The sequence below is a fragment of the Camelina sativa genome, chromosome 5 (genome assembly GCF_030686135.1).
Source record: "Camelina sativa cultivar CO46 ecotype springtype chromosome 5, ASM3068613v1".
Taxonomy (NCBI): domain Eukaryota; kingdom Viridiplantae; phylum Streptophyta; class Magnoliopsida; order Brassicales; family Brassicaceae; genus Camelina; species Camelina sativa.
The window spans coordinates 9,724,766-9,785,713 of NC_141884.1; the positions used below are offsets into that span (position 1 = coordinate 9,724,766).

At 36.0% G+C, this 60,948-nt stretch overlaps 9 protein-coding genes, 1 long non-coding RNA gene, 1 other non-coding gene and 5 pseudogenes across 17 annotated transcripts; 8 read left to right on the top strand and 8 right to left on the bottom strand.

Annotated features, from left to right (window-relative positions):
* Positions 1 to 11,346: 11,346 nt before the first annotated feature.
* On the bottom strand, positions 11,347 to 11,420 carry TRNAN-GUU (transfer RNA asparagine (anticodon GUU)). Its single transcript has one exon. It is a non-coding gene; the product is annotated as a tRNA-Asn (tRNA).
* Positions 11,421 to 16,766: 5,346 nt separating this feature from the next.
* LOC104786385 (transcription repressor OFP16 pseudogene) lies at positions 16,767 to 17,916 on the bottom strand (annotated as a pseudogene). The gene has a single exon (XR_015556618.1). The product of XR_015556618.1 is annotated as a transcription repressor OFP16 pseudogene (transcript).
* A 2,002-nt stretch (positions 17,917 to 19,918) lies between these two features.
* LOC104786386 (Lactoylglutathione lyase / glyoxalase I family protein) lies at positions 19,919 to 21,822 on the bottom strand. The gene is made up of 4 exons (XM_010511797.3): positions 21,372 to 21,822; positions 20,705 to 20,935; positions 20,468 to 20,543; positions 19,919 to 20,212 (listed from the first exon to the last, which is right to left on the bottom strand). Exons 1-4 carry the CDS (start codon positions 21,438 to 21,440, stop codon positions 20,181 to 20,183), a joined length of 408 nt encoding a protein of 135 aa, XP_010510099.1. The 5' UTR covers positions 21,441 to 21,822; the 3' UTR covers positions 19,919 to 20,180.
* LOC104786387 (transcription factor Pur-alpha 1) lies at positions 21,796 to 23,772 on the top strand. Its single transcript, XM_010511798.3, has 5 exons — positions 21,796 to 22,342; positions 22,442 to 22,489; positions 22,602 to 22,742; positions 22,834 to 23,076; positions 23,170 to 23,772. The coding sequence occupies exons 1-5, from the start codon at positions 22,025 to 22,027 to the stop codon at positions 23,320 to 23,322; spliced, it is 903 nt and encodes a 300-aa protein (XP_010510100.2). The 5' UTR covers positions 21,796 to 22,024; the 3' UTR covers positions 23,323 to 23,772.
* Positions 23,773 to 23,894: 122 nt separating this feature from the next.
* On the top strand, positions 23,895 to 25,259 carry LOC104786388 (putative CCR4-associated factor 1 homolog 7). The gene is made up of 2 exons (XM_010511799.3): positions 23,895 to 24,148; positions 24,305 to 25,259. The coding sequence occupies exon 2, from the start codon at positions 24,399 to 24,401 to the stop codon at positions 25,224 to 25,226; it is 828 nt and encodes a 275-aa protein (XP_010510101.1). The 5' UTR covers positions 23,895 to 24,148; positions 24,305 to 24,398; the 3' UTR covers positions 25,227 to 25,259.
* Positions 25,260 to 26,933: 1,674 nt separating this feature from the next.
* On the top strand, positions 26,934 to 27,311 carry LOC147943463 (transcription repressor OFP14 pseudogene; annotated as a pseudogene).
* A 2,650-nt stretch (positions 27,312 to 29,961) lies between these two features.
* On the top strand, positions 29,962 to 31,319 carry LOC104786389 (putative CCR4-associated factor 1 homolog 7 pseudogene; annotated as a pseudogene). The gene is made up of 2 exons (XR_015556620.1): positions 29,962 to 30,221; positions 30,376 to 31,319. The product of XR_015556620.1 is annotated as a putative CCR4-associated factor 1 homolog 7 pseudogene (transcript).
* Positions 31,320 to 31,553: 234 nt separating this feature from the next.
* On the top strand, positions 31,554 to 33,058 carry LOC104786391 (small ribosomal subunit protein eS12y-like). 2 transcript variants are annotated; one of them, XM_010511803.3, is made up of 5 exons: positions 31,554 to 31,673; positions 31,854 to 31,920; positions 32,220 to 32,517; positions 32,604 to 32,669; positions 32,796 to 33,058. In XM_010511803.3, exons 2-5 carry the CDS (start codon positions 31,913 to 31,915, stop codon positions 32,853 to 32,855), a joined length of 432 nt encoding a protein of 143 aa, XP_010510105.1. In that variant the 5' UTR covers positions 31,554 to 31,673; positions 31,854 to 31,912; the 3' UTR covers positions 32,856 to 33,058. The 2 variants fall into 2 exon arrangements, with proteins under 2 accessions (XP_010510105.1, XP_087305874.1); XM_087449748.1 differs by having other exon boundaries at positions 31,669 to 31,732.
* Positions 33,059 to 33,149: 91 nt separating this feature from the next.
* LOC104786390 (equilibrative nucleotide transporter 1-like) lies at positions 33,150 to 34,710 on the bottom strand. The gene is made up of 2 exons (XM_010511802.3): positions 34,049 to 34,710; positions 33,150 to 33,974 (listed from the first exon to the last, which is right to left on the bottom strand). Exons 1-2 carry the CDS (start codon positions 34,539 to 34,541, stop codon positions 33,241 to 33,243), a joined length of 1,227 nt encoding a protein of 408 aa, XP_010510104.1. The 5' UTR covers positions 34,542 to 34,710; the 3' UTR covers positions 33,150 to 33,240.
* A 1,994-nt stretch (positions 34,711 to 36,704) lies between these two features.
* LOC104786392 (folate-biopterin transporter 1, chloroplastic) lies at positions 36,705 to 39,532 on the bottom strand. 3 transcript variants are annotated; one of them, XR_015556619.1, is made up of 9 exons: positions 39,147 to 39,462; positions 38,788 to 39,056; positions 38,643 to 38,707; positions 38,388 to 38,550; positions 38,159 to 38,307; positions 37,795 to 38,069; positions 37,511 to 37,679; positions 37,323 to 37,415; positions 36,705 to 37,188 (listed from the first exon to the last, which is right to left on the bottom strand). XR_015556619.1 is itself a non-coding variant. In XM_010511804.3 (9 exons), the coding sequence occupies exons 1-9, from the start codon at positions 39,379 to 39,381 to the stop codon at positions 36,889 to 36,891; spliced, it is 1,704 nt and encodes a 567-aa protein (XP_010510106.2). In that variant the 5' UTR covers positions 39,382 to 39,532; the 3' UTR covers positions 36,705 to 36,888. The 3 variants fall into 3 exon arrangements, 2 of the variants coding, with proteins under 2 accessions (XP_010510106.2, XP_087305873.1); XM_010511804.3 differs by having other exon boundaries at positions 37,795 to 38,055; positions 39,147 to 39,532; XM_087449747.1 differs by having other exon boundaries at positions 37,795 to 38,055; positions 38,643 to 38,703; positions 39,147 to 39,529.
* A 2,087-nt stretch (positions 39,533 to 41,619) lies between these two features.
* Positions 41,620 to 42,605, top strand: LOC104786393 (uncharacterized). The gene is made up of 2 exons (XM_010511805.3): positions 41,620 to 41,715; positions 41,905 to 42,605. The coding sequence occupies exon 2, from the start codon at positions 41,944 to 41,946 to the stop codon at positions 42,496 to 42,498; it is 555 nt and encodes a 184-aa protein (XP_010510107.1). The 5' UTR covers positions 41,620 to 41,715; positions 41,905 to 41,943; the 3' UTR covers positions 42,499 to 42,605.
* Positions 42,606 to 44,752: 2,147 nt separating this feature from the next.
* On the bottom strand, positions 44,753 to 45,288 carry LOC147943464 (uncharacterized). The gene is made up of 3 exons (XR_015598466.1): positions 45,162 to 45,288; positions 44,985 to 45,065; positions 44,753 to 44,904 (listed from the first exon to the last, which is right to left on the bottom strand). It is a non-coding gene; the product is annotated as an uncharacterized LOC147943464 (long non-coding RNA).
* A 508-nt stretch (positions 45,289 to 45,796) lies between these two features.
* Positions 45,797 to 46,557, top strand: LOC104786395 (uncharacterized). Its single transcript, XM_010511806.3, has one exon. The coding sequence runs from the start codon at positions 45,961 to 45,963 to the stop codon at positions 46,504 to 46,506; it is 546 nt and encodes a 181-aa protein (XP_010510108.1). The 5' UTR covers positions 45,797 to 45,960; the 3' UTR covers positions 46,507 to 46,557.
* Positions 46,558 to 46,669: 112 nt separating this feature from the next.
* On the bottom strand, positions 46,670 to 48,229 carry LOC147943465 (F-box protein DOR pseudogene; annotated as a pseudogene).
* Positions 48,067 to 49,566, bottom strand: LOC147943466 (putative F-box protein At3g23960 pseudogene; annotated as a pseudogene). Its single transcript, XR_015556622.1, has one exon. The product of XR_015556622.1 is annotated as a putative F-box protein At3g23960 pseudogene (transcript).
* A 7,334-nt stretch (positions 49,567 to 56,900) lies between these two features.
* Positions 56,901 to 60,505, top strand: LOC147943467 (uncharacterized). Its single transcript, XM_087512255.1, has 7 exons — positions 56,901 to 58,126; positions 59,156 to 59,251; positions 59,516 to 59,574; positions 59,620 to 59,723; positions 59,772 to 60,128; positions 60,222 to 60,341; positions 60,440 to 60,505. Exons 1-7 carry the CDS (start codon positions 56,901 to 56,903, stop codon positions 60,503 to 60,505), a joined length of 2,028 nt encoding a protein of 675 aa, XP_087368381.1.
* The last annotated feature ends 443 nt before the right edge of the window (positions 60,506 to 60,948 follow it).

Sequence of the window (60,948 nt, forward strand, 5' to 3'; positions counted from 1 at the left end):
TCGATTCGTTAGCATTGGTTCTCCAAGGGTAAGCATTTTTCTACTGGTTTTGTCAGCAGCACATGGCTACCAAGTTGACGAAGTATACTCTCATAATGGGTAATGAGTTGCTAAAAACTTAGTTATTTTATATCAAAAATCTATCAATGTTGTAAAAGAAGTAAAACTTGAACTAAAAACGAACATGAATAATAACTTATAAAACCTTTCAATAACCTGATATCACCATGCCATAAAAACTTGAGACGTCGTTGACGTCTTTGTCATTTTGACGATTTGCGCTCCTCACTTTCAGTTTTGTTTAAAGTTTGATAAGTTTCCTCACCATTACTTATGACGTTATTGTATTCGCTTCGATGTCTTTGGTAAGGTTTATCATCTCGTGTCGATCTTTCGTTTCTCATTACGCGAGAGTCAAAATGTGACGAATGTCGATGTCGATACGGTGTATTTTCTTCCCATTTTATTTGTGCCCATGCATGTGAGAGTACATCCTCCATCGTTCTACATTGATATTTGGTTAGCTCTTTGTACAAGTCGCCATCTGGGAGTAAATCTCTCTTGAATGCTGATATGGCAGTAGACATGCTGCAACTTGGTATTGACAGCTTCTCCTTGTTGAATCATCCCACATAGGCACATATTGATTCATCTCTCTTCTGTCGCACCTCATAAAGGTCATCTGCTGTCTTTTCGAGATTCATGCTGCTTGCAAATTGTTCAACAAAAAGATCTGTTAATGATGCAAATGAATTTATTGAGCCGTTTGGCAAGTTGATAAACCACTGAAGCGCCCGTAAGGCATGAGCCAAATCCTTTGCACATGGTAGCTTCTTGATATTCTCTTTGAATGGCCGTCGTGAATATTCGTTGTTTGTATTGTGCTATGTGGTTATCTGGGTTGGATGATCCATGATACATCTTCATTGTTGGTAGCACGAATTTTCTCGGCATCTCAGTGAGTGCGATCTCATCAGAGAACGGTGTGTTAGCATACGAATGTAAGTTGCTCTTCCAGATTGGCTGAGCTACACCTGGTAGTCGTTCGATCATCCCTTCCATCTCTCCAAACCGTTTGTTGAACATTGCTTCCAAGTGGGCGAATTGTCAATGCTCGATTCCTGTCATGCGCGGTGTGTTGACAACTCCTTGTTGATCCAAATTTTCTTCTTGGATAAGGCTTTCACGTGCCTGCCTTGTGTCAGGGTTTCCTCCGCCGTTCTCTTCCTGATGAGGAGTTTCTAACCGTTCGTCTCCTGTTGTGGGTGTTCAATTATTGGTTCTAGGCGTTGAGTTAAGGTCTTGCATCCGATTCACTTGCACGCCGTGATATCTAGAGCTTGCTTCGGTAAAAACTCTCCCTGCTGTCACGAGCGAAGAGTTCTCCTCCAGTAGCCTAGCGTTGTTTGCCTCGATCTGTTATAGCTTCTGCACTGCCTCGTTCAGCTTAGTAGTCAGGACTTCAAGCTGAGCGGTGACATTTGCATCAATTGTTAGTCGTATCTCCTCCGTTTTATGTCATCTCACGTAGTTTACTCTAGCCCTTCCTTCTAGCGCCAATTGTTTGGGCAAAAGTAATCAATTACTTTAGAGACTACGGAAACAAGAAATAGATGTTGAATAGTCTTTTTTATTGATCAAACTATCGAGCTCAAATACAAGAGTTTAAGACACAACGAGTCAATTTTGGAACCCTAGCAATGCTTTGGAATTGAGTCGTATGGCTGTGTTTTAGGTCTCTTGTTCTGCTCTTCATTTCGTCCCATATCATGTCGACATCGCTCCCTATTTATAGGATTTGGGTTTGAGTAACCGCCTCATCATGAGATAAAGTCGTTCTGAATATTCTCTCCACGAGATTGAGTCAAATATTTTCTTGATAATGTCGTAGCAAATCAGAGTCGGTCAAAAAGTCCAATTACAGCCCGTATTGACTCGTCGTTCGTTGTTACAGCCCGTACTGGCTCGTTAATTATTGTGTTGGCCCGTATCGGCTCGATGTTTGCCACTACGGTCCGTATTGGCTCGATGTTCGCCGTTACGGCCCATATTGGCTTGATGCTTGTCGTTACGGCTCATATTGGCTTGATGCTTACCATTACGGCCGGTACTGACTTAATGTTTACCGTTACGGTCGGTATTAACTCAATGTTCTATAGAATGCATAATTCTCTATTCTTTATAGAATATATCATAAAGATAATACAATTTATCTATTATAATTTATATGATTAAAATTATGCCCAACATTAAGATAATTTATTTTTCTTTTAAAAAGTATCATATATATTTAACTTTTAAAAAATTCAACTAATCATACAGAAGACTGTAAAATAAATGATTACAGATTAAATATATATTAAAATTTTCATGAAAAATGACAAAACATCTTATATTTTGAAACAAAAAAGAGAAGCCAAAACATCTTATATATTGAAACGGAGGGAGTATTATTTTGTTTTTAATTATATTTATTTAATAGAAAATTATATTTACTCATTACAACCATTAGTTCAATATTCTCAGTTAGGATTACTTTGTCATAATAATTTTTTTAATTGTAGCTTTACCATAATTCTTTAAAAAAACCTTATGTTTAACGTTTATGTATTTATAATACTTTAAAAAATATTTATAATACTTTAAACAATATTTTTTTGCAAAGTTGCGTCTATTCTACATAATATTTTTTGTTATAAAATTTTCATTTTGATGGTTGTGGTTTTTTGTAACAGTTTATGTTTAATGTTTATGTATTCAAACTATTTTATTACATTCTAATGATTTTATAATGTATAATTTTAAATTTTATTTAATTTTTTTTTGTAAAATACTTCCCCCGCGACATCGCAGGGATCTGAGTCCTAGTAATAATAATAATTAAGCGGTTTTGTGATCAGAATTATTGGTTCACTAGTATAACCCAATGAAGATTGAAATTTTGAACAATGACAAAAGGAATAACTCAATAAAGCTTGGTTTTTAAATCTTCTTTTCTTTCTAATCATACCTCATCATTAATTCATTTTGCATCATCATCTTGTCACCTCACATAACGTTTCTGCAAAGAATCTTTGTTAAGTGGTTTGTGATCAGTATGGGCAAACGAATAGCATTGTCAAGTTATAGAGGTATCTAACGTGTTTGACCAAAAATCAGAAGGGTACGTACAAATTTTGAACAATGACAGAAGAAAAAAACTTGATCTTTGGTTTTTCTAATTTTCTCTCCTTTCTTCTTTGGTGATTAATTGATCATACTTCAGCAATTTTAGTCATCATCATTCTCACCATGTTATATGTCTTTTCACTCTCTTCGTTGCTCTTCATTAATTACTCTCGTCATCTTCAAACATTTCTTCTTGTCTTCTTCTTCTTCTTCGGTTTTTTTGAGTTTTTCCTAGCTCCATGGCTTTTCTCGGTAGCATTTACTCTAAGCAATCGAATGATGCCAAACTTTTTTTTTCCCAAAAAGTCATCAAAAATTCTCTTTCTCACAAGGTGAACAAAAATCCTCTTTCTCACAAGGTCAAGACTTCTCTTTCTCCCAAGGTCATCATCAAATCAAAGAAAGAAGACGAGGTGAGTGCAAAAGAAGATGAAGTGATGGATGATGAGGAAGCAAAGAAGGAAGATGAAGTAGTGAGTGAAATGGAAGATGTCGTGAGTGAGGAGGAAGCAAAGAAAGAATAGGAAGTGAGGGCAAAGAAAGATGAATCAACCAAAGAGCCTGATGAGAAAGCAAAGAAGGAGGTTATTAAAAAAGCTTAGAAGTTCTTTAAGAACTTGAAGATTCATATCTCTCCTGAAGATAAGAGGTTTAACCACTATCAAAGCACGCTTGAATGGAGGTCAAACTGTCATTTTGCTATGGAGGAGCTCTATCCTGGGTATGAGCATGATAATGTGAGCGAGGATGATACCCTTTTCATGTTTGGGTTAAGTGATGGTAGGGAAGTAGAGAAAAGAGATCTCTTTTCACTTTGAAGGTGTCAAAATTGTGAGTGCAAAACTGTGGGATATCCACAGTGAAGTGGATGAAGAAGAGAACAAGAAGAAGAAAGAGGAAGTGGAGAAGAAGAAGAATTTACATTATATTCTAAAGTTGCGAATCAAGAATTTAACCAACTCACAAAACTAAAATCTTATCATCATCTCACACTATATATATATATATATATATATATATATATATATATATATATATATATATATATATAAAGTTAACTTTGCTCACTTCTCCTTCTTCCACATCAGCATCCACCTAATCAATTTTTTTTTTTCATAAAAAAAATACTATTTTTAATATTCATTTATTACATATTTATAACTTAAAATTAATAATAGTAAAAATAAATAAAAACGAATTAACTAAATTAATTAAATTTTAAAATAGTATAAACAATAATATAATATTTTAGTAAATAATAAAATAATGACTATCTAAAATAAATTAAGTAAAATAAATGAAAATTTTAAAATAGTAAAAATAATACTATAAATTTGTTTTAGTAATAATGTTATTATTAAAATATAACCAAAAAATGATTATATCCCAAAATTTAGAATGGGTTAATGAGTTTTAGAATGTAAGTAAGATTTTAATGCTTGGTGGAGTAAAAAAACAAATTATGTAATTGTATTTATAAAAATCTAAACATGAAAATAAAATTGAAGTGAAACTTTAGTTTCTAAGAAATATATACCATAAAGATTTATCATTAAATTTATTTATAAGAAAGAAAAGATTAATTACTTAACTTAACTTAACTTGAAAGTTTTGATCTAAAACAAATACATTGTAAGGGGTACACTTTTTTTTGAGAAAACTATGAAAAAGAATTTTGAAAAAATAATTTATCTAAAAAAACAAAATCAATGGTCAGGAAATATAGAAAAAATGATATGTAAGCCGTTACAAAAAGTGGCATGTGATTTGTGTACTATATCTCATAAGGTATATTATCAACTGGAGCTACAATTTTATAACATGATATAAACATATATAACAAGTATAATATATATATATATATATATATATTCAAATTCTTTTAACCCAAAACATTGGCAAAAGAACATATTTAAAGTACACTATGTTTTTGAGAAGATAAAGCTGGAGTTGCATCACAAAATTAACATATGCAAATAACATATGAGATTTTAGAAAAAATATGTAACTTGGATTAGTGAATAGATATTCATTGTGGGGTTTAAACGTTTCATCATTTAAGCATTCTTGACTTAGTCAGAAATTCTATTATAGCAGATGATGCATTTGGACTACCTCATTGTAGCGACATAGCACTAAAACTGTTCATGAAACTTTGAATATTCGTAAGGATATAGATATGTTTAAATGGTCTCTATAATTAGGTCAACGATCTACATTGACGTTACAACTTTTAAAATTATGTTTTCATGGGATATGAATATGGAATAAACTCTTTTAAAGATAAAATGTCAGAAGATTGTCGACAGTATTATTGCGATACTAGACAATATATGTTATATATAGATTAGTAAAATAAGTTTAGTATTTATATATATTTAATTTTTAATCATCAAATTATATTCATATTCAATGATTCTTATTGATAAAAATTTTAACTAAAATCCCACGTAAAATCGCTAATAGAGATAACAAAGAAATATTATCTTCAAAAATATATATGTTGTATATCGTTGAGTAAAGTAAGTTTAATATTTATATAGATTTATACTCAAAAGTTGGAATGATTATATTTGAACTCAACAATTTCTATTGATAAAAAATATTTTAAATTAAAATCCCGCACGTACGCAGATACAAATTCTAGTATATATATATATTATTCACAACGACCACATAAGTCACCAAACTAAATATCGAATAAAGAATCTTAACTATGAATCCACCATGTTCTTTCTTTTACAGTTTTGAGTAATTTTTGTTTATTTTACATTTATGTTTGAAGCTTTAATACTTTCACAAATAGTATGGTTTGTTAAAATATATGTTCTGAATACATGAACAAAATGAATCAAAATAAATTAGAGAAGGTTGAGATTTTCTTGTAAAGTTTTGAGTAATTATTGTTTATACATGAAGAAGCTGAATCTAAACAAAATTGGAGAAGGCTTAGTTTTCGTGTTTTTGTTATTCTTTTTGTATTTTTTAATTAATGCGAATTACATTTGATTATGTAACATCCGCGAACCAGATTTTGTGATTTTGGGAGGAGTGTCGATCGACACCCTAGTGGCATCGATCAACACCACTAATTTCTGGGTTCGGCCGGTTTGATTTAATTCGCGATTTTTCGATTGGGATGGTTTGGTTAGTGGTTTAACCAGGTATTTAAAAGGGAAATCGACAAAATAAGGGTTTAGTCTTTTTCTTTTGTCGCCGTTTTGTGTTTTTGGAGAGAAAAAGGGAGAAAAGTGTGTTCTTGAGATTCCTAAGAGAGATTTAGTGAGTTTGCTGGCTATTCTTGAGTTTTCTGTTGCTGGGAACGAAGGAGAAGCTTTCTAAGGAGTTGCTCTACTGTTCTTCGACCTTTTCCTTCTGTATTTTGAGGTGAGTGCTTGACCATGGTTGATCTAAGCATGAGATCTCTCTTGTTTTGGCTGTTTTCTTGTCTTTTGTGGTGTTTGCTTGCTTGGGTTCTTTGTTTTCGTGATTCCCAGTGGTTTCTGAGGTATTTGGGTGAGTTTGGGACGGTTTCGAGGTGGATTGAATCGGAGGTTCATCGTTCGGATTCGTGCAGATCGTGTCTGCAGAAGAGGCATCGATCGACACCTTTGGTGGGCATCGGTCGACACTGTTTGTGGAGCATCGGTCGACACTCTCTTGTGGCATCGGTCGACACTGTTTGTGGAGCATCGGTCGACACTCTCTTGTAGCATCGGTCGATACCAGTCTCAACCGAGACTTGTTTTCCTGGTTTGATGTATTGCTTGTGTTTGTTTGATTGCTTAGACTTAAGGGTTCTCAAATGCTTGTGTGTATAACCTAGTAGATGGGAGGACGGCCTCACTAAGTATTTATGATAATACTTACGCATCTCAATTGTTGTTTGTGGTGTGCAGGTATGTGACGTGGAATCATGGCGATGAGGAGGAGGATGAACTAGGGTCTCGTTTGTGTGTTGTTGGTCTTTGTTATATTGTTTAGGATGGAACCTTGGATAGAGATATGTTAGGTTGCTGGATAGAATGGATAGAAATGTTATTGTATTGGTTTTGTATTATTGATATGTTCCCGCTGTGCATGTAATTGGATGTTGGTTTATTATTGGTTGGTTACTGTGTGTGGATTGATTTGTTTAATTAAGTAGTATGGGATACTTAATTATATATTGTATTTAATTATTAAAAAGAAAAAAAAAAAGGTCGGGTTGTTTCAGATTAATATTATGTTTTCTCATAACTATAATTGTTTATCTACTGTAGATGATGAAAATGACAAAAGAATATAATTCTTATTGACATGATCGTTTATACCAATATAACCTAGAGTTTAAAATATACTAGGTGACAACCCACACATAGTGCGGGATAAATCAATTCAAATTAAATTATTATTTAGGAGTTAAGGTATTAGAATAATAATTTTACTTATAATTTTTTTGTTTATTCAAATTTACATTTAATTATTTTTTGTAAAAATAATTTTCACCCATGAAATGTGGAAAAAAATTTAAACATGGTGGAAAAAGTTTTGATAAAATGTTATCAATTAAAGTAATCTGTATTTTTGTGTGTTTAAAAGTTAGTTCATATATTTTATATTACACATTATTATCTACATCAATATGCCATTAAATAGATAAGATAATGTATTTAGACTAATTAATTAAAAATAATCCTAACTTTAAAATGCCAAGAGAAAATATATAAAATGGTAAATAATAATAAAAAGTGTAGTAGTGATGAAAATTTATAGAGAAAAATGAATGTCTGGGATTTTCAAAAAATTCAATACCATGTTAAGATAGTTGAATCACCATATATTATTAAATTATTAAAAAGTCAATATCTTATCATTATGATTATTTTTGGTAGTTATTTATGATAAATTTTTAATATATTTGAATAGTTATTGGAATTTTTAAATAGGAGACAGATTTTTCTTTTTTAAAAATGTAAATTGGTGAAGAAATTTAAAATTGTTTACGAAATGTTATTTATGTTTAATATCATTGTGATAATTGATTTTTTAAATATACATAAATAGTTATCAGATTTTATAAAATCAGAGAATAATTTTGCATTTCAAAAAGTTAAATAGATGAATAATTTTTTAATTCTTTGTGAAATGTAATTAACTTTATAATTAAATATGTTATAAAACGATTATTAAATAATTAAAATTGAATAGTTGATTAAGTTTTTCATTTTCTAAAACTAATAGAAAGAATCATCACCTTATATATTTTAATGGCATATTTATGTAAATAGTAATGAAATAAACATTGCCTTATATATTTCAATGGCACATTTTATAAATCGAAAGACTTGTTTTTGTAAATATGTTTATCTTGAGATGGTTAACTGCAATTAAATCTCCAAGACTCCAAATCGCTCTTGCGACGACACGTCAGCATTTTCAACAAATATTCAATAATATAAAGCTATGGTGAAATCATCATTTTATTACTGTATTTTCTTAACACCACTAATATTTACTTTAATAATAATTAGAGTATTGTTATTTGTTACTAAGTTTATTTCTCAAACATTAAAACTGATAACTTAAAATATAATCTAATAAAATTAAATATTATATATATATATAAGTCAAATTATGAGTATAGAAATTGATATTCAACCACATATATACCATACCATATAAATTTAGAAAATACAACAAATCATATATATAACATCGTAACATCTATATAAACTACCAAAGAAACACATTCATTTCAATAAACTAACTCATTTAATTGATTTTATAAAAATAAAACAGAAAATTGGACATTACAAATCACCCTCCTGGCCTCTTAACCTTACAATCTATATAATAATAACAATCCGAATAAATGTGATTAACATGTGTTTTTTCAATCGTACCTTTTGGATATTTTCTAAAAAGTCATGATGGATCATTAAAACGGTTATTTATGAAAAGTTACAACTGTTCACTGTAAAGTTGGGTTGATTGGAACATTCGTATATTTTGAAATCTATATATATTTGTCTGTTTGAACTGTTTTCATTTTTTTGTCATAACTCAAAATAATATAAAATTTCAATTTCAACAGTTTTTACAGTTTTCTAATTCATGATTTAATAATCTATATATAGTAGCAATCTGAATAAATGTCACCAAAGGTTGTGTTTTTTCAATCGTAGCTTTTGGATAATTTTCTAAAAAATATGTAGAAAATTTAAATTATGTATTTTACAAAAGGTTGCGATTGTTCATTATAACGTTTTTTGTAAAGTTGCAACTGTTCATTATAGAGTTGTATCTATTCGAATATTTGTATCTTTTGAAATCTATATATATTTGTCTGTTTGAACTATTTTCATTTTTTTGCCATGACACAAAATATAGTATAAAATTTCAATCTCAACGGTTTTTACAGCTCTCTAAATTATTCTCTAGCATTCATTCTTTTAAAAGTAAAGAAATTCCTCCAATTCTTGATTTAACAAAAGATTTTTGGAATGATGAATCTAATTTACAATTTTTAGTTAATGAAAAGACCTATATATAATAGCAGTCCAAATAAATTCCACCAAAAGTTGTGTTTTTTCAATTGTACCTTTTGGATAATTTTCCAAAAAAAAACTGTAAAAGATTTAAATTGTGTGTTTTACATTAAGTTGCGATTGTTCATTGTAATAGTTTTTTTGTAAAGTTGCAACTGTTCATTGTAGAGTTGTTTCTATTCGAATATTCGTATCTTTTGAAATCTATATATATTTGTCTGTTTGAACTGTTTTCATTTTTTTTTTGTCATGACACAAAATAATATAAAATTTCAATCTCAATGGTTTTTTCAGCTTTCTAAATTATTCTCTAGCATACATTTTTTTAAAAAGTAAAGAGATTCCTCCAATTCTTGATTTAACAAAAGATTTTTGGAATGATGAAACTAATTTACAACTTTTAGTTAATTTTATATATAAAAGTTTAATGAAAATACCTAGAGTCTTTTTCCAAGAGTTAGATGGATTATATAGTGAGCTTTATGAAAAAAGAATCAATTCACGATCTTTATTATAGAGAGAGAAAACAATACATCTTCTCCTTACTCAACAATGATTCTTTCAATTTATCAACCAACAAAAAAATTCAACTCACCATCCCCCCCCCCAATTATTCAACCAAATAATACATCTTCTTCTTTTTTGTTTTGCTTTTGCTCATCCATTGAAAGAGAAAAGCTCGTTTCTGTTTCTCTCTCTCTTTCTCTCTCCCATTCTTTTTATAAAGTTTTCAAAAACTATTCTAACAATGGTGAAAATCCAGAGAAGGTGAAATCTTTAGATCTCTTTCCTTATCACTTTAGATTATATGAAATTCGATCTGGGGTTTCTTGGTTTTTTTTTGTGATTTTACTGTTTAATTATGGTCTTTTGAGCTTTTTAATATCGAATTAGTTTTAGTTCGATCTGGCAAAAGGTTTGAGTTTTGTTGTGTGAGTGTTATCCACTACTTATATTGTATCCACAAATAGTTATTCATTTGGATAATTTTGACATATATTGTATCCACAAATAGTTATCCATGTGGACAAATATTGTATCCACAAATTGCACTATAACCCCGATCGGTAATATGTTTCCATATGGACACGTTGTCATAGACACCTGAATTGATGGGTATTACTAATATTCTGAATTGATGGGTATTACTTCGATAATATGTTTCCATATGGACATGTTGTCATGGACACCTGAATTGATTGGAATCCACATAACCAAATATATATGGATTTGATGTTGTCATTGTACCCTAATGTACAATAGTTCATCTAAAATATATTAATCTAGATCTTAAAATGTATAAAAAATTAAATCATAACTTATTGTATAAAAATAAATATATTTGTTTTAATAATAACTACTAGAATAAAAGAAAAGGAAGAGAAAATGAGAAAGAGGAGAGGGAGAGAGCCTTTGTCCAAAGAAATCTGTCCTCCATAAAAAAAAAAATTCTACTCAAAATCAAATACAAGGTCAAAAATGTCTTAGAAAATAAGCCACATATACAAAACACACTCGAAAGTACACCTTCCATCCAAAGTGGGTGTAAGTGTAAGAACTTTGTCCCAAAGTGGGTGTAAATGCAATTGACTCCAAAATATACAAACACTAATGATGATGATTAAACCCATAAAAAGAGTTTTAAAATCGTTAGAAGGAGGGGTCGAACCTCCGACCTTGTGGTTAACAGCCACACGCTCTAACCAACTGAGCTATTCTAACTTTGATGACCTCTTTTTCTTCTCATCTAATATAAAAATATTAATTTTCCTTAATTTCCCTAATTTGTTCGAACTACAGTACTGATATTGATTTATACTTTTGTAATTTTTTTTGCACAAAAAAAAAGAAGAACACTTTTTTTTTAAGGGAATTGCTTACCATGAATCATGGGGCCGTCTCATTTGACTGTGAGGAACTATGGACATCGCAGTAACTGAAATATGAGGATTGGGCCGAGTAATAACATTTACACCCACTTTATGCTATCCCTATAATTTTACTTATGAAAAGACAATTTACTCTAACTAACTCTCTTCTAATTAAATTAGAATTAAAAAAAATCAATTCACGATCTTTATTGTAGAGAGAGAAAACAATACATATTCTTCTTACTCAACCATGATTCTTTCAATTTATCAACCAACAAACAAATTCAACTCACCATCCCCCCCCCCCCCAATTATTCAACCAAACAATACATATTTTTCTTTCTTGTTTTGCTTTTGCTCATCCATTCAAAGAGAAAACCTCGTTTCTGTTTCTCTCTCTCTTTCTCTCTCCCATTCCTTTTATAAAGTTGTCAAAAACTATTCCAACAATGGTGAAAATCCAGAGAAGGTGAAATCTTTAGATCTCTTTCCTTATCACTTTAGATTATATGAAATTCGATCTGGAGTTTCTTGGTTTTTTGTGATTTTACTGTTTAATTATGGTCTTGTGAGCTTTTTAATATCGAATTAGTTTCAGTTTGATCTGGGAAAAGGTTTGAGTTTTTTTGTGTGAGTGTTATCCACTACTTATATTGTATCCACAAATAGTTATTCATTTGGATAACTTGACATATATTGTATCCATAAATAGTTATCCATGTGGACAAATATTGTATCCACAAATTGCACTATAACCCCGATTGGTAATATGTTTCCATATGGACATGTTGTCATAGACACCTGAATTGATGGGTATTACTTATATTCTGAATAGATGGGTATTACTTATATACTGAATGGATGGGTATTACATCGATAATATGTTTCCATATGGACATGTTGTCATGGACACTAGAATTGATTGGTATCCACATAACTAAATATATATGGATTTGATATTGTCATTGTACCCTAATGTACAATTGTTCATCGAAAATATAGTAATATAGATCTTAAAATGTATAAAAAAATTAAATCATAACTTATTGTATAAAAATAAATATATATTTTTTAATAATAACTACTACAATAAAAGAAAAGGAAGGGAAAATGAGAAAGAGGAGAGGGAGAGAGCCTTTGTCAAAAAAAATCTATCCTCCATAAAAAAAAATTATACTCAAAATCAAATACAATGTCAAAAATGTCCTCAAAAATAAGCCACATATACAAAACACACTCAAAAGTACACTTTCCATCCAAAGTGGGTGTAAGTGTAAGAACTTTGTCCCAAAGTGGGTGTAAATGCAATTGACTCAAAAATATACAAACACGAATGATGATGATTAAACCCATAAAAAGAGTTTTAAAATCGCTAGAAGGAGGGGTCAAACCTCCGACCTTGTGGTTAACAGCCACACGCTTTAACCAACTGATCTATTCTAACTTTGATGACCTCTTTTTCTTCTCATCTAATATAAAAATATTAATTTTCTTTAATTTCCCTAATTTGTTCGAACTACAGTACTGGTGATGATTTACACTTTTGTTTTCTTTTTTTTTGCACAAAAATAAAAGAAGAACACTTTTATTTCTTTAAGGGAATTGTTTACCATGAATCATGGGGCCGTCTTATTTGACTGTGAGGAACTATGGACATTGCAATAACTGAAATATGAGGATTGGGCCGAGTAATAACATTTACACCCACTTTATGCTATCCCTATACTTTTACTATATGAAAAGACAATTTACCCCAACTAACTCTCTACTAATTAAGTAAGAATTAAAAAAAATCAATTAACGATCTTTATTATAGAGAGAGAAAACAATACATCTTCTCCTTATGAATTGATGGATATTACTTCGATAATATGTTTTCATATGGACATGTTGTCATGGACACCTGAATTGATTGGTATCCACATAACCAAAGTTATATGGATTTGATGTTGTCATTGTACCCTAATGTACAATAGTTCATCTAAAATATATTAATATAGATCTTAAAATGTATAAAAAATTAAATCATAACTTATTGTATAAAAATAAATATATAATTTTTTATAATAACTACTACAATAAAAAAAAAGGAAGAGAAAATGAGAAAGAGGAGAGGGAGAGAGCCTTTGTCCAAAAAAAACTATCCTCCATAAAAAAAAATTTCTACTCAAAATCAAATACAAGGTCGAAATTGTCCTAAAAATAAGTCACATATAAAAAACACACTCAAAAGTACACCTTCCATCCAAAGTAGGTTTATGTGTAAGAACTTTGTCCCAAAGTGGGTGTAAATGCAATTGACTCAAAAATATACAAGCACTAATGATGATGATTAAACCCATAAGAAGAGTTTTAAAATCGCTAGAAGGAGGGGTCGAACCTCTGAGTGGTTCCACACGCTCTAACCAACTGAGCTATTATAGCTTTGATGATCGTTTTTTATTTCATCTAATATAAAAATATTAATTTTCTTTAATTTCCCTAATTTATTCGAACTACAGTACTAATGATGATTTACACTTTTGTTTTTCTTTTTTTGTACGAAAAAAAAGAAGAACAGTTTTGTTTTTTTAAGGGAATTGCTTACCATGAATCATGGGACCGTCTTATTTGACTGTGAGGAACTATGGACATTGCAATAACAGAAATACGAGGATTGGGCCGAGACTAACAATTGGTAAAGGTAAGTTCAATATTATAGGGTGGATAGTTAAACTAATGTGGCTGCGATGCTCATATTCGGAATGGTACTATAAATTTACCAGAGTCTTCATCGATATAGGAGAGAAGGATTGTCCGCACATTACTTGGAATTGCATGGCCTATTGTGGGCAATGCAACGTTTGTGAAGCAGCATAATCTCTCATGTTCTCACTTTATCACTTACTCAACAACTGAACTAGTAACCAATGCCTTTGTTACCGAGGAATGGCCGATTTTTCATGTATAGGTTTTAGATGGTACTATGGTAGTATTGAATCTAAATAAATATAAAACAGAAACAACCGAAATACTCACAGCGTAAGTGTTTAGAATGTTGACAATTGTATTAGTAACAAATATCATAAAAGTCTTAAGACTTTCAAATTGATAGGTAAGAGAAAGATAAATCCAGTACATGTGTATCTAACTTTTTTGTTCCGTCTCGATAGTGATCTCATATCTTGAGATTGACCTATATTTAGGTAGGTGTGGAACTTTTAAGTTATTGGAGTCAAAGTAATTGTATATATAATTTAGCCGAAAAATCATGAATCCATATCTACAATTTTTTTTCTTGAAACCGTCTTAACTCGTCGTATAATACGACATGTTTTGTATTGACATGGCAAATATCCCATATCTTGTTGTGGATACATACAATCATAAAGATGATAAGCAATCACAAATTTTCTTCGATTTAAGACATGCGTTTTGTTTCTTCTCGGATTCCTTTTGTGATTTCGTTTGAAACAGTGAGGTGGTTGACAGATCGTTTCCTATATAAATGACCTTAAATTCGTAACGCAGTGAACATATGAAACTCTACTGTACGTTTGACCCCAAAATTTGCTCTGTCACACACAACATACACATATATAGTGACATATAGACTCTAAATTTAACAAACAAAATGTACAATTAATATAAAAACGTAAACATGATTTATCATTATCTCAACCATGTGGTTGGGCAGAGTTTGAGACAAGCGGCAGAAAACCAGGCACCAATTTACCAACTCGAAAAGTATACTTAAGATTGCTTATTAATATAGTCGTTTTTGAGTCGTTAACTTATGCAAATCATAGTTAGTTATTACATACGGTGGTATATCAACACCCATTTCTTTTAGTTTCAATATAACATCATAGTCAAATTTGGTTGCAAATAAACCCATATCACATCCCATGCAATAGAAAGCATGCTTTTTCATTGCAAAAGAACACTGGTTGTCTTCCGAAAATAACAAAAGATTATTAACTTAATCATATACGTATTACGTGTATATCATCTTAATTTTTCAAAGTGTTAACAAATACAAACTATTTCCACTGTATATTTAAGTTTATCATCTCCTCTTAATTGTGAGTCTGGTTTCACAAATTGCTGTTGAGCGGGTATAGAGGCTAGTTTTGTTTTCTTTAGTGAATAAGACAAATGGCATAGTCTTACTTTTTCACCTAAACCAACTACCTTTTTTGATACTTTGTTGTTTATAAATTAGACCCTCCTTATAAATTAGTATTAACCATAATTTTTATCGTTTATTTGGTCGAGTGGACCTTCCAACATCCGTCTCTTAGGATTCTCAATTATTTTGTTTTGTCTCACATTGTGTTACGTGTAAATCTAATGGAAAGAAGCAACAAAAAAAAAAAAATGAAAAATAGATCTCTATATTTTAATTGATGTACAAACAACATTACTTTAATACATTTTGTACAGAAACAATACAAGCAAGAAAAGTGGCATTCCTTTTGTTTTCTTAACGATACACATCCATGTATTTTCATTTTCAAATATTTAAGATTAAAAGAAACATTTGATCTTCTTATCTTCTATACATAACATACGTACAAAAGAAATATAAATCTCATATATGATGTAGTACTGTGAATATATTTTGGTTTTTATATATTTATAGAAAGCAAAGTTTAACTTTATATCTTGTAGAAACATTAACTACATATATGCCACTTTATTAAAGTATGCATGGATATACATAGTAATATTTAATAACAGGATTCATGCCTTGATATAATATAAGCAACTATAGAGAGTTTATCGATGCCTCAAGCATTGTACCTTGGTGATTTTGTTGTCTACTCAAACCTTTATTCTTCATTGATCAAACCAAGTTCAATTTTAACTCTTCACATAAAGTTTTTTTGGACGTATTTAGCTTTGATTTATTTGTTAATTCGTTAGTTTAACAATTACAGAACTTATTATTCTTTACTCAAATTGTTTCTTGTACGATCCGAACAAGATTTATCCACATCATTAGAAATTCACTTCCAGTTTTAATGCTTTCTTTTTTTTTTGCCAATAGTTATTGTAAACACAAAAACATGTGTTTTTTCACTCGATCATGGTAGTGGACCAGTTTTGATATCCCAGTCTGCTAGAGCTATATTGTGCGGTTCATATAACGTGTTTTTCTTTTTTACTATAAAACAAAAATCTAGTTTCGACAATATCCAACCAAATATATGAATTATCTCAAAAAATTAACATTTCTCAAATTTCTTGTATCCTTTTCATCATTCAATTATTATTTAAATTAAAACATACAAAATAGAAAGTTGTCAGTATCTCTTAGAGAAGTACAATGGAAAAGAAAAAAAGTTAGGTCAGTTATTCATTACACGGGCGTCATTTATCCCGGCGGCCAACGCCGCGTCAGCATATCCGGCGTTCTTTAGACAAGAGTGAGACCAATATGTCGGAGAAAGCCCTGATGACGAACTTATGTGTGTCGGCTGGATTCAAGGATAGATAAGTGAGTAGCAGCTCATCCAAGAAATCGTAACCGTCTTCCGGATCACGACTAAGTTCTCCGGCATCGATGGCTGCGTCAATCATCTCTTGCATTGATCGCCGGAAGTCAGTTAATGGATCCGGTGAGTACACGTTTTGCGTCACGGCGGTTCCTCCTCTTATAAGCCTCGTCGTAGTAGTAGTAGTCACGGCAGTATCGTAACACTTCTTATTCTTCTTCTTTGTCGATGTGATAGCGGCATTATCGTAATTTTCAGAGGATCCTCTTGACCGGGTTTCTGGTGAGTCGGTGATTGCATTGGACCGGCCTGGAGAAGAGAAGAAGAAGCGACGGGAAGCAAAAGCGGCTGATACATCCGGAGAGATATCAGATTCATATGATGACCTGGAGGAGGAAGAGGTGGCGGCCTGAGTAGTAGTGGTGGTGGTGGAGGAGGAAGGTAAGTCAACGACACGATTGTGGTTGTCGTCGTGGTGGTAAAGGAGGTTAAAGTTGTTGAGGAGAACGATGGAGGGACGGCCAGGAAGTTCGGAACCGTCGTGATCGGCGGAAGACGTCGGAGGAATACACGGAGAAGAATAGCATTTGGTGAGATTCGACGGGAAGCAAAGATGGAGGCTTTTCCACAATATTTTTGGCATTTTTTGAGAGAGAGAAAAGAGAGAGAGAGATGTGTGAGGGAATTAAAGTGAGAATAAATGTTTCGAGCAAAATGGATATGTTGGCTTATTTTGTAGCATATATATTACACAACATGTCTCATAAAATGTTTCTAATAAGGGTACTTATGTAATATTCAATTTTTTGGTGTTTGTCAAAAAAAAAAATATGTTTGTTAATAAATTAATAAATGAGTTACTAATTGCTACTACTAGTACCAAGAGTCTGAATGTTGACTATATATGTTCACCAATCAACAAAACATGCAATTGTGTTACTAGCTAACTGCAGTTATTAAGATCCTTAATTAATTAAATTTACATTCGTAGTGATGAAACGTTTACAAAGTAGGTTTTTTGAAAGATATACTACTCTAAAAGGGTGTTGTACTTTGGAGTGAATGTGAAAACCAGATATTTACTTTTTTTTAGTTTTTATTCTTTCTTTTGGTTAGATACTTTCTAATTTTGTATTTATTTACTTTTTTCTTCCTGAACACGGACGTACAAAGCTGAATTTATAACATGGGGTGGTACTGGTACGTATTTTCTTTATACGTGAATGTTGTTTTATTAATTTTGGTTTATTCATATAAACATATTAGTTTGTCAAGAGTTACAAAATTTGCAAAACATGAAGAATGATTGTCCTTTGCAATTACAGAATAGAGAGAGAGAGCTCACGAGGAGGAAAAGTAATGCAATAGAATCCACCACACCACCTAGATTGGTCCACTCATCATGACGTTAAGCCAAAAGACGTTAGTTCAAGTACGCATACTCCCCCCTGGCCCCTAGACCCTAGTGTGGTCCTGCTTTTTGGTCCTGGTTTTGGTCCACCGGTCCGATTCACAAGGTCAGGTCGAGTTTTCACTGGTCCGACCAACCAGGGTCAGTCGTCGGTCAATTTCTTTTTTTTTAACCCTAAGATATTTTAGCTAACAGTGACTATATTTACTAAGTCTGCCCACTTTTTAATACAGAATCAGGTAATAAGGTATCAAAATCTGTTAATAATTTTGGTGTCAAATCGGGTGCAGATCATTCAGACCCAGGGATCATGTTTCATAATTTTGAATCATTTCATACGGTTTTAAATAATTTTATTTTTGATGAATTTTAAAATTATAGTTCTCTTATGGCTAATTTATACATCCATATCCAAATATCCAATTGATACATATCTGATTTGTAAATTCCCATTATCGTTTTTTTTTTCGTTGTCGTCAATTCATATTTTTATGAATACACTTCACTAGATGAGTTGGTTACAAGTACTAATTAGTGACTATAAATTTGAAGCTTTTTTGTAAAAAAGGAAGTCACTAATCAATTAGTGACTGTATTTTTTGCTTGTAATTTTCAGACTGGCAAGTATGGGATCACTAACAGGTAAGATTGGATAACCCCCGAAATGCAATGCCTAGCTACCATGTTGCCAAGACTACCATGGACCGGTGGTACCACTTTGCGTAGTTATCCGGCACTAGAGAAAATAAAGAAAAAGAAAGAAAGATTCGAACTCATCTTTCATATGGATAAATATATATATGCGGGCCACAACAGAAGATAGAGCTATCAAATTTGTTGTTACCTAAGCTACTCATGATTCGTCCAATATTCCATAACCAAATACGAACCACAAAAACGGCGAGTGATGGGATCAAAAGATTTAGATGTGTCTTGAGACTTGGCAATATTATGGTAAGTTGTGGAATGTTTGTAATGTCTTAAGACCATTATGCCCAATGTCATGTTGGTGTATGAGACAACAACTTAGTCCCACAAATTGATGTCTATTAGAGTTTTGTTTAGACTGGGATATTGAGACATATTCTATTTTACTTTTTTTGGGGTCATTAGTTTTCTACACTTATGGATATTGTAAATGACCAATTCAGATCAGTAAAGTATTAGACCCTACTCTGATCTAACCAACTCTAGTTTAGCCTCCATTTTTAGGTGTGATTCAATCAAGCTCTATGGCAATACAAACTAACCCGCAGTTAATTAGAAATGATACGTGTAACGAGTTTTTATCCGGCCTGAACCGGCTATATGAAACCCACATTTTCTTGGACTCGTCATCACAAAAGAAAAATATCTTAAAGAGTTATGAATGTATGGTTGTTCTTAGTTGGGTCTCTTTCTCTCTCTCTCTCTCTTAACTAGCTCAATCTCCTCGGTGTTGTTATAGGGACATGAGAATTACTAGACAAGAAAAGCTCATTAATGACTATATAATTCCAACATTCAAGGCACATGACATGAGCGTTGAAGTGTAAGTTGTCAATAGTTAACATCAAACCTAGACATAAAAAAGCACATATTTTCATTCACAAAAAAAAAAAAAAACCTAGGCATGAGTGAGACTTTACATATGCAGCCTTATTTATCCTGTTCCAAACAAACTGATTATTCATACTTTTATTTAAGTGATACCACCACAAGCATATTTCAGGTTCAAGGCTCAAGATCGACTTGCTACCTCTAATCCGTTTCCTGCAAAAAAATTTGACGACAGAGTGTTGTGTAAGTTGATACATACATGAACGCCAAAAGACAATCCTAGAATACCAGTTCCGCATTGGTTGAGTGAGTTACTAAAGCATATATCAATGCATGATGTACAAGAACTGTAATTTGCAACTTGTTGGGATGCTTGTTCTGAATAACACCAACAATTAGTATATATTTTTCTCACTTAACTATAGTTATTAAGCCGGCTTATGAGTAAGAAAAGAGTCGAATTATTACCATCTGGATCAAAGAAGAAAACTTGCTTGACTTTTCCATCAGGAAGAGACTTCTGAAAAGTTTCTATCCCTTTCTCCTACATCATACAAGGACGAGAGAAGATCAATGAAAGACTCAGGGGAATAACTACAACAATCTTGGTACCAATTCCATATCCATTAGGACCATTACTACTGAATCTGTATAAATCAAATGTCATGTAAAAGAGACAAAAAAGCAAATGCAAAGAAAGAAGACCTTGAGAGAGTGAAGGAAAGAGTCGAAGTTGGAGACAGAGAAGCAGATATGGTGACCCATTGGGAGATGGCTAGGATCCTTAACCGCAGAGGTGGCACTGTAAGGACCTTCTGGAAGGTTTGTTGAAGGGTTTCTCTGGATGATGTGCATTGCAAAAGCACCTGGTAAGTTTAGCCATATGACCTTTAGGTCTCCAAAATCAGGACTTTCGATCTCTTCAAATCCAAATATCTGAAAATTACAATCCATTGATTTCAGAACAAGAAGAAGGGCTACAAATAAACGGATGAAACACTAACTTGACCAGAAGGATTGAGGTTACAAACACTGCGCGATGAATGATGTCAGTAAATGTCAATTAGTATTCTTTTCCAAATGTAGACACTCTCAACAGTAATTAGAAACGAGATAAGTGAACAGAGGAAGAACACACAACCACAAGAAAAATCTCTAAAGACAAGGCCAATATACAAATCCTAGATTCTAGTGCAGATGTATAATCGATAGATTTTAAATCAAACGTTTCTTGTTTTTTGTCGAATTGGTAACAACACAAATCAAGAAGAGAGAATTTGATGGATCCGCCGATAAAGAAGAAGAGAGATAAAAGGAGAAGTATATATATAAGAAACTGAAAACGTAAATTCATCATTAGGTATGGTGTTACCTCTTTGTAAAACTGGGCGAGGCGTGTGACGTTCGATGATTCTCTGGCTATGTGGCCAAGACTCGCCATGTTCGGTTCTAAAAGTGTAGCAGCAATAAGCTAAACTAATCAAGAAGAACTCAGAAACATAAGTTACAATTTGCGGACATAAACTAGGTGAAACAATACGGTCGACTTAAAAAAAGATAAGTAAAAGTAATCACAGTCATCATGTTTTAACGTAGTTATGAAGACGTGGCGTCCGATCCGTTTTAACACATCTTCAATCAAACAATACTCCTGAGCCGATCGGTTTTGACCGGTCAGTAAAGAAAAAAATATTCCTTAATTTTTCTAAAATCAACTTGATTGATTTCACAGTAATTAGAGATAAAAAGTAAAATAATACTCCCTATAAATTGCAGTTATTTTTATCCAGAAAAAAAAAAACAAATAATTTGGTTGCTTAAGTCGACCAATCAGAAAAAATTCGAACCAAAGAAATGTAACCGGTCTGAAACAGCCGGTCCGATATTAAACCTTATTTCTTAATCTCTCTTTCTCACCTCACCTCCCAATCGCACTTGCTTTACCTCTTCAGATCAGACGTCAATTTCAACTCCTCCAGTGAAGACAAGAGATTTCTACTCCGATTCGATCAATTAAAGATTGACATGGAAGCTAATTCCGGCGGTGGCGGCGGAGGCGGAGGAGCTGAAGGCGGAAGAGCCACAGCCGGAGGAGGAGGAGGAGGAGGGAGTGATGTTGAATTGGTGAGCAAGACTTTGCAGGTTGAGCATAAGCTTTTCTATTTTGATCTCAAGGAGAATCCTCGCGGAAGGTATCTGAAGATATCGGAGAAAACGTCGGCGACGAGGTCAACCATCATCGTTCCTTCCTCTGGCATCTCTTGGTTCCTCGATCTCTTCAATTACTACGTCAATTCCGAGGAACACGAGCTTTTTAGCAAAGAGTTGCAGCTTGATTCCAAGGTTTTGTGACTTTTTATCATCACTCCTCTCCTCTTTGTGTATGTACACAGTCGTTGACTTTTTTTTACTCTGTTGTGCTGCTTTGCTTTGTGTTATTAGGTGTTTTACTTCGACATCGGTGAGAATAGAAGGGGACGCTTCTTGAAGGTATCGATTTCGATTTTAGAATTTAGATGTTTAGGAGTGTTGTTAGCATTTTGGTATTGTGACTATGTATTAAGAGTGTTCTGTTCTAATGGGGGGTTTGTGGTGTGGTTAGGTGTCAGAAGCATCAGTAAGTAGAAATCGAAGTACTATTATTGTTCCAGCTGGAAACAATCCTGATGAAGGATGGGCAGCTTTCAGGAATATCTTGGCTGAGATTCATGAAGCATCTGGACTTTTCGCTATGCCAAATCAGGTATCCTTTGGTTGTGTTTTGTTTGTTGGAACTGTTAACTGAGCTCTCTGTTTTATTTGGTCTCTCATTTGTCTCTTTTTATTGGAAACAGAAACCTTCTGATGGACAGGAACATTTGGTTGGACTATCAGATGATGTTGGAGCTGGATTTATACCTGGACATGGTAGTCAGCAGCCGTCTTCTTCGGAACACACTGTGGATCGAGCAAATGATTCGCCAGGCCAGGATGAAACGGGAATGACTAATGTTTCTAAAGTAATCAGAGCTGACCAGAAACGGTTCTTCTTTGATCTTGGGAACAATAACAGGGGCCATTTCCTTAGGATATCTGAGGTAAAAGTTTTACTGGTTTCCTTTTGAGAGCTTGATTTATTTAGTTGTGGTTTAAGCATTAAGCATTTGTTTCTGAACACATGGAAAATATAGGTGGCAGGTGCTGACAGGTCCTCCATCATTCTACCATTATCGGGTCTTAAGCAGTTTCACGAAGTAATAGGTCACTTTGTGGAGATCACCAAAGATAAGATTGAAGGTATGACAGGTGCTAATGTCAGGACAGTTGACCCTCCTCAGAGATAAGTATTCGATTATTTTTAGAGGATGGAATTCTCGATCTTCTAATCATTTGAATCTGGCTACTTACAAGTAGCTTGTCTGAATCGCTCGCGGTGTGCAATAGTTTTACAGTAATCTCTCGCCCCCTTCACATCCCTCTAAAAATAATTCAGCAGAATCATCATCTGGCTTAATAGCAGAGATAACTCTGGAGTCAGCAACTGGGAATAAGCTGAAATTTTTATCCACCATTTGTATCTCTCTCTCTCTCTCTCTCTTCTTCTCCTAGAAACAGTTTAAACAATTGTGAGTTTGCTTCTCTTCTGTTTAACTTCTTTATTTTTTATGTTCAGTTTGGGTCATTGGGTGTATATCTTGACGGTTTGATGCATTTAAATTGTAAAAGAATATTGGGGTTTATATGTTTGGGCTTACTGCCAGTGGGAATAAAAATTGAAGTGTAAGTTCTTATCATATGAGTTTGAGAATACCATTTTTTTTGGAGGTCTTAAGAGCAGTGGCCAGTAAAATACTAAGCACGCTTTGGTCAAAAGATATTTTTGCTTTTTAACCGCTGTTACTATACCAGGTCAACCGTGAATGCCACATTAATTACGCTAAACAAAAATTATGACAAAAAAAAAAGAGTAGCTTCAGAGTTCAGTGTTCAGACAGAGTCAAACAGAGAGAGAAAGGAAAAAAGAATAAAGAAAAAAAAAAAACTATTTTGTCGGTAATTTATATATCTTCTGGTTCAATAAACCACCACATGCTCTGAAACCCTAAGCCTGAACAAATCGCCGTCTTCTCCAGAAACATCAAACATCTATCTACTTCGCTTCATTACAAGGTTCGAACACTCCCGACTTAAACTTATCCTTTTTTGTAATATATATCTATTGTGTTTTCGTTGGTTGAAAAATCGTGTTCGAGATTTATGTAATCAGAAAGGTTTTTAGGAATCTATGGTGATTCATTTCTTTTGTTGTTGAATCGATTTACGCAGATCTGATGATGAAACCAGATCAGATCGTACTCTAAGATCCGGATGCTCCTTAAGTTATCGACTCGGATCCATCACCATCATCATCATTATCATCATGTCGCTGTTTCTAAAGGACGATTCGATTCAAATCCGTGAAGTATGGTACGACAACCTCGAATCAGAAATGGCTCTGATCCGAGAAGTCGTCGACGATTTCCCATTCGTAGCGATGGACACAGAGTTCCCAGGAATCGTGTGTAGACCAGTCGGATCATTCAAAACCAACACAGAGTACCACTACGAGACGCTTAAAACGAACGTCAACATCCTCAAGATGATTCAGCTCGGTCTCACTTTCTCTGACGAGAAAGGTAACCTCCCAACCTGTGGACCCGACAACAAATACTGCATCTGGCAGTTCAATTTCCGCGAATTCGACCTCGAATCCGACATTTTCGCTACCGATTCCATCGAGCTTCTTCGTCAATCAGGCATCGATTTCGCTAAAAACAACGAGATGGGGATCGATTCAAAACGTTTCGCCGAGCTTCTCATGTCTTCAGGGATTGTGCTGAATGAGAATGTTCACTGGGTTACGTTCCACAGCGGGTACGATTTCGGGTACTTGTTGAAGTTATTGACTTGTCAGGATTTGCCGGAGACGCAGACGGGGTTCTTTGAGATGATTAATGTGTATTTCCCGAGGGTTTATGATATCAAACATTTGATGAAGTTCTGTAACAGTCTTCATGGAGGTTTGAACAAATTGGCTGAGCTGCTTGAAGTTGAGAGAGTTGGGATATGTCACCAGGCGGGTTCGGATAGCTTGTTGACGTCTTGTACATTCAGGAAGCTTCAGGAGAATTTCTTCATTGGTTCCATGGAGAAGTATTCTGGTGTTTTGTATGGTTTAGGTGTTGAGAATGGTCAGATTGTTCATTGATTTTACAATAAAAAATAATTAAAGTTTTAAACAGTTCTTTATCGATTCATTTTAGTGGTTTTAGATCACTACATGACAGATTAGGTTGCTTGAAGAAGCATAATAGTATATGATCACAAGTAAGAACTACAATCGAAATTTTGGTTTGGTGTTATGCTCTCCTATAACATCACTCAGTGTATGGAAAAAACATACTAATGGGCAATAGCTAGTAAATTAATAATTTATAAGAAAATATATATTAGTTTCAGAATATATATTTTCCATCTTATGTAAAATTATATACCATATACTGTAAATTTTCATATAGTACAAATTACATTTACGGTAAATTTTGAGCTAATAAAGAATCTTCTAGATTTACGCAATGAAAAGAAAAAAAAAATGTACAAGAGGTGAAACATCAACATACGAGCCTGCCTACCAACCATCATTTAAGCCCATTACGGAAGTAACACAGCCCATCACAAGTCTTAGGGGTGTATTGAACATGGTATTTTAAGAGATTTTAGAGTATTTTTAAATCCCTGTTATTTAATTGGTGATTTTTAAAAATCACCTCAAATCATATGTTATTGGATGTGAAATTGATAAAAAATCATTTATAATCTCCTGTTATTCAATTAATAATTTAGAAATCTCACCTCAAATCTACTGTTATTCAAAAAATCACAATTTTTATAAAAAATCTATTGAATAGGATTCTAGGAGACTTTTCTAAGAGCAAGTTTATTGGGAAGTTCATATAAGGGGAGTTCTTAAATTTTTTATGAATTAATTGTGTACTGTTTGGAATATAAGAACCCATGATCTCTTAGATAAAATTTTCTCTTTTATTAGTAGGTTCTTATTTTGGGTCTCTTATTTTTAAAAATATTGTTTTTTAAAATTTTAAATAGAACAGAAATGGTATAAATGTGTAAACATTTAAGATTTTATAAAATTTAAAAATATTGCATTTTAATTAATTTTCAAAGATACAAAACTAGAATTATATTTTCTGTTTCTGAAAAACTTTGAAAACAGAGGTTCTTCATCTGTTTTGTTAAAGATTTGTAAATGAGAATCATAGGCAACTAATATGGAGCACATATATTACACAAAATGGTGAGAAAACATTACAGCAACATTAACAATGTTTATAGAAAACCACGAATTGGCAATGGTTTAGCAATATTTATTTCTTGACTATTGTTGTGAAGAAAGAAATAAGTAAATTTTGGTGGAGAGATGTATGGGCGGCCATTTATGTTTTTTTTTACTACTCTCATTTTTTGTTTTCTCTAACTTATACAAATGAGAATATGCAAACTTGATAACAGAATAAGCCCAATAAAACCAACAACTACATGTTTCCTCTTCTTTACAAGCAAAGAGTTTAAAAGAGATCATTAGAGTAAAGTATTAAGAGAAGACACTAATTAGGCTGGAGACGAGGGAGACGTTGCATTGATCATTCCTCCCTTCCTGCGCATATCATTAGAGTAGACATATGCACCACAAAGAATGAAGAAAATAACTTGCTATTAATTAATGAGATTACCAACAACGTAAAAGCGTTGAACAACAGTTTCAGATTTTGACTAATTAACCCCGCTACCATTCCTCCCTGCGTATATCAATCACCAAAGAAAAAGAGAATAGAATCTGAGAGATTGTTTTCATCATGCGTAGTTGTTTGTAGAGCAAACCAATCCGAGGATAGATATGCCAAACCCGTTGCAGAAATCGCTGCATGGTTACCTGTCAAAGATCAAACGAGAGACAGAGAAGCTGCAACTCTCGTCTTCCCATTCTTTCTCATCCTCTAAGAATTGGGTGCTTAGTAAGCATCCCAAGAAGCTCTCCTTCTCCTTCAAGCACAGACGACGCAACAGCAAGACCAGGTTCAACAAAGACAAACCCGTTTACCAGGACTCCGCTCACGCCGCCACCTTGTCCGACATTGATCATTTTCTTGAGGAGAACTTCAAATCCCTCTGCATCCGAGACGACCAGGAGGTTAACCATGAAGACCACCGGTTGACAAAAAACAAGGAGAAAAGGAAGTCCCCACAAGACACTGATGATAAATCAATCAGATAGCATCAACACACATGAAAGACAGAATCAAAACGAGATCATAACATTAACACACACCCATATCAGAACAGAACCATCAACAACAACACCAAAGAGAGAACATCATTTGCTAATAATATAAGGCGATCACAAGAATATCAAAAACTGTCTCTTTATCAAAACAAACAAAATCATAATATCAAGGCACGTTATCTTTGATGAATCTATTTTCCCAGCAACGACAAAAGAGGGTCGAAAGCACACAGCTTATGACTTTCTTAATCTCGTTGATGAGCCCTCTGCAATGTTCAAAAACATTCTCCGCCAAAATCACAATAGGAAGCTGAAATGGTTTCGTTGAAGCTTCAGAAGCGGCTCTCAGCATCAGTGCTCAAGTGCGGGAAGAAGAAAGTATGGCTCGATCCGAACGAAGGGAGTGATATCTCCATGGCCAATTCGCGCCAAAACATCAGGAAGCTTGTGAAGGATGGATTCATCTTGAGGAAGACCAAAGTCATATTCTTTCACCAAGGAGATCGTGATCATCGATCAAAGGCATCACTTAAAATAACCATAAATTGGGATCCGAAATCAAAGAACCCTAATCATAAAACACTAATCGGGATTACAATCCAATTGACTCAATCTCTTCCGATTGAGTGGACTCCGAATTCAAATCGCCTGCTTCATGTCACGGAGACGATTCAAGCATCACGATGGGACACGGCCGAGTCATTCCTTCGCCTCCGTTACGCATCTCCTCTTCCTCCAGAACCTTCGACTCCAAATTCTCGCCTTTGTCGTTTCGAGTCTTCGATAGCGAGAGAAAGAGAGAGAGAGACGAAACAAATAAAATCTAAAATTAATTGCAAGCCAAATTTTTTTCCCCTTCTCTATTATTTTTCCTGGCCAACAGCAGGTTGACACGTTTCGTCTCTTAGAACAGAATTGGGGTTTCTATATAAGAGGCTCCCTTGCATTTTTTCTTTTTTTTTGATTAATTTTTTTCCAACAAAACACTAAAAACTCGCTTATGAACCCCCGATAAACAAGCTCTAACATTTTTAGTTAAAAAATATGACTTACAAAATCACACCTTTGAAGGTAAGATTTTGGAAAAAAAAATTTCTTCTAAAAGAGTCGAAACCTACTGCAATTTTTTTTTTCTTTTTAAAAAATTTCTTTTAACAAAATCCTTCTCTCTTTCTCTCTTTCTCTCTCTCTCTTTCAGTTACGAGAGCTCATCTCTTTCTCTCTCAATTACGAGAGGTCATCTCTTCTCTCTTTCTCTCTTTCAATTACGTAAGAGCTCATCTCTCTTTCCCTTTTTTGTATTTATGATTCGCTGGGTAACACAAAAAAAAAACTCTTTCTTGGATTATCTATAAAACCCAGGAACTGAAGGTACTTTTGATTTTGCAATCAAGGAAACGATTACAATCATGAAAACGCAAAACAAAAAGAACTGCAGATTTTAACCTCATGAATTTGCTTATGACTGAAATTGAAGTTTGGTTTGAGGTTGCTATTGTGTGGATGTAGATTACATTGGAAGCAACTCATTATGGACCAGTAACTAACAAGCCAACGATGTTCTTGGAGATTGGTGAGAGCTCTCTGCTCTGTTCCTTTTGTCTGAATTGAAAAGCTCTGATTAGTCATTGCTTATTGTGTATATGTAGGTAGTACAGAGTCATGGCTCTTGTAAGTGTAAAAACTTTGTTACGATAAAGTCGTGGTTCTTGTTACTTTTGGTTCATGTGGATTATAATACCTCTTTGGGGGTTTAAAGCTTATAGTCAGCATTATGTTTAAGAATAGTGATTAGCAACAATTTTGGTAAATAGTAATTGTGTTTGGTGATTCAGTTAATGTGGGAAGGACTCGGGCTGGGAGGTGGTGAAATTGTTTTTTAACATTAACCAGGTACCCATTTTCACCATGAACCATCTTTACAAACTTTTCTTGATATGATTCAAGAAACCACGGCTTCTTATGTTGATAACTTCATCTACATATCAAATTTACTCAAACGAAGCTACAAGTAAACAAACCACACCGTTTGAAACACTTCAATCTTCACCGTCACGGCTTGAAGATGATGAAGACGACGACGATATAACCGAAGAAGATTCAACACCAATATTGTCTCCAATGAAGGATCTGCCTGAAAAGGCATGCTCTGCTCTGGACTCATTCTACTGTAGTACTGTTGCTGCTGCATTATATATCGTCAACAATCCTATATGAGAGCTGCAGTTCTTTATATGATTAATCTTTTAACGAACCTCACTTTTTGGTTAATAGTACGTGACAGCTCTTTATTTTCCCGAAATGCATATTTCTTCTTAATCAAAGTATAAAAGAAGCTTACTGGGTTTATAATTAATCAACGACATTCCAAGTTGCTCTTTTTTTTTGTTTTTTCTAAATATCAAAATCACCTAAAATTCAATAATCAAATCTCAACAAATCTCAAAACCCAAATCTCACCAAATCCTAAAATCCCAAATTAATAACCAAATCTCCTAAAATTACACTCAAATCTTTCAAAATTCCAAAATATTAAAATCCCAGTAAATTTTCTAAAATATCAAGTTCAATACACCCTAGGAAAACGACAAACAACGGTTTTGCACACAGAAAAAAAAAAAGCGCATGAAAAGAAAAGGAGAAGAAATGATGACATTGCGGCGGCTGCTGCTCCTTGTAGAGTAAGAAACAGCGTGGTGTAAAGCTGAAGCCTTTTTCATCTTCTTACTCCATCGTCGATATTAGGAACAAGGATTTGGAGGGCTGAGATTAATTTTAAGCTACCTTAATAATTAGGCTTCATAATAAGTTCATAGTATATTTCATCATTTCTAAAATAAACCCTAATTCCAATCGCCGTCTTCTTTCCGGAACCACCAATTTACTTAGCATCATTTCAAGGTTTGAAATATCCCGAGTTCCTCGTTTATATATGAATTTGTCTGTAAATCATAGATCGTGATGAGCTAGCTATATCGATAATTAGTTTATCTTAGACGAGGTTTTTAGATCTTAATTAGTGATTTGATTTCTTTATTTGCTGGATCGATTGCAGATCGTGATAGGACACACTCATCATCATCATCATCATGTCGTTGTTTTACAAGGAAGATAAGATTCAAATCCGTGAGGTGTGCTCCGACAATCTAGAATCAGAGATGTCTCTGATCCGAGACGCCGTGGATGATTTTCCGTTCGTCGGAATGGTGTGCAGACCACTAGCCGTCGGCGATTTCCCAGGAATCGTGTTAGGTAATTTCAATAACCTAGCCGAGTACAACTACGAAACCCTAAAAACGAACGTCAACAATGTCGAAACGCTTCAGCTCGGACTCACTCTCTCCAACGAGAATGGAGACCTCCCAACTTGTGGGACTGGCAAATACTGTATCTGGCAGTTCAATATCCGCGACGCCGTCGCTGAAAACAACCAAACCGGTATAGATCCCGAAGAATTCGTTAAGCTTATGATGTCTCCAGGGACTGTGTTGAACGAAAACGTCCACTTGGTTACATTCCACGGCGGATACGATGTCGGGTACTTGCTCAAGCTCCTCACTTGTCAGAATCTTCCAGAGACGCAATCGGGGTTCTTTCAGATGATCAGTTTGTATTTCCCTAGAGTTTACGACGTCAAACACTTGATGAAGTTCAGCAACGGTGTTTATGGAGATCTCAACTATTTGGCTGAGCTGCTCGATGTCGAGAGAGTTTGGATTGATCACCAGGTCGGATCAGACTGCTTGTTGACGTCGTGTACATTCAGGAAGCTGCAGGAGGTTTTCTTCACTGGTTCTTTGGATAAATATTCTGGTATTGTTTTTGGATTAGGTGTTGTGACCAATGGTTAGTTTTCATGGAAGACAAAAATTGAGTGTGTGTCTGTGTGCTATGTTTGCTTCTTCGTTATGTTTTTACCACGCTTTGCTTCAATGTTGTATTGGCTACGACACCCAAATGTTGGAAGGTTGAAATTGATTGGGGTTTTGAGTATCACCATTTGGTATGTCAATTAATGTTCTCTATTAACTCATTTAGATAGTTGTAGATTATTACATCATTTAAGGTCGTTTGAACAAGTAATTAAATTTTGAAAAAAAAAAAGAACAAGGAAATTTTAAAAATTATCAGTTTTTTTTGGGTATGATATCGTGATCTCTCATATTTGTCTACATACGGCGCCGTTTCTAAGCGGACCAAAATTTAAGGAATGGCCCAGCGTAAAGCCTATTCAAAACGGCCCAGTTTCGACAAATCTGTCATTTCAGCAGGGTTTGCAAAAACCCTAATATATAACTCGCTACTCAATTTTGGCATCGTCTTTAACTCTTCGTTGCAGCCTCCCTTTCTAAGGTTAGTCTCTGTACTCCTCCTTTGCTCTGTTCCTCTATTATATTGATCTGTGTTATCATGTACGTGATTGTCCAATTTTATTTTTCCTTCAAACATTTTGCTGCGTTTGTTACAAATCCTTTCCCATAATTTCGATTTATGTGCTTTATTGAAACTGATTTGCTTAATTTTCTTATGCAGATTTGAAAAAAAAAAACTTTTGCTTCTCTTTGTTCTTAAAGCCAATTCAAAGAGTCAATATGTCAGGGTAAGCTTTCTCTTGCGATGCAGCTGTATTGGATTCTCACTACATTCTATTAATCTACCGAACCAGTGATCAATAGAGTTCATACATTAGAGTGTAAAGGTTTTAGTTTTAGGTAGACTAGATGTAGATGATATGCTTTGATTTGGACTTATGCTATGTGACGTGACTCAAATCTTTAAACTTTCTTGTTGGACATTGCTTTACATAAAAATGTAGATTGATTAGTGTTATTGCTTCTCAGTTCTTATTGTTTAATTCGGATAGTTGATAAAGTATTATTCTTTATAATCATTTCACAGTGATGAGGCTGTTGCTCCAGTTGTTCCTCCGGTTGCTGAGGCAGCTGCGATCCCAGAGGACATGGATTTGATGACTGCAGTGCAGTTGACAATCAGGAAATCTCGTGCTTATGGTGGTGTTGTTCGTGGTCTCCATGAAAGTGCTAAGCTTATTGAGAAGCGTGTTGCTCAGCTCTGTGTCTTGGCTGAGGACTGTAACCAGCCCGATTACGTCAAGCTGGTTAAAGCTCTTTGTGCTGACCACAACATCAACTTGCTTACAGTTCCAAGTGCCAAAACCCTCGGTGAATGGGCTGGAGTAAGTTGTCTTGGTTAATGATCTCTTTTAAAGAATGTTTTGGTTCCTCTCGTTCCTACTCTTAAAATCTTGAATGTGGTTTGCAGCTTTGCAAGATTGATTCAGAGGGCAATGCTAGGAAGGTTGTTGGATGCTCATGTCTTGTAATCAAGGTAACAAGAGTCTTTTTTTTTACATTCTCTACTAATCCATCAATCATGGGAACTTCGAAATACATATAATGTCTTTGGCTTGTGTACTGTTGATTTATATGTGATGTTTTGTGTTGGCTGTTACAGGATTACGGTGAGGATTCAACTGCCCTAAACATCGTCAAGAAGCATATTGAATCTAACTAAATCAAGCAAAGGTCAAGTATTCAGATGCTTTTACCCCAAAAGGAGCGCATTTTTTACTTGTGTCCACTCTCTTCTTTTTCCTCTTATGTTCTTTGTTTTTGATATTTAATACTCAGTAGTGGACAGGTCTTGAGATTTGTTTTGAAACATGAATTTTTGATGTTATGTAGGTTTTATCAATTTCAGTTTGCTCATTATCATTTTATAGTTTTGCTCCTTTTAATAATTCTTCTAATCTTCTACATAGGATTTGCATATGTTTCTGCTATACAATGCCATAGATCTTTACATTGGTTTGATTGCATACTTGCACTTTACTCAACAAAACCCAATACATAAATAACATAAACGATAACGATACATGATAGTATATGGATTAATAAATTTAGATGAACCAGAACCAAGCCAAGACAGACCCTGAAGCCAGACCAATAACCAAGAAGAGCGTAATGACAGTACCAGCAGCTTCTGCATTTTGCATTGGAACAGCTTTAGGAGCCAGAATCATCAAAACACTTATCAAGTATCCGTTAGTTAATCCCAGTAAGCATGTCAATACCATTACAGGAATCTCAGTCCTCAGAAACATCGGACCATGCAAGCAACCCCAGAAGAGAGGGTAAAACAACAGCCTCGCAACGCAACCGCCAACCGCTATCCTCTCATCCTCGGGCATGACCACCGCGGTCAGACATTTCCCAACTAAATCAAACACATTGTAAGCTGCAATAAGTAGAACAGGATACCAATCTTTGAGACTCTCAGAATGAACATCCTCAGTGATGAATCCTGGAAATATTGAGAGTGTCACAACGTATATGAGAATGATCCCAAAGCCATAAGATTTGACACTTTTGACGATTCCCCAAAGAGTTTTTCTCCACTCAGTTCCGGTTAAAGAACCTTTCTTTAGTCTCTTCTCTTCGTTTATCGCCTTAGTCTTAACCTCATTGTAGTACTTGATTACAGGAAGTGTTTGTGCTATGTTGTAGAGCACAACACATTTCACCATCACAACAATTCCCACACTAAAGTACAGATTTGCACTTTTTCTTAACCCATCAGGGTTTTGAGGATACATAGCTTTAGCTAAGATTCTCAACATTGAAGCAAGCACACCTAACAAATCAAAGGCAAAATTAGGATTTGTGTGAATTTTTAACATTTCTTCTAAGAGTTAGAAACATACTTACCAGAAGCAGCAGTTCCAGCGACAACAGCTTGCATATACCTTTCAGGCAATTCACCGGCGACACCAAAAAGACCACCCTGCATGAAACTATCAGCGAGTCCGGAGAACGCAGCGACGACGGAGGTAACATCAAAACCGGCATAGAGACCGATCTGGCCCTTAACGTAGACAAGATCAAGAACAGGGATGATTATTAAGCCGGTGATGAAGATGGAAAGACCAAAATTGATTCTGAAGCTTGCATGTCTCTTTTGCGCGAAGAAGATGACAATAACAAGAAGAGAAAGGAGGCCGGAGAGCATGTAGACAACGGCGAAGATCCGATCAACGGCGGTGGAAGGGTATAGGTAGGAGAAGTAATCCACGGCGGAGATGATTGCGTTCCATGGAAGAAGAGAGCCGAGACCAAGAGTGAAGAAGATGATGTAAGCCAAGTTGTATGAATCAGTTGGTGTTTTGGGGATGATGACAAGAAGAGGGTCTTCGTGTTCCATTAGAATATGTTTTGAGAAATGTATTTTTTTGGCGTTAATATTTTCAAACTATTGGGGTTTCTAGTGTAAGTGCGAGTTAGACTTGTTATATATAATTTTTTTGTAACTGTTATATATGTTTTTATAACGCTTTTGTGTGTGTGTGTGTGTGTGTTGACTACATGTGTATATCTTACCACACTTCTTTAAGTGTAACCAAACAAAAAGCTATACTATGGTGCAGCTTGAATTGAGGGGTAGTACAAGTTTTTGTTAATAACAATGTTGTACTACAACAACAACAATTAAAAAAAACCAATGTGAAACTGTCTCTCCCAACAAGCCTTTGAAAAAGAAGTAACCTCCCAAATTGTGAATGGGTTCTATTTTAAGTCCGAGTGAAGAATGGAAGAAAAGCTCCTTCGTTGACATCTATAGACTATCTAATGTAATTGTTTACTTGAAGGTTGATAGTAGAGAGTTTACTTGAAGGTTGATAGAAGCTTTCTCCAAATACTTAAACCCTTAATTCTGAACTTATAGTGAATATTTGAGTTTTTAGAGGTAAGATTGCGAGTTTGCGACTATGGGGGTATATTGAACTTATATTTTAGGAGATTTTGGAGTATTCTTAAATCTCATGTTATTTAATTGATGACTAGGTAACAACCCGCACATAGTGCGGTATAAAATAATTATTAAATGTTTTTAATATAATTTTTATCTACAAAATCTATTATATCTATCGGTAACTGAAAAATCTAAAATTTGATTTTGTAGTATATATCTATAAATTTTTTTTATAATAATTATAATTTAACCCGTGAGAATTATTATAATATCAATCTTATATTATTATATCATATGAACAAAGAGTTCTTAAAATTCATTTTAAAGATTTTATGAAAATATAATTAAATGATATAATTAAGTTAGAAAGAAAATATAAGAATTTAATTTTGGAAAAAATACAATAGTAAATAAATGTAAATATTATTAAAAGCTGATGACAAATAAAGAAAATAGTGACTGTAATGCTGACACCTCATTTTTTTTGCCAAAATGTTCCTCTATTAATATATAGGGTATATTTAAATTTGTATAAGAATTGATGACATATCTAATTATTATTCAGTTAATTGTTTTTTAAATATAGTGGCATGTTAATGTAATTAAGTAGAAAATTTAAGGTTTTTTTACTAAATGTGTCTCGAGGACACATCAGCTTTTTTAAGAGAATATTTCTCTTTTAATATATAGGGGATTTTAAAATTTTTTTTGAAATCCTATGTTATTGAATGTGAAATTTATAAAAATCATTTACAATCACTTGATATTCAATCAATAATTTATAATATTAGTTTTTAGACTTTATATAAGTTGGATTTTAGAATTTAAAATAAATTCGATATATACCCACGTTTAAAAATAAATTCACTAAATTTAAACTATTTCCATAATTCTTCTAGGAAAGAAAACCATGTTTAGGAATTGTAAACTAAACAAAAAAGAAAAGGAAATATATAGGGAAAAAAAAGAAGAATAAAAAGAAAAGGAAAAAAACGAGTTAGTCTATTTAAAGAGAGAGGCGATTACAAATCGATCATTCCATCTTTTTTCTTTCTAGAAATCAGGGACCTCTCTCAAGTCTCAAGAACCCTAGAAAAATCTCGTGACTTTGGCGCTCGGGTCTATTCACGCCTCTCCTCTAGTAGGATTTGTTTTGGGGTTTTGATTTAGGGTTTCTGGTATATTTGATTTGTAGTTGTTCTTTCTTTGTCTGCGCCATGGGTGAAAGAAAGGTCGTAGACAAATATTATCCAACAAACTCTGATCCGTCCAATGTTCCCAAGAATCAGCAAAACAAGTTTAGAGTTATGCTTCCGTTTCGTATTCGATGCAACACATGTGCGAACTACATGGAGGCACGTACCAAAATCAACTGCCTTCGAGAAGAAGTAACCGGAGAAACCTATTTAGGCATGAAGATCTATAGGTTTTACTTCCAGTGCAGTAACTGTTTCAAGGAGCTGATATTGAAGACCGATCCAGAGAATTCGGATTATGTGGTCGAATCAGGTGGAACTCGCCAATGAGCAACACGAGGAGGAGAAGCAAGCCGATGAGAGTGGAGATACGATGAATTCTTTAGATTAATTTTCGATTTTTGCATATTGAAGTAGGTTTCTGGAATTTAACAAAGAGTTTATTGTTTTTTTAAATTACAACATGTTTTGGTTACATGATATGGAATAATTTTTAAGTTAATAGCCTGCTTCATTCTTCTCAAAGTAGTCATAGGGTTTGAGACACATAACCCAAAAAGGTATAACATTTAACTTTTTGACATTATCATTGATCACCTTCCTTAATTCGACTTCATCTCAATGTCTGCATCATCTTTCGTAATTGTGTCTGGAGAATCTCCCGGTAAAAGACCGAGTAGAGGCAGAGGCAGCAATGAGCTAAGATTGCAGAGGATAATAAGCGTTGATAGGTTACCAAAACTGTCTTTTGTGATGCCGAATACTTGAGTCAGTCCAGCACCCATAAGTCCACCTAGAACACTGCCTCCATTAGAGATTGACATGAGTGTAGCGAAGAGAGTTGCCTCCATTCCTTCTGGACACAATCTCGCTGCTAACACAAGAACCGGCATGAATGAAGCCTGTGACAGTTATTATTTTTAAGCTGTCAGTGCATTGATACTGATACATACCAATAATGCTGCATTAACTACATAGATTAAAATCCGAGAACTCAAAGCCTTTGAGAAACTTAATGCTAACAAAAGCTTTAAACCTGAGCGAGGACTGTTAGGATTAGAGAATCTCCGATAGCAAACCACTCGTCGCTAATTCCCAACTGTCTGTTAAAACCTGACACAAGGATAACCTGCAAAACATAAAAGCGGTCCCAAGAGTTACTAATTGATTCTGTATCGGGGATAGATGGCTAAATTCTTCACGTAAAGTGCAGTTGGGACCAACCTGAGTCATTCCAAGACCCGTGCCAAAAACTGTCGTCGCGAGAAAGATTTTTCTCAGTGGAACAGTCTTCAGGAATCCATTGTACAGTCCCACTCCGAGCAACGATGCAATTGAGGTCACAAATTTAACACGTCCCAGAAACTCCGGAGTAAAGCCAAGTTTGTTCGTACTGAGATGAATTTTAAACCAAATAACATAAGTTAGATTCTGTAGTTAATACTTAATACCATCTCAATGGATATGAAATAAGCCGATGACCAGGAACCAAGTGGAAGATGACATACGTGAAGTAAAACATTGCAGAATCCGAGTGTGGTGTGGCTTGCCATAAGAAGATAAATAAGGTAGGGAGGAAAACATTTGGTTGCTTAATGGCACTCCATAGCTGAATCATGTTCTGCTTTGAGGTCTGAAGAAAGCCAGGACTGACCAAGGTTATGTTCTCTTTCTGCCCTAATGCTGGTTTGACCACACGTTGCTCGTTCACGAGAACAGCAACTGCTGAAGTTATCAGAGGTAGTAAAGCTGTCACCCCAAATACAAACCTGAGGTATAACAGCTTTTAGAATGCCACTTAGTTAGTTATCTATACCACATGATACCCAAAAAGAAAAGCTACTGACTGTACGCGCAAATTGTGTACTGTACCTTACACCATATGACTCCAAAAGGGAGCCACTAAAGTAGGAACTCACAATTCCACCAAAAGCTGATGATCCCCAGCACAAAGACTGCAGAGATCCCGACACGCTTTGTGACTCACCACGAGCCCGTTCCACTACCATCGAGTCTACTACCTATGAAAAGTTAACCACTCAACAACTCTATATTGCAACTCAACCAGGCTAAGTAAACTAGAATGGATTAGAAAACTTACAACATCAGAAAAGGCAACAGAGAGGGAGCCAAGAAGTATACAAAAAGCAGCAGTATATTTACTATCAACAAAACCAGCCATCAAACTCCACGAAAATGCACCAAGAAGTCCCGAGAGAACCAGATACGACCTCCTCCGATAGCCAAATAAAGGCACTGAATCACTGTAAAACAGAACACGTTCCTACTATATGGTCACTACAGTTTCTTCAACAATAGAATCAAAACAAGTACAAAAGTTGTGAAGAACACATACCTAATAAAACCGTAAAGAGGCTTAACAAGCCATGGCAATGAAGAAAGACCCGTTATCACAGCTGTCTAGTCAAGAGGTATATATTGTCAGCCTATAAAGATTAATTTTTTATAAAAAGGAACTTCAAAAGCATTTGAATCAATACCTCAGCAGGATCAAGATGCAAGTCATCTTTTAGATAGAAACTAACAGCGAGCCTTGCGAGTCCTAAAACACCTTGAACAAAATACACCATAGCTACAGCAACATTGTCCGGTGATAATTCAACACCGTAAAACATGGTTCTGCTACTACTAAGACTTCTTCCTTTATTATTAATACGAGGAGGCTGTGTTCTAATAACACTAGAAGAAGAAGAAGAAGTATCTCTGTCTCCTTCTACATCTGTATTCGATACATCTCCTTCAGCTACACCTAATACACATTCCTCACAATTAAAGGAATCCAATTTCATGCAGCGATTAACGAATCAAATTTAGGATTGAATTAGCTTAAGAAACTTACTGATCCTAGAATCTAGAAGAAGGCTTTCCTCGGAATTACGCCGACGAGGAGGAAGCTCCGACATTGAAACTATGGAGGACATATCTCTGTCAGGAGGTCTCTTCCGGCGGTGAGATCGGGCGGCGATTGAAAGGCGACGTGTCCCGTTGTTGTTGGCGGAGGAGAGGAAGGTGGATGGCAAAACTGTAATTTGGGAAGGTGAGATTGGGATAGAGAAAAGATTGCGACTCGCCATTTATTATTAATGGTTTTGTGTAATTTTTGCCCACTTTCCCTTTTAAAATTTTTCTCTTTTTTTTTCCGTCTCTTGCGCTATGGAGAGAGTCTGAAGATAAAAAATGTATTTTCTCTTTTTCCTAATTTCTGACTTTTTTCATTAATACAACATTTTTTTTTTCTTTTCAAGATTTTATATTTTATATTTTATCTTTGCTAAAGTCTAAACTATTCAGTACCAAACATTGCAAAAAGGGGTGGCTGTTTGGGTACCATTGAATTTGGGTCGGGTTTTTAGATTTTTGGTTATTTGATATTAGACTATCAGAGTAAGTTCTACGGTGGATGCTAAAAAAAGATTGTTAAGTATGTTTATATTTATAATATTTAGAAAATATGAAGTTAAAAACTTTTTTAAAAAACTGTAAAAGGTATGCTCCAATGGTAGATCATAATTTTGAGTTTTTAATTTTTTAGAAAAATTATTTTGAAAATTATAATATGTTAAGTACAAAGCCATCATTGATTGATATAAACATATCCAAAACCTGGAAGAAAAAAAAACAGAACAACAAGTTAGAAATGTATAAGATTCTGAAGACTTGAGAGCAAGCTTTATATGATCATGGAGAGCAGAGAATGTCTCGCTGCTGCCTGAAAAACCAAGAGGAAGGTATAAGATTAACAAAGATGATGAAGAAAAACAGGGCATTGGCTAAAATCAGACCCTAAAAAAAATGAATTATGAAGAGTACTCTTGAGTCTTACAGTTGCAAGGTTTTGACATTTATATGAGAGACGACATCCTACAACATAAAGCTTGTTTAGCTCCATCAAGTCCAGGTATAACCGTATAAGTCATTTGTATGAAGAGTACTCTCGGTAGTATCACCATCTGCAGTAAAGCTTGTTTAGCTCCATCAAGTCCAGCTGCAATAATTAAGCATAAGTGTGTTTCCAGATATTGCATCAAAAAGGGAAACAAGAAGATAAGCATAACAATAACACTCACCAACATCATTCCATTTCACATATGGCTTCTATCCACTATTGTTGTCTTTACCATCTCTACTAACTTTATCATGGTGGACATTTCCAGATTCTTTCACAGGTTTTGGGCTTGCAGGAAACTGAAGCTGAAGATGGAGATTCTACGGTTCTCTACATAATCAACGATCAAAAAGAGAATTTTAGTATATAATTAATGCCTTGACAAATTCAGTGAAGCAATCAATCCTAAACAGAAACATAGCACTTCAACTGATGTTCTCTACATAATCTTAAATGTCGACACTCCAAAGTCACAGCGAAATCTCTTTGGAACTTGTTTGGTTGAGCCATTCAACTGATGTTCGGAAGACAGGTTCAGGAGGAATATGAGATAACTCAATCATCATCATCAGTTCATAAATCTCATTTGAGTATTTAAAATTTTTTGGGTCGGCTTTAAAATTGTCCAAAAAAAAAAAAAACTATGTAAATGTATTTGGGTAAATGTAATTGAAAGTCTTCCAAAAAATATCTGAATTAATCGATAAACTTGGTAAAAATATTACTTCAATTACTAAATTTTTTTTTGAAAGGTAAATAAAACATATTTATTGGGTTTAGTTAGCTTTCGGTGTTTCGGCAATTATACCCGAAGTATCTAAAATCGGTTTGATCGGGTTTGGATTTTTTCGATCAATTTGACAGCCTTAACATAACAACAATTATATATATTATTCACATAGTATTCTAAAAAAACACCAAAAAAATGATTACACAAAAAAAATAATATTTGAATTTGTATATAAGAGGAATAATTTTTTTTTTTTTGTAAATACGTAATGTGAATGAGACTGATTGTGTGCCCCATAAGTTGAAATTATTCGAATGCTTAAGAAAGAAATGAAAAAAAAAAAAAAACAAGGACTTGTATTATTGTACTTGGATTTTATGCATTTTCTAAAATGTCTAACATGTTTACGGGAAAAAACGAACCAACAACCTCACTTCAATTAGATCAAAAGCGATGAATGGATACTTTTTTTTCAAGAAAAAAGACTGATGATTGTCAAAAAAAACAAAAAAAAAAAAAAAGACTGATGACTGGTAGATTAAATATACTGTTCATATCATACCCTCGTAAAACCTCTTTTTTCACACCTTCCATTCAACAAGACCTTATTGTTGCGTATTTGACCGTTCGAAGCAACAAGGAACGTTCTGTTTCCTTCCTTCACCTGTTAAAAGAAAATAATAATAATCAGATCTCATTATATAAACCACAATATATATAACAGTTATTATCATATTGCCCCTAAACCTATTGGGATATTGAAAACCGGAGATCGACGGAGCCCAAGAATATGTAAATTATGAAGATTAGAGAAGATATAGTTTTAAAATATTTATATTTATCTAAATATATTACATTTACATTATCTCAGTTTAGGAAATCTTTTGTGATATATAAGAGAACATAAGTTGTAGATGAGTCTAATATAATTCTTCAACACCTTTGTGTTCTTTACTTTGATCAATCTCTCAATTCTCACAGATTCTTCACAGACTAAAAAGGAAAGAAACAATATCATTAATGGAGATCGACTCATCTACTACGATCGAATCCACCGTGACTACCTCACTTCCGGAGAAAATCCATCTCCGACCAATGACTCTCTCCGACATCGACGACTTCATGGTTTGGGCCACTGACTCAAAGGTCACGCGCTATTGCACGTGGGAGCCTCACATGAGCAAAGAAGCCGCGATCTCGCACTTAAACAACGTCGTGTTGCCACACCCTTGGCTCAGAGCTATCTGCTTAGAAAACGACCGTCCGATCGGCTCGATCTCCGTCACGCCAGTCGATGAGATCAGAGGAGAGATAGGTTATCTCATCGGGAGCAAGTATTGGGGGAAAGGGATCGCGACGGAGGCTGTGAGGCTTGTGGCGGCGGAGATATTCAAGGAAAAGCCGGAGATGGAGAGGCTTGAGGCACTTGTTGACGTTGATAATGTCGGATCTCAAAAGGTTCTTGAAAAAGTTGGGTTTGTGAGAGAAGGTGTGATGAGGAATTTTATGTATCTAAAAGGAAACGTTAGAGATATGGTCATGTTTAGTTTATTGCCTTCTGATTCTTTGCACTGATATCATGATCTGATTGCATCAACAAATATCAATCACATCAGATTTGTATAGATGATATATATCGAAATTTGTATTTTGCTTTAGTTTGTATAAATCACATTTTATAAGTTGATGTGATGCTCTGTTTCCCCTTCTTCTCATGTTGTACGTAGTAACCTTAGTAATTTATAATTTTAGGGTAATAACAAAAATAGCACACATTTTAGTTTTTCTTCCAAAACTAGCACACACATTTAAATATTCTAAATTAATTAGCACAAATTTGTATATCATTAAAAATAAAATATTAATAAATTAAAATAATAATCTCTCTCACATCTGAAACAAAATCGTGACATTGTAACCACCGAGTTCTCTCTCACTCCTCCCTCTTCGTCGATTCCAAAACTAAATGCAAACGGTGTACCACCGACGAACCCAATCAGATTTGAATCGGAGGTGAGTCATCGTCGGTCGATGTATCATCGTCGGTCAATCAACGGTGGTATCACGTTCACGTATCAGATTCACGATTCTTCTTCTTCCCCGATCATCTTCTTCGTCTTCGTGTCACTGTTCATCATCTGGTCTTCCTAATATAAGCTTTATATCCATTTTCACTTGCTATTCTTTTTTTATTGTAAAAATTGTAATCATTGTAACTTTTTGTATGTATGTGATTTTGACTTTTCTAAATCCCTAAAAACCTAAATCACCATATTGTTTGTTGCTTGTGTATTGATGTGTTTCTTAGTCGCATTTGAAAATTTCAAAAGCATTGTTGCAAATTCAGAAAGACTTTCCTGAAACATATTCTCTGTTTTCATTTTTTATTGCAGAAAATGGGGATTGATCATTGCTTGTTGGAGTTTATCTTATACTTTTCTCAATTGGAGAGATAAGAGTATGTAATTTAAAATTTGATTCAGTTAGCTTCTGATTACAAGGTAGTAGCAGTATTGCAGTAGCTGTGGAATTGTTCTCATAATCAGTGTGTTTGGCTCTTATTATTGTGGTAACATTGGTAGTTCATGTGGTAATTAACTTTGTAGAGGCACAAATATGGTCAGAAAGAATTGGAGCTGCAATAACACTCAGAATCAAAGATGAACAGTGCTCATACAAGATTGAAGTCTTCAGTTGCCATAAGAGATTGAAGTATTTACAGTTTGAGTCTTTGTATTCACATGGTCTTTGTTTTGGCATTAGAATTTTGGTTATGAAAGATAGTTTGAATGGTTTTCACCACAAAACTTGTTTGAAAACATATTCAAGAAGGTTTTGTATTAATTTTCTCGATATTTTGGTAGATAGCTGCGTTTTCACCGGTAAACATATAAGAAGGATTTGAATGTAACATTCAGGAAGGATTCTCATATATTTATGAATGATTTCTTGAATTTCAGGAAGACCGTCATGAAAAGAAAAAAAGAGCATTAGGAAGGAGTCATTGACGTTTAGGAAGAACTCCTTAAAATTTAGGAAGAATTCATTGACGTTTAGGAAGATCTTCCTAAAACATCATGTTGGATATTTCTATTTGCTACCTTTAATGTAAAACACCAATATGTGCACATAATCAAATCATTATAAATCACTAATAAAGTAATATGTGATACAATAAAGCAAAACACATATAAAGAGATTTAAAAACACATTTTAAGAAAAATTAGGAAGGATTCCATAGCTTTTAGGAAGGTGTTCTTGAATTTTAGGAAGACCTTCCATAATGACGAACTCAAACTTCCACTCAAGTGCCCATTTTCCCATCTTCATCATCAACTCTCTGATTTGTTCTTGAAATATTTGTCATCATATATATCATCAATCACTTGAGTTAGACCTGAAAACCTTATTCAACAACATGATCACTCCATGAATTCAATTTTTGTTTTAACATTACTTCGAGAGATATCTTATATATTATCCCACATTTAAACTAGTTCTGCAACACTACCAGATTGATTAACCTTAAAACTCCAAGAAACACTACCAAGTTGTCTATGCCATTAGCAAAACAATTCAAAAACTCATAACAGGCTAGATACATACCAATTCAAATCAGTCCTTCTAATCTCCATCTCCTTACAAGCTTCAATATAACATACTTATAGAAGCTTCAAAGCCTTGATTCATCAATTTCTTATACTTCTCTTTCCCCATTTCTGAAAAATGTGCTCTACACATCATCTATTTTTGACAAACAAAAAGCTTACTCAAACATTACAATAACATATAAATTTTTTTTTAAAGATTGATTTTTTTGTTAGTTAACTGATTTGGAATGATTTGAAACGAGAAGCAAGACTAAAGAGAGCTTATGAACAAATCCCAGAGTCCAAAACTCTAATTGATTTGATATCTTATTTGATCCCATTCATCATTGGTAACTCTCTCTCATGTTCCTCATTTGCACCTTTAACATCCCTATACACAACAATAAGTCAGAATTTACAAAGAACAATTTCAACATCTGACAATAAAAATTCCAAAAACTCAATCCTTACCTTGATTAACAGATTCGAGAACAACGAACAGGATTCTCTCACTGAAGCTCACCGTCGCTGAGTCCGTTTTCGTGATTGAAGCTATCGATCAAAGAAAAAGAAAGAGAACCCAACAATTTCAAACTCTGAAATCGAAAAAGAAGAAAGAAAAATTGATGATAGCCATCGATTTAGTACCTGATTTAAGCTTCACGGGAAAATCTGAGATCAGTAATGAAGATCTCAAATCGAAAAATTCATCAAGCTTCGCCGGAGAGAAATGAAAGAGAGATCGGGTTTTGATTTTTTTTGAGTTTTTTAATATAATAATATTTCTCTCTATTAATTACTCAATATTAAGAAATGCTAGTTTTGGAACATTCTAGCTGTGTGTGCTAATTTTGAAATAAAAACTCAAAATGGTGCTAGTCTAGGGTATTTCTCTTTATTTTACCAGTCTATGTTCAAATATTTAAAAGTACAAATAAACTAAATGAAACATGATTTACTTGATTAACCAACTAAATTAAGTTTAACTGAAGTACGTAACTTGATTCTTGCGTTGACTTGGACAGTGTACCAACGACCATCTGTACAATTGTACTACAATTATTAACAGTTCAATCCTCTTTGGAAAATGTGACCAGACACGATTTGTTGGCAATATTGGCATCTAGCTGGAAGCAACACGGTATGTTCCGACCAATACTTTGTTTGGCAACCAAGTAATTGTTGAAAGTCAAATGTCAAATGTAGACAACTTTCCACTCACACAATGTCACATCATCTTCAAGCACCATTTAAAACGAATAATCACAAAACAAAACATTTAAACTTTAATCTGTATAGCAAATGGTACTATTTTAGTGTTATTTTAAAGTCAATAAAGCTATAGCGAGGATCTTAATTGTTTTCTAGATCGCGATCTGTCTATAAAAGACACCGCTTAGACGTAGTGGATGTGATATCTCAAACAATCATCACTATCCTATATGAGATGGACTTACAAGAAACGCAACCAAGCATGAGCGTTTTGCCTCCGGGAAGAGTATCACTCCGGCCGATGACTCTTTCCGACGTCGACGACTACATGGTTTGGGCCACAGACCCTGAAGTGGCACGCTTCTGCACTTGGGAGCCTTGCACGAGCAGAGACGAAGCCATCAAATACATAACCGATCGTGTCTTGACACACCCTTGGCTCCGAGCCATCTGCTTAGAAGACGACCGTCCTATCGGCTACATCTTGATCATGGCGGTGGATGAAATCAGAAAAGAGATCGGTTATGTCTTAGCGAGAAAGTATTGGGGAAAAGGGTTTGCGACGGAGGCGGTGAGGCTAGTGACGGCGGAGATATTTAAAGAGTTTCCGGAGATTGAGAGGCTTGAGGCACTTGTCGATGTGGACAATGTTGGCTCTCAAAGAGTTCTTGAAAAAGTTGGGTTTACTAGAGAAGGTGTGATGAGGAAGTTTCTATGTATCAAGGGAAGTGTAAGAGACACTGTTATGTTTAGTTTCTTGCCTACTGATACTTTGATGTAATTGGATCAACAAAAACACTAATAAACATAGAAGTGATTCACATTCTATTTATATATTGGAGTTAGTGTATGACTCATACACAGAACACTCATCCAATAAGCCAAAGAGTTATAAGATTGACAACATTGCAGAAAACAGAACACTCATCCAATAAGCCAAAAAGCCAAACTAGCGGGATTACAACATCTAGTTCTATAAAGTTCTAAAACGCTTGAATAAGCTTCATGTTCTCAACATGGTTAATAAATGTGTAAATTTTATTACCTTGAAACGCTTCCGTTCCTTTGATTCCAACTCTTATGATCGTGTTCTTCTCGACATTATAGTAGAAAACGTACGAAGGCACGTAGTGGTAGAGGCAGAGCGTCGACAACACTATGACATCTATACCAATCATTCCAACAAAATACAAGTAGCCCTTCCCAACAACACTCGCCCACAAAGGAGGCAATACGTTTACATGCTTCAACCATTCATGTTCCCCAGCGTCTTCCAAAACCCAAAGCTCAATACTTCTACTTCTTCCACTAACATAGTCAAAACCTTGCGTCATAAGCAAACCTAACTTGACATTGTAGTTTATCAGAGTTGATGAAGGAGGAAGTAACCTATTAAAAGTCTCCATGACTTTTAAAATAATAAACTTCTCAGACCTAAAATCAAAACAAACTATCATATACTCTTCAGAAAACATGTTGACACGAGCTATATAGTAGTAAACACCATTGATGCATATCCCTTGATTTTAATGTATGGGATCATGTGGTGAGCAACATTGGATCATTCTCCATGACAATTTCCCTGTTCCCAACGTCAGAATCTGATGCTCCTTACAGATCCCATCAAATGACCAAGTCATATACAGTACCTTGAATTGTTTCTTAACCGGATCATACCCAAAATAGCTTCTCAGCCCACTCCTCTTCCTCGTCTTCATTCTAGGTAAAGTTAAAGATTCTCCGGTGCTAGGGTTACATATAACCGACACCAACGCTGGATTTTTCCTTCCCTTTAAGATCCGTTTTTCAGTAAGACAGACGACGCCGTTGCTAGGACCAATGAGTCCACATGCGTTGGGGAAATGTGCAAGCTGATTGGCTTTGATGAGGAGACTGGTGTGAGGAGAAGAAGACCAACCCTTGGTTTGTTTCGCAAGCAAACAACAGCTGCGGGCGAGCTGATGTTTTGGTCAAGAACAACTCCGTGAAATCTGGAAGTCTAAGTATGGTGGCCCAGAACTTGGATACGCAACGACGTATAGCTATAGATTTCGACGGCAACATCGAGAATATCTCTCGTTAATGAGATCTGTTGGGATCGGAAATGAATGTTCTCTTTCACTAATTAAGTGAGGTATTCGATCGTGTATTGCGTCGTCGGGAAATGGTTAGACCATCCTCCGAGACGTGCCGCCGCCGTGATTTCATGGTGGAGATACCGAGTTTGCAATCTCCATTTCGAAAAAAAGATTGTGCATGCTTTTTTGTTTAAGGGAAACCCCATTTAGCCTAAAATTTAGGCCTAAATATCGGAGGTTCGTTAAAGCTGATCTAGCAATTATGTAAAGTGATAAATAAGATAATAAGATTCATTAAGTATCCACATAAGTTTCACAACATCACAGATTCACCGGAAACATAACATACATATCCAACAAGGAAACAAAATGATAACTTACCCAAGAGATGCGGAGAAATAACGACGACTCAAGTAAGATTCCCATGGTCTTTATGATGAGAACTTTTAAAGAGCTATGTTACACAACCTCTTCAAGTTATAAATTCCTAAAATGCTCGAATAAGCTCCACATTCTCCACATGGTTTGAAAAGTCGTCAACACTATCACCATAAAACCCTTTCATTCCTCTAACTCCAACTCTTACGACAGTGTTCTTCTCAACATTGTAGTAGAAAACATAGAAAGGCTTATACAGAAATGCCGGCACAAACACAAATTCATTTGTACCAACCACTCCGAAAAAGCGTAATGTGGCCCCCTCAACTGCATGCTGCCAAACAGGAGGATATAATACAAAAACATGCTTGGACCATTCCTTTTTTTCCAAGTCGTCGAGAACCCACAACTCAAAACTTGTATCTCTCCCATAAAAATATTTAGACATAAGGGAACCTAGTTTCCCATTGTAATTTATCAGAGTAGTTGCACCTTGCATCGGTCCACTGAAGTTCAGAAAGCTGAACTTCTCAGAAGTTAAATCAATACAAACTACCATTATTGATTGATCAAAACCCCTGTCGGCCGCACCTAGATAGTAGAAAACACCATTGATGCATATCCCTCCAGATTTGGGATAATGGGGTAAGCAACATTCGACCATTCTCCATGATGGTTTCCCAATTCCTAGTGTCAGAACTTGAAACTCGTCATATCTTTCATAATCTCCGCATACACCTGACATGTTAGCGGACAATACCTTGAACTGTTTCTTAACTGGATCATACCCCATAAACTTAGTCAGCCCAATCATATAGCAATCGGGCTTCACTACCGGTTTCACTTCCGGTAAAAGTAACGATTGTCCGGTGCTGGGGTTGAATAGCAACGACAACACTCCTGGAGGATTTCTCTTGATACCTCTAAGAAGGACGAAGCCGTTACTAATACCAACGATATCATATAATTTGAGGGAATGGGTAAAACGACTGGTGGCTGCAGCAAAGGACGAGTTCTCAACAGGGTTTTGAGGATGCTGTAAGGAGAAGAAGACGAACCCATTTTCCTTTTCGTCGCGGAAGGCGAACAAGAGCTGCGGGCGGTCAGAATAAGATCTGGTCAAGTACAGCTCCGTGAAATCTGGGCGGCGTAGTACGGCGTTCCAGAGCTTCGACACGCAACGACATCTCGCTATAGATTTCGCCGGCAGCCACGAGAATATCTCCATCACGAGTTCGATTGAGATCGGCAACGTGTTTCCTCTTCCATTTACAAAGGTCATCGATCGCGTATTGCGCCGAGAAATGTTCTGACGCCGTGATTTCATGGTGGAGACTGGAGACACTGCAGCAAGAAGAACCCTAGACCCGCCTCAGATTCTTCAATGTACAAAAACAACAAAAAAATAATAATGTAGTCTCACTTTGCCCTAAACACGCAGTATAATAAAGTTTAGAGTTTTTCTCTGTTAATCAAAAATCTTTGGTTAAAAGAAAGCCCATCTAGCCCAAATGTTCAGGCGCGTTTATTGGATTAGGATTTATAAAAAAAAAAATACAAAATCTGGAAACATGCATTGACCAAGAATTCAGAAAAGAAGGCATTCACATTGTGATAATATTTAGGGGGTGTATTCAACTTGACATTTTAGGTGATTTGTATAAAAATTACAAATCTATGTTATTCAATTGGGGATTTTAAAAAGTCTCCTAAAATCCTCTGTTATTGAACTGATAATTTAAAATTCAACTTTAAAATCCACTGTTATTCAAAACAGTTTATGGATTTTGATTTTAATAAGTTTTAGGGATTCTGGAGGATTTGAGAGAATTTGTTTAGTTAAAAATACAGAAATCCAAATCTCATGGTTTTATGTGAGATTTGAAAGAATTTTACTATAAATCATATCAACTTTCCTAAAATCTATCAAAATTCCAAATTTCCTAAATCTCATAGAATCCTCCAAAATCATTTTTTCAATACACCCCCTTTAGTGTCTGGCCAGCAGGGGTGAGAATTTTGGTTAACCTTCGGGTTTGGTTTGGGTTCGGTTTATTCGGTTTTCATAAAACTCAACCAAAGTTAGTTTCGTTTGGTTTGTGTTCGGTTTGGTTTGGTTCGGATCAGTTTTAATTCGGTTCAAGAAAAATCAATTAATGTAAGAAACAAATTCATTGTCCTTTTTTTTTGTTAACCATTGGGCCACAACTGGCCGGCCCATTAGCCAAATTCCTACATTCGTAGAAAGCAGACTCGATTCCTGGTGTGATGGTGCCTTCTACAAATGGACTTACCTCCTGCCACTACACTAAGGTCACTTCACCAAATTCATTGTGTTTTGATATCCTAAAATAATCAACAACTTATAAATTGAATAATTCAAATAAACCACGAAAAACAAAACCTAAAAAAACCAACCATATTATAATCAGATGCCTATTAAGTAGAAGTTCACAACCTCCTTTTGGCAATATGCAATCGTGTGTAGTACTTGTGAGCTTAGAGCATGGGCATTGGTGTAGGATACATTTTGGTCCCTCAAATATAATAAGATTATTTCCAGAGTTTCTTAAGTTTGGTATGAGCATTGGTATCTCTCACAGTTGGTCCCCTGAATAAAATAATAATATTTTGGTCCCCTGAATAAAATAATAATATTTTAAATTTAAATTGTAGTGAGTCGGAGAGAAAACACAAATGAACTGGACGAACCGATTTTTGGGTTCGCCCTACCCAAACAACACCAACCACGCAGACGCTGCCACGTGTAAAGAAGGACGCAGCAAATTACGTCCCATTTGGAGGAACGTTTCTTCGAGAATTGGTTTATTTCGATCTAAATTTAAAATTTTAATACCGAAGGACGAACCAAACTAACGCTAATGTACTTGCTCTTACATATATCCAAATCTAATAATATTGATTAACATAAACACATTGGGTTATCGATAACCGTTCAGGTTGAGGAAAAACCTAACTAAATGGTTTGAGTGTATATTTGGATTTTGGTTTGGGTCGGTTTGAGTTTGGTTGGTTTGGTTCGGTTAAAATGCCCACCCGGCTTGTGATACCTTTGATGTCAAAGAACAAAAGAAAGGATCAATAAAAACATTTAATTCACAGTCTATATGCCCAAACTTTACTTTCTGTATAAATTCATACGAAGATGTGATGTAAAGCACTCTGTTTTTATTTTTCCTCTGTCGCTCTGTATTTGTGACCGTAATTTTAGTTTTCTACTGATGATATGAGTGTCTGTCTTGCCAAACAATTTCTTCTTAACCAAGCACTTCGCCTTCTCGGTATATTTTTCACCCATAATCTTTTTAGGCTTAGGAGTGTACTGAACATATTCTGTAGACTCTAGTGTTCAAACATATATATCCAGAAAAGAATCTCAAAAAATAACAGAATATAGTCATCCAATAAGCCAAAAGGAGATAAACTACAAGTTATGGACTGAATTAAGATCCCATGATCCTCATGATGACAACTGAAGAGCCTTAATTCTAGCTAACGTTACAAAATCTCTCTTTAAGTTACAAAATCCTAAAAAGACACTTCCAAAAGTTTCACATCTTCTATGTGGTCTACAAAGGTGGAAAAAAACTGTTATGTTAAAACGCTTCCATTCCCATTTCAGTTCTTCACGTGCCAGCACATTACTCATGCTTCTTCGCGCTTTTCTTTCTCATATTACATGCCTTAGAGAACCTATATCAGATGCATATCCCTTTATCACAGGAAACAAAACGTACTAATGTCCAATAAGCAAACAAAATGATAACTACTACACATGGTCATTAATCCTTGTGATGAGAATTTAAAAGAGCCAAACTAGCTATATTACACAATCTCAAGTTACAGATTCCTAAAATGCTCGAATAACCTCCACATTCTCTACATGATTTGCAAAGGCGTCAACACTATAACCTTCAAACGCTTCCATTCCTCGGACTCCAACTCTAACGACAGTGTTCTTCTCGACATTGTAGTAGAAAACATAGAAAGGATCAGACAGTGTTATCGGCACAAACACAAATTCATTTGTACCAACGACTCCTTTTGGAATCTGATCCTTTCTATGTTTTCTACTACAATGTCGAGAAGAACGATTGTTCCTTTTTCAATATTGTACTCGTAGATATATAAACTCCAACAAAGTAAAACTTGGCCTCTTCAACTACATTCTTCCACAAAGGTGGCAATACATATATGTATATGCTTGGACCATTGTTGCTTTTCGAAATATTAAAGAACATACAACATGATACTTTTTTACTTCTTCAATTCACAAAGGAAGACCTTGATCCACATGACCAGGGCCGGCTCAAACTTTACCTAGACCCAGTGCTATTTTCTAAAAACCCTCTAAACATTTACTATTAGTCATGTGCAGTGCCGGCTTTCCAATGAATGGAAAGCGTTTCATCATAACAGTTTTTTCCACCTTTGTAGACCACATAGAAGATGTGAAGCTTATGGAATTAAGGCTTATGAAATATGTGTCTTTTTAGGATTTTGTAACGTTAATTAAGGCTCTTCCATAACGTTAGCTAGAATTAAGGCTTTTCCACCTTTGTAGACCACATAGAAGATGTGCAGTGCCAGACCTAGTGCTATTTTTAGGGTTTTGTAACGTTAGCTAGAGTTAAGACATGGTCATTAATCCTTATGATGAAAACTTAAAAGAGAAAAACTAGCTTTGTTACACAATCTTCAAGTTACAAATTCCTAAAAGGCTCGAATAAGCTCCACATTCTCCACATAATTTGAAAAGGCTTCAACACTATAACGTTTAAACGCTTCCATTCCTCGGACTCCCACTCTAACGACAGTGTTCTTCTCAATATTGTAGTAGAAAACATAGAAAGGATCAGACACCTTTATCGGCACAAACACAAATTCATTTGTACCAACCACTCCAGAAAAGCATAAGATGGTCTTCTTAACTATATTTTGCCAAACAGGAGGAAATACATAAACGTGATTGGACAATTCCTTTTTGTCGAAGTCTTCCAAAACCCATAACTCAAAACTAGGCCTGGGCACTAATACCCGTTACCCGTATTCGACCCGTTACTCGGCTCGTACCCGTCCCGAAAAAAAGGTACCCGCAGCTTTAGGGTCGAGTAAAGGGTATTATAACTATATTACCCGTGAGTAAGGGACGAGTATAGGGTATTAGTTTAGTTTTCAATACCCGTCCCGTTACTCGGCCCTTTACCCGTTTTGCTACCCGACCCGTAAATACCCGTTAATATTTTGTATTATTATTATTATTATTTATTATTAATTTATAGAGTTAGAGTTAAAACCTAAGTTCAACTTAGCCTAAGTGAATTAATATATTATTTTTATTTTCAAAATTCGTAATTTTATAACTTTTGGAACTATATATTGCATAAATTTATGAATTTTTCATTTTTTGGATTTCAAAAGATAAAATTATTATTGCGATTATTAACATTTTTTTATCGGGTACTCGTTTTCCGGGTAATAATAAAGGGTCGAGACGAGTAAAGGGTCAACTATTTTTTACCGGGTACCCGGAGAAACGGGTACCCGTTATTTAAGGGTCGAGTATGAGTAAATTTTTTCTGTTACCCGTTAGGGTCGGGACGAGTAAAGGGTCGGAGAAAATTCAAGGGTACCCGTCCCGTGCCCAGTCCTGCGCAAAACCACTACTTTTCCCGTTAAAATAGTCAGACATACAAAAAGGAAGAAGAAAAAAAATACTCTCTCTCTCTTGGGCGATGCTGAAGGCGACGGCGATCTAGGGTTTTTGACCTAGAAAGGATCTGGTGGAGATTTGGGGGTTTGTTTTTGGAGATTTTGGGATCTTCCAAGTTACTCTGGCGCTTTGTTCTGGATTTGTGGATTTTCGATGGAATAGCTTTGGATGCGGCTTCCCGATTTCCTCGATTTGGAGTGATGGGGGCTTGATATGGTCAATACTTTGGGGGATTCTTGTGCGTGTTTCGCGGTTCACTCTGGAGATTAGGTTTCTATTTGGTGCTACCAGGGATTCAGATGTATCAGAGGTTTACAAGGAAGAACGAAGATCTCGGGATTGTATTCTTTCTCTTGAGCGATGGGGGTTTTACAAGGTCGGTAACTTGCCGTTTGTGGTTTCACATCTGATCTATTTTAGGTCTGAGAAACTGATGTTTGAGGCTGAATCTCTGACTTATTGGATTTTTAAGAGCGGATCTTCTTGTGGTTTGATAGCTGGGAGAGTTCAGAGATTGGAACTTCATTGTCTGCGATTTCTGACAGATACGGGATTTGATATGGGCTGTCATAGCTGCGGGAGAAGGGTTTATGGGAAGTTTATCAGATTTGGTCGATCGGTGGAGTTAAGGTTTGTGGTGCAGGGTGTGTGGGTCGTATCAACCTTGATGGGAATAATTCCATTTGTTGTCTTGGGGAATCAATCTTCTTCATTACGGTTCCACCTTCAGTATCTTCGGAGTTTAATGCTTTGCTGGATTGTTTGGTGGTGGTTTCACTATAAAAGAAGGTTGGGAATCATTATGTTTCGGCACTGCTTTCTTGATTATCTTCTCTTCATTTTGCTTTTGGTTCTTTTGGGTCACAAAGTTGTGTGTTTGAGAGTGTTTGTTTGGGTTAATATGTCGCAAGGTAGTCTCATGGGGAAGGGTTTAGCGGGTCAGAAAGAGGGGGAAGTGATGCCAAGGCGCAGAATCAAGATCTCATACTTCGACAATTCGGCTATTATTGCGGGTTACTCAAAAACTGTGGTCGGGAGGTGTTTTAACCCACAAGTGCAAGACATGAAATCGTTGTTGATCATGTTGCCTCGCATTTGGCAGGTTGAGGGGAGGGTCGCTGGTGCTGATCTAGGATCAGGCAAATTTCAGTTCCACTTCGACGAGGAGGCGGACATTGTTGAGGTTTTGTCCAAGGAGCCTTATCACTTTGATTCCTGGATGGTGTCCTTAGTGAGGTGGACACCAGTGGTGGATCCTAATTATCCTTCATCACTAAAATTCTGGGTCCGGATTTCTGATATTCCAATCTAGTTCTGGGCGGAACCCCTCCTTAGAGACATTGGTTCTGACTTGGGGGTGGTGGAGGCTGTCGATATTGACAGAGGGAGGGTGCGAGTGACCATCGATGGTCTGAAACCTTTGTGTTTCGAGACGGATATCGAGTTCTTCAATGGGGAAGTCACAGTGGTCAAGTTGTTCTATGAGAGGTTGCATGGGTGGTGTAAGAAGTGTAGTAGTCTTTGTCATGATGAGGTTGTTTGTCCCCTTGCGAAGGGTAAGGATTTGGCTTCTAGACTCTCTCCCTCGAAAGAGAAGCAAGATGAGGGTCAGCTTCTGAGCTACAAAGGGGCGGTTCTGGCAGATGTGAGAAGGGGTTCTTCTTATGGTGGTGCTTCCAAGGGATATCACAATGGGTCTCACCATGGGGGTGCTAAACCTAGAGCAGAGGATCATTCAGGCTCGTCGTCTCGCAGAAAGGGGTCGTCCAAGGGGGCTTCTGGTTCGGGTACCACACAGGAATTCCGGGGAAGGCAGGGTCTCCCTAGGGGTCAGGCTCGGCAACAATTTGCTCCAGTCTTGCCACCAGTTTCGGAGGAGATAGGGGAGGCAGAGGTGGGGCAGTCAAAACAAAAATCTGTCAAGAAGGCTTTATTTCAGGATACTATTGTTGAGGAAGGGTCTAACAGCAACATTGGTTTGGTGGAGAGCCCTCATGAAGAAGGTCAGATTCTCGATGGTTCGCCTGGAGCTGTGGGTAATGTGTGTTTAGGATCACAGTCGGGTATCCCTCCTATGGATACAGTTGGTGTTAAGGTTGTTAAGGAAAAAGCGGGAGAGGAGCAGGAGGGGATTTTACTTGGTGGTTCTTGTGCTGTTACAGTCGCAGCGGCAGGTTCGAGTGCCCCTAGTGTTGAGGTTCCAATGAGAGAGGTTTTGGCTGAGGATATTTCAATTGAGGAGTTTTCAATTGTGGAGGAGCTCGATATTGGAGACTTGGGATTACACGGTACTCGTGTTGTTGACAAGGATCCTATGGTGGTGGGAGAGACTGCTGGGGAGCTTTTTGACATGGAAGAAGATGATATGTTGGCTGAAGAGGGGGCTGACAAAGATCTGGTGGAGTCAGATGGTGTAGGGGATGTCTACATGGCACCGACTAGCGGGGATATTCAGGCGGCTCAAGGGGAGAAGGGGAAGAAAGGAAAGGACATTTGGTTCTTAGGGGGGTCAGCACGAAGAAGTGGAACACTAATCTGCTATTGTCACCAAGGCGAAGACCTCCTCTAACTGTTCCGGCTCTTGGGGAAAGCGAGCATACTCTTAAGGCCCAGGAAGGGCCTAAGGGAGGTCACGGTGGACTAAAACCACCAAAACCAATGGTTTTTAAATGAATATTATGAGTTGGAATTGTCAAGGTCTCGGAAATAAGGCCACCATCGGGAATCTCCGGGATCTATGGAATAAGCATAGGCCAGACTTTTTATTTCTAATGGAAACAAAGCAATCATTTTCTTTTTTGGAACAATTTGTAGGCCATTTTGGCTATAAAAATTTAAAAACTGTGGAACCTATTGGTTGTAGTGGAGGGTTGGCTCTCTTTTATAATAAAGACGTTTTTGATGTGTCAATTTTATTTGAGTCAAACCGTTTAATTGATGTCGAGACTGTCTACAATGGGCGAGTAATTAATCTCACTTTTATTTATGGGGATCCTGTCCCTAAAAATCGGGGATTTAGTATGGGAACGGTTATTGAGAATAAGCTCAACTCGGTCGACTCCCTGGTTTATTATTGGGGATCTCAATGAATTAACAGGTAATCATGAGAAGAGAGGGGGTAAACTTCGTCCTGCTTCTTCATTTCTTTCCTTTAATGGGATGATTCGGGATTGTGGTTTCTTGAAATTTCCATATCTCGGAGATTGTTTGTCGTGGAGGGGTTGGAGGGATAAAAAACCAATCCGTTGTCATTTGGATAGGGCTTTGGGTAACGAGGACTGGCATGATTTGTTTCCGGACACGGTTACAGAATATTTGCCAAGGATCGCTTCGGATCATGCCCCGCTTATTGTCAATATAGGTGCCAAGAGATCGCGAGGGAGACGAACTTTTATGTTCGATCGTAGGTGGGTTGGGAAGGCGGGTCTGATGGAGTCTATTTCGCAGGGATGGAACGGGGGACATCATGAGGGTCCGACATCTTTTGTGGACAAAATTGTGAATTGCCGACGAGCTATATCTCATTGGTGCAAGGAGCAGGTTCCGTTTGGACGTGACACTATTGAGGACCTTAAACGCCAGTTGGCAGTGGCTCAAGCGGATGATGCGGTTTCATTGGGGGTTATCACTGATTTAACCATGCGTCTGCGGGACGCCTATAATGATGAGGAAATTTATTGGTATCAAAAAAGTCGTAATCGATGGATGCGGGTGGGGGATAAAAACACGAAGTATTTTCAAGCTCAAACAAAGCAGCGACGGGCTCGCAATAGGATCACTGGCCTTTATGACAGGAATAATGTTTGGTCAACTAAGGATGATGATATTTGCACGGTGGCGGTCTCGTATTTTGAGGATTTGTTTACTTCTATTAATCCGTCAAATTTTGAGGATGCTTTAAGCGAGGTGAAGAGGGTAATAACGGAGGACGTAAACGAACGTTTAACAGCTCCAGCAACGGAGGCGGAGGTCCGTAAGGCCTTATTCCTGATGTCTCCGGATAAGGCCCCGGGACCAGATGGAATGACAGCGTTGTTCTTCCAGAAGGCTTGGAGAGTGGTCAAAGAGGATCTTGTGGCTATGGTAAATCGGTTCTTTGAAGAGGGTGTTTTTGATAAAAGTCTGAATAGGACGCATATTTGCTTGATTCCGAAGGTGGCTAAGCCAACCTGGATGGCGGAAATGCGGCCCATTAGCTTGTGTAATGTGGGGTATAAGCTTTTTTCAAAAATCTTGTGTCAACGGTTAAAAGGTGTGTTACCCTAGCTTATCTCGGATACGCAATCTGCTTTTGTCCCAGGACGATTGATTTCGGATAACATCCTCATCGCTCAGGAGATGTTCCATGGATTATGAACAAATCCATCGTGTAAAGGAAAATTTATGGCGATCAAAACGGATATGAGTAAGGCGTATGATAGGGTTGAATGGGGTTTTATTGAGGCTTTGTTACGGAAGATGGGCTTTGGGGAGACATGGATTTCTCGGATTATGTTTTGTGTCACTTCTGTTGAATATAAGGTTCTTTTAAATGGCCAACCCAATGGTAGGATTGTCCCCAAACGGGGTTTACGGCAGGGAGACTCTTTGTCTCCTTATCTGTTTATTTTGTGCACGGAGGTCTTAGTTGCAAATATTAAGCGGGCAGAACGGGAAAAACAAATAACAGGGATTAAAGTAGCAAACAAGTGCCCGCCAATTACGCATCTGCTTTTTGTAGATGATAGTCTTTTTTTCTGCAAAGCGGATAAGGTTCAATGTGGGGTTATTTTGGATATTTTAAAACAGTATGAGGCTGTATCGGGTCAGCAAATAAATTTTGCCAAATCCTCGATTCAATTTGGTCATAAGGTGGATGACGCTATGCGGACAGAGATGCAGGGGGTTTTGGGAATTTCGAATTTGGGTGGGATGGGATCATACCTCGGGCTACCGGAGAGTCTGGGAGGGTCCAAGACAAAAGTTTTCTCTTTTGTTCGGGACCGTCTTCAGGGACAAACGACGGGTTGGTCGGCAAAACTTCTTTCCAAAGGGAAAAAGAGGTGATGATCAAGTCCGTTGCCACGACTGTCCCCACTTTTGTGATGTCTTGTTTTTGGATACCGAAAACAATAACGTCAAAACTTACGAGTGCAGTGGCAAATTTTTGGTGGAGTACTTCAGGACAGTCTGGGGGGTTGCACTGGTTAGCTTGGGATAAACTCTGTTGTAGTAAGCAGTTGGGGGGGCTTGGGTTTCAGGAACGTCGATGCTTTTAATTCGGCATTGCTGGTAAAACAACTGTGGAGGCTGATTGAGGCCCTGGATACATTGTTTGCTCGGGTTTTGAAGGGCAGGTATTATCGCAATTCCAACTCTATGGATCCGATACGCTCTTATTCTCCATCTTACGTGTGGAGAAGTATTACTTCCGCTAGATCTTTGGTTAATAAAGGCCTTATTTTACGGGTTGGTTCGGGGGACTCCATTTCGATATGGACGGATCCCTGAGTACCGGCTCAATCCCCAAGACCAGCGTTCAGCAAGGGTCCCCATAAGGATCCTTCTCTTAAAATCTCTCATTTAATTGATTGTCACACTAATACTTGGCGTATGGATAGGCTCAAGGAGTTTCTTGCCCCGGAAGATGTTGATCTCATAGGGGCTATTCCTTTAGGAAGTCGTCGCCTAGATGATTCCATGGGTTGACATTATACGAAATCAGGAAAGTACACTGTTAAATCTGGTTATGAAGTGGAACGTCGTCCTGCTCCACAGCTTACGATAGTCCCTCGAGTGGGTCCAGAGATAACACCTCTGTTGGCTGCTGTCTAGGATGTCTCCTGTCCACCAAAAATTAAACATTTTATGTGGCAGGTGTTGACAGGATGTATTTCGGTTTCGGCAAATCTGCGGCGGCGGGGTATTCCGTGTGACTCCGCGTGTGTACGGTGTGGGGCTGAAGAGGAAACAATTAATCATGCTATTTTCCGATGCTCACCGGCTCGGCAGGCGTGGGCTTTAGCTCAGGTTCCTGTCGGTCCTGGCTCTTTCCCGACGGAGTCTATTTATGCTAATGTAGACCATTTCTTAGGTTCTTCTAATCCGGGCTCTCAGACAGCCGCGTTCCCGTGGCTTATGTGGTATATTTGGAAGGCGCGAAATGCTCGTATTTTTGAGAATGTGATGGAAAATCCACTGGATGTAGTTCGCTTGGCGGAGGGGGAGGCGAATGTCTGGTGGAGGATGAGGATCAACCCCACACTCCACTTGTCCCCTCTACAAGACAAAGGGGGCCCACCCCTTTTCTTCCTACTTCTTTTACAGGATATCGGTGTTTTGTTGATGGCTCTTGGAAAGCGACAAATGCTCTTGCAGGTGCAGGTTGGTTTTGTTCTTCCACTGAAGATTCGAGGACAGATATGGGAGCTACCAATATCCGACGAAGTTTGTTGATATAGGAACCCAGATGAGGGAACCCACGTGGATAGATGGAAATAGGCAAATGGTTGATAACACTGTTCTGCCTATTCGGTGGATGATAGATGGAACGCAGTGAAGAGATGGAGAATAGACAAATGGTTGAAAACACTGTTCTGTCTATTTGGTAGCAGTGGAAGATGAAAGGATATATGGGTGGATTGAGGGACGCCACACAGATCTGTGAAAGGATCTATGATAAGTCAAATCTCAGTCTTCAAGGATTCACACACAAGAAGAAGGAGAAAAGGGTGGTTGCTTCTATCTCAGAAGATAACCTAAGAAAACTCTCATTTTATTTCATTAAAATTAAAAGGTTACATTACTGAGAAGGGACCTTATATAATGGTCCAGCAGCGGGGGACCTTCTAGGGTCGAATTTTATTACAAATAAAAGGACTAAACTTGCAAAAACAACAGACTCGATTTTAGGACTTAAATAAATAAAAGACTCATAAAGACCCAACGGTCGATTCCTGCAAACAAGAAAAGAACGACCATTTATTATTTGAATTCAAACACTTACCTTGATAATAGCTCTCATGCACGCTCCAGCCCTTCATTGATTGCTTCG

Bases quoted from the DNA above. Each gene is read 5' to 3' on its own strand.
- LOC104786390 (XM_010511802.3), bottom strand. From the start codon at position 34,541: ATGGAACACGAAGACCCTCTTCTTGTCATCATCCCCAAAACACCAACT. The intron at 33,975-34,048 runs GTAAGTATGTTT...TTGATTTGTTAG, and splicing joins CGCTGGAACTGCTGCTTCTG to GTGTGCTTGCTTCAATGTTG.
- LOC104786393 (XM_010511805.3), top strand. From the start codon at position 41,944: ATGGAGATCGACTCATCTACTACGATCGAATCCACCGTGACTACCTCA.
- LOC104786392 (XM_010511804.3), bottom strand. From the start codon at position 39,381: ATGGCGAGTCGCAATCTTTTCTCTATCCCAATCTCACCTTCCCAAATT. The intron at 38,308-38,387 runs GTAAGTTTTCTA...AACTTTTCATAG, and splicing joins CTGTTGCCTTTTCTGATGTT to GTAGTAGACTCGATGGTAGT. The intron at 37,189-37,322 runs GTTTAAAGCTTT...TAACTGTCACAG, and splicing joins TCCTAACAGTCCTCGCTCAG to GCTTCATTCATGCCGGTTCT.
- LOC104786387 (XM_010511798.3), top strand. From the start codon at position 22,025: ATGGAAGCTAATTCCGGCGGTGGCGGCGGAGGCGGAGGAGCTGAAGGC. The intron at 22,343-22,441 runs GTTTTGTGACTT...TTGTGTTATTAG, and splicing joins AGTTGCAGCTTGATTCCAAG to GTGTTTTACTTCGACATCGG. The intron at 22,743-22,833 runs GTATCCTTTGGT...TATTGGAAACAG, and splicing joins TTTTCGCTATGCCAAATCAG to AAACCTTCTGATGGACAGGA.
- LOC104786391 (XM_010511803.3), top strand. The intron at 32,518-32,603 runs GTAAGTTGTCTT...TGTGGTTTGCAG, and splicing joins CCCTCGGTGAATGGGCTGGA to CTTTGCAAGATTGATTCAGA. The intron at 32,670-32,795 runs GTAACAAGAGTC...TGGCTGTTACAG, and splicing joins GCTCATGTCTTGTAATCAAG to GATTACGGTGAGGATTCAAC.
- LOC104786388 (XM_010511799.3), top strand. From the start codon at position 24,399: ATGTCGCTGTTTCTAAAGGACGATTCGATTCAAATCCGTGAAGTATGG.
- LOC104786386 (XM_010511797.3), bottom strand. From the start codon at position 21,440: ATGGCGAGTCTTGGCCACATAGCCAGAGAATCATCGAACGTCACACGC. The intron at 20,936-21,371 runs GTAACACCATAC...TGTAATTTTCAG, and splicing joins TCGCCCAGTTTTACAAAGAG to ATATTTGGATTTGAAGAGAT. The intron at 20,213-20,467 runs GTAATAATTCGA...ATTTTTTTGCAG, and splicing joins TTTCTTCTTTGATCCAGATG to GAAACGGATTAGAGGTAGCA.
- LOC147943467 (XM_087512255.1), top strand. From the start codon at position 56,901: ATGGGGATCCTGTCCCTAAAAATCGGGGATTTAGTATGGGAACGGTTA. The intron at 60,129-60,221 runs GTCTGGTGGAGG...CTTCTTTTACAG, and splicing joins TGGCGGAGGGGGAGGCGAAT to GATATCGGTGTTTTGTTGAT. The intron at 60,342-60,439 runs GTTTGTTGATAT...GGTGGATGATAG, and splicing joins AGCTACCAATATCCGACGAA to ATGGAACGCAGTGAAGAGAT.
- LOC104786395 (XM_010511806.3), top strand. From the start codon at position 45,961: ATGGACTTACAAGAAACGCAACCAAGCATGAGCGTTTTGCCTCCGGGA.